Raw genomic sequence first — 70,236 nt, 5'->3', positions numbered from 1 at the left:
AGGCAGAAAGGATCTTACAGACCCTTCACTCCAGTTTCCCAAGCCTGACCTCACCTGGGAAGCTTCAGTCCAATTTCCCAAGCAGCCTCACCTGGGAAGCTATTAAAACGTCAGATGCTTGGGGGCTACCCAGATCTACTAACTCTGAAAACTGCGGCAAGAAGCTGGGCATTTGTTGTTTTTGAGACAGAGCCTCGCTCTCTTGCCCAGGCTGGAGTGCAGTGTCATGATCTCGGCTCACCGCAACCTCTGCCTACTGGGTTCAAGCAATTCTCATGCCTCTACCTCCCGAGTAACTGAGATTACAGGCATGTGCCACCACGCCCAGTTAATTTTTGTATTTTTAACAGAGATGTTTCATCATGTTGGCCAGCCTGGTCTCGAACTCCTGACCTCAAGTGATCCACCCACCTCGGCCTCCCAAAGTGCTGGGATTACAGGTATGAGCCACCACACCCAGCCAGCATTTGTATTTTTAACAAGCCTCCAGCCTGGCCAACATGGTGAAACCCCGTCTCTACTACAAATAAAAAAATTACCCAAGCATGGTGGCAGGCACCTGTAATCCCAGCTACTCGGAAGGCTGAGGCAGGAGAATCACTTGAACTTGAGAGGCGGAGGTTGCAGTGAGCCGAAACAGCACCACTGCACTCCAGCCTGGGTCACGGAGTGACACTCCATCTCAAAAAAAAAAAAAAAAAAAAAGCCCCCACGTGCCAGGTTTGGAAACTACTCATCCAGCCTGGATAGCAGACATACAGACACAGAGAGGGAAATAGAAACCCAGAAAAGGGAAGTCTTTTGCCCATCCATGGCCCCAGCTGATCGGGAGCTGAGTGGAGATCAGAAACTGTGTCTCCTGATTCCTGATCTGGTCCCTTTTCCCGAGTTACTAATACTTGGGGCCAGGCGCGGTGGCTCACACCTGTAATTCCAGCACTTTGGGAGGCTGGGGTGGGCGGATCACCTGAGGTCAGGAGTTCATGGAGAAACCCCATCTCCACTAAAAATACAAAATTAGCCAGGCGTGGTGGCGCATGCCCGTAATCCCAGCTATTCGGGAAGCTGAGGCATGAGAATCGCTTAAACCCGGGATGTGGAGGTTGCGGTGAGGCGAAATCTTGCCATTGCACTCCAGCCTGGGCAACAAGAGCCAAACTCCGTCTCAAAAAAATAAATGAAATAAATACCTGGATGCCATCTCATCGACCCATAACCTTCTACACAAATCACCTCTCCAACATGCATGATGAGCAGCCAGAGTGTTGATCTATTCCCCGCTGACCTCTCCAGCCTCATTTCTTACTAGAACCTCACCTGTACTCTCTCATCCAGACCGTGGGCACTGGGAGGCAGGTCTCATTTCTGCCTCCCCTCAACATCTGGCATGCGGGAAGTGCAAGGGTGAGTGGATGGGGAAGGACAGTTGGATGAATGTACGGAGGTGTGTTCATAGAGCTCTAAAACCCAGGAGAGCCTCTCTGCCAGCATAAATGAGTCAGGTGTCATACTCCTGAGCTCTCGCAGCCAACCTGAAGACTATTTTTGAAATGGAGTATCTCCCACCAGAAATGCATTGTGCAAAACTCTGCCCAAAGGCAACAAAGTCACGCAGGGCCTTCCATCTTGGTGATTCATGTCTACCTACCCACTCTGCTCCCACATCCCCAGTCTCATCTTCACTCTTCCCCCCTGAGGAATGACTGGTCTCACCTTGTCCCACACTGCCTGCTCCCATCTCCCCGCTTTCTTTCCTATTTTTCATGGCCTCAAATAAGAACTTTCTCCTGTGCATCCAAATCAGCTCATGTCTCTTGCCCCCGCTGGTGTTACAGTAATCCTCCCTTATCCATGGGGCGTACATTCCTAGACCCCCAGTGGATGCCTGAAACCACAAACTCTTATCTATACCAAGTTTGTTGCTATATATACATAATTAAAGTTTATAATTTAGGCAGATATAAACAACTAATAAACAATTATACTGTAGTAGGTTGCATGAACTCTTTTCCTCTCAATACCTAACTGTATTCACACTCGTGATGGGAGATAAAATACCTATGTGGTGAGAGGAAGGGAGGTGAATGACGTAGGCATGGTAACATGTGTTAGGCTACTATTGACCTTCTGATGACACTTCAAGAGGATCATCACTTTTGGGTGATCCCAGACCATTGAGCCATGATAATTTTCCAGACCGCAGTTGACGGACAGCAACTGAAACTAGGTAGGTGGGGACTGCTGTATGTCTCCTGGAAGCCTTCCAAGACCCAGCCTCCCTGCACTGATCTTCTCGGCTCTCAATTTCTATCATGTCACAGTCATCCACTATGTGCTACTTCACAGAAAGGAACAGAAGCCAAACCATGAGATCGTGGTTAGCTACCTCAGAGCTTTCAAGACAGAACAGCTGCTTTATCCCCAACTTCCAGAACTGGGACACATAGCAGGTGGTCAGTAAATGGGGAATTTGACTAGCCAAATAACACTTGTCCAATAAACCCACGGCAATTGGCACCCTGCTAGCAGTCATGAGTTTTATATACCATTATATATGTACAATGCGAAGTAGCTTAATACTGGAGTGCCTGAAAAAATGCAGTGTCTTGGAGTCAGATTATTGCATTCCAATCCTATCCCCACCACTTGATGGCTGAGACACTGGTAGATGCTTAACTGCTCTACACCCTTTCCAGCGTGGGTCCAGTAAGACATGCTTCTTCGAGTTACTATGCAGATGAGGCTGGGCGTGGTGGCTCACGCCTGCAATCCCAGCACTCTGGGAGGCCAAGGCGGGCAGATCATGAGGTCAGGAGAACGAGACCATCCTGACTAACACAGTGAAACCCTGTCTGCACTAAAAATACAAAAAACTACCCGGGCATGGTGGCAAGCACCTACAGTCCCAGCTACTTGGGAGGCTAAGGCAGAATGGCGTGAACCTGTGAGGCAGAGCTTGCAGTAAGCCGAGATTCTGCCACTGCACTCCAGCCTGGGCGACAGTGAGACTCCATCTCAAAAAATAAATATATACACACACACACACATGCAGATTAATGGAGATCATTGTTCATAGAGTTTAGGACAGCACCTGTCTCAGCTCCATGAGAGCACCATGTAAGATGCTGTCTTTAAGGGCAGCCTAAAATAAGCAACTTGCCAGGGAAGAAAGGAAAAGTGCAGAGTTGAAAGCTGCCTGATTACATAGGCACATCCAGCTACAAATAGAACTCATGGGTGTGGTGCTAGGAAAAGCTAAAAAAGCAGCACCCCAAATATTCACTGCAGGTACTCTCCCAGAACCACCTCTAGCTTTTCTCATCACTATTCAAAGATCCCTACTATCTCTCATTTAAGCCACAGCTTCCCATCAGTGCCAAGCGGAAGGTTGTGCTCCCTCAATATTGATTCAGCTTAGTCAAGTTTGCATTTTATGGAGGCTCTTCCAAAGCCTGCTGACAGCACAGCGTAGCCTGGTTACTGTGAGGGCCTACAATGTGCTGAATCTGTCCACAATTTGAGTTCCCACAAGTCCGTGCTTCGACACACAATTACTTAGCACTAGTTTCCGAACTGTTTTCACAGTTGTTACATCCTCAGCCTCAAAAGAGCCTTGTGAGCCAGGGTAGTTAGCAGATACCCTTGGGAGCACAATTTAAATGCAAATTAACCCAAACAAGGTATCAGGTGACTTCCCCAAAAAAACCCTCGGATGGACTAGATGGAAGAGAAGCAGGCAGCAGGGACAGAAGACCAGAGGGCAGGTAGAGGAGAGTGTTAGCTGGCTGTAGGAGCAAAGGCTGTGGAGACTGGAAAATACCTGTGCCAAGAGACGCAGCCAGCCTGGAGCCCTGCCAATTGTCATCACACAGGAAGGTGGGCTACTATTGCTGCTTCTGATATTTCAAGAGGTAGGAAATCCACACCTTTATGTGTAATTTGCCAAGTTTCCAAATGTTATGCCTAACAAGTCTCACAGCAAGACTGCCACGTTTTCTTTAATATCCCAACCCAAGTGGATCCTCTGGAAAAACATGGCCGAGCCTGAGTTTCATCCCACCTCCCTTCCCAAGGCTACTGGCTGAAAGACTACAACTTCTGCCCTGAGCACAGTCCAACAGACAAGCCTCCCCACTTTGTGACTTTGATGCCAACCTTCAAACATTCAGGCTCTCTGCAGCTTTGCCCTTTTTCTTCACATCAGAAACTATTTCCTACCTTTCAGTTCTCACTCACTCAATTACTTCCTTCCACTCTCCCTGCTCAACTTAGCAATCAACCCCAGCTCCATGTCCCATCCTGTCCCTGCAGCACTGTCAGGATCCTCACCACCTTGCCTCCGCAAGTTGCTCATAGGGTGCCTTCTCTGCTTCCACACTCCAGCTCAGTCACAGGAAACTGCATCTCGAACCCCAACCTTTACTGCCCCTAGCATTACCTTCAGCCTCTATGCACTGTTCATCAAAAAATGCCAATCACATCAAAGACCCCATTCTTCCACACTAGCAAGCTATTTCCTGGTTCTAGCAAAGGAGTAGCAGATTCCTTAGCAAGAGAACCCACAGGGCCAGAGGCCCTACAAACCAAAGTACACAGCCTCTGTAGATACAAAAACAGAACTCCAACCACTCCCTGGCCAGCAGGCCCAGTCACATGACTTAACTCTTCACACCCCTGCCCTCCCGTCTGTAGGTGCTCCACACAGGGGCTCTCACCATCTTTTCTCCGCAACATTCCACCACCCTTCCTTCCTGCAACCTCAACCCTTCTGCCTTCATGGTATTGCTTCTCCTGGGTCCCCTTCATATCCAACCAAGTCTCAGTTCTTTACTGCTTCCTGAGATTTCTCCCGTTTATCTAGACATGCTACTTTTTAAAGACACTCTTAGCCAGACGTGGTGGCTCATGCCAGCACTTTATGTGGCCAAAGTACAGCACTTTGGGTGGCCAAGGTGGGAGGATGGCTTCAGCCCATGAGTTCAATCAAGACCAGCCTAGGTAACGAAACTAGACCCTGTCTGGGGGGGAAAAAAAAACAAAACATCTCACTGTAACCTCGAGTTCCTGGGCTTAAGCGTAATGACCCCACGCAAGCCTCCCAAAGTGTTGATTACTGTGAGCCACTACACCGCATCCAGAGCGGCCATGGTTCTTACACAGCATTTACAAGTTTGACTCCCAATGAACCCACCTAAGCTATAAACTAATCAGCAAACAAACACCACCCCATGACATTAAGTTTTCACTGAATGCTTCATGGAGCATGTGAACTTGGGCAGCAACTTAAATCAGCAGACTAACCTCCTAGCAGTCCCAATAAACCGTAAATACATTTCAAACAACCAGACACATGAAAGTTTTTAGTTTATTAATCTGCTTGTGAAAAATCCAAAATGGACACAGGTAGCCTTTACTGCAGCACCTTTACTCTTTCGGCTGTGAATCAAGAGAAAGAAGTTTAGTCAGCAACTGCCTTTAAAATTCTTTAAAGTCTTAAATTCCAAAAGTAGTAACATTCATGCACCACAATTATTAGTAACCTAGAATATCAAGTTATTTTGATGTTATATTAACACAATGTAAGCATCAAAAAATAAAACTTACAAACATTCAAGTTAGAAATAAAACAAAAATAATGGGCTAAATATTGCTAAACCTTAAAAACAAAACCATGTCACTATATTTTAAAAGGCTACAACTCTTCAGAATATTTGTAGATCTACTTCTAAATGTACTACACATGATCTGCTTTTAAACTGCTACATCAGTACACCAAGTAGTCTAGTGATCTACATGACTACATGAAAAGCTTGAATTATACCTGTGATCCAATCTCCAGCTCACTAAATCAGTGGTGGGGAAGGCAAAAAGAGAAAGGAGGGAAAAGAAAGATTTCATTAATAGTCCCTTTTCAAACTCAAAAATAATCTGCATTTAAGTGCATGCAATCAGGTACCTTAAAGTTGACCATTTTGTTCTTTGCAATTGTATACAGAGCACTCCTTAGAGACTCACTGATTTTATTCCTCCCAATTCTGACAATACGTTGCCTGATTACTGTAGTTCTTATGCAAACAAGGTGGCCCAACTTCACAATGAAGAGATCATTAAGCCAATGTGGTACCCAGGATGGCCTTGCCCACTGGTCAATGAAGTACATACCTGAGCCTCTGCCCCTCTGCTCTGCCCAGCAACACTGTGCTGGACACACATCAGGAACAGATATGAGAATCATTACAGATTCAAGTCTAATTTAACCTCAATGGGAGTGCTCTAAATCATCAGTCAAGTCTTTTAAAAGCTGCCTCAGTTCAATAAAAGATACCATTCACAGCCACAAAAGTAGTACAAGTTAGTATTTAAAGAGAGGTATCAATTTAGCTGAACTAAAAATACAATTGCTCTTCAGATATGAGACTACTAATGCCTTAGTATAAGTAACTTAGTATATAACTCCACTGCAACCAAAAGGCAACAACAAATACCAGTTCTAACATCTGAACAAAACTGAATTAAAAGCACTATTGCTATGGCATTTCTTTGGAGCCAAAGAATTTATGTACTCAAAAGCATTGATTTTTCTAGCTGGCTTTTCAGAGCAGTGCTGGTGAGAGGCACCAGTGTAACGAAGCAGGAATAGTGATGGCTCAGGTCTCCACAGGTAGCTCCTCCGTACATGTGGGACTCAAAGGCTAAACGCACTAACTCGTAGGACTCAAAGGCTGGATGAAGAGAAGAATCAATGTGTTAAATGTCCTTCAGACCTAGGTCAGAGGACAAATTTTGACTAATTCTTTTGCAACTTCTCTCAACAGGTACAATCCTCACAAACAGGGAGCGGTTAGTGAGTAGTTGTGCTGGCAGTTCATTCATTACATACTCCATGGCGCTGGGACGTCAATGTGATTACAGTCCTGGGCAGGCAATCCCAGGTTTACTGCCTTGCCTGGCAGGGAATCACTGCAAAAGGATGCCACAAGAGGAAGGGCCTTCATTGATTCAAAATCCCACTATGCCCACCCCACTCCTACCCCACTTTACACATTACAATTTTAGACTGTTCAGATGTACAAAATTTGTTTTAAATGAGGTAACAGGCTGGGCGCAGTGGCTCACACCTGTAATCCCAGTACTTCTGAAAGGCTTAGACAAGAGGATCGCTCAAGTCCAGGAGTTCAACAGCAGCCTAAGCAACACGGCTAAATCCTGTCTCTACAAAAAACTGGCAGGGCATGGTGCCACATGCCTGTGGTCCCAGCTACAAGGCTGAGGTGGGATAATCACCCAAGCCCGGGAGGTACAGTAAACCATGATCATGCCACTGTACTCCAGTCTGGGTGATGAGAGACCCTGTCTCAAAAAATAAATAAATGGGCCGGGCGCGGTGGCTCAAGCCTGTAATCCCAGCACTTTGGGAGGCCGAGACGGGTGGATCACGAAGTCAGGAGATCGAGACCATCCTGGCTAACACGGTGAAACCCCGTCTCTACTAAAAAATACAAAAAACTAGCCGGGCGAGGTGGCGGGCGCCTGTAGTCCCAGCTACTTGGGAGGCTGAGGCAGGAGAATGGCGTGAACCCGGGAGGCGGAGCTTGCAGTAAGCTGAGATCTGGCCACTACGCTCCAGCCTGGGCGACAGAGTGAGACTCTGTCTCAAAAAAAAAAATAAATAAATAAATAAATAAATAAATAAATGAGGTAATGGGCCATTTTAACCAAGTGCTTGTGGGAAAAAGCATATCCACCAAAGACTTTGATATGAATAATTACCTCAAAAATTTTCTATTTAAAAAAAAAAAAAAAGACACCAGGCAGAAAGTTGGAGATTAAGTAATAAAAAGCAATGGAAATGGTAAAAGGCAGCTTTGCACGTATCCAAACAGGACAGAGGCTTTGCCGGATTTCAGACTAGTTTATTACCAGAACTGCCAGGCTGGTTTCATGGCTCCAGAGAGGACTGCTCCTCGGATAAGACAGCTCTTCCCAAGCCTAGTGTTAACTGAAGCCATTTCCTAAGTATGTGGATACAGCATTCCCCAAGTGCAAGTTAAACGGTGCCTACTTAGTAAAGCACTCACCTTCCTCCAGTGAGTTACTTCACATGTAACATGCATTTTGGAGTTTCCAAAATAAACATGATTTTAAAAGTTTTCTCCTTTGCTCATAATATACTATCTTAAAACATATTAGGTTGGTGCAAAAGTAACTGCGGTTTTTGCCACCGCAATTACTCTTGCACCAGCCTAAATGACACTGGCATTATAATCGACCATACTATAAAACTGTCATCCAAAGGCCAACATGCAAAGCATCATCAAAGCAAACTCAGTGAAGGTGATGCATCCCCACACCGTGCTTACAATCTCAGTACCTGCCAGACACTTCATTTCTGATGAACAAGAAATCCAAGAAAGTAGAGAGGAAAAGCAAAAAAACAAAAAAAAAGTTCACAGAACACTTGATTATTTGTTAATTTAACAACCCAACACCTTAATTCTATTCAATGATTTACAATGTCCAACTATTTACAGCTAGCAAAGCTGGTAAAAAGCTGCTTAACGCTAAAATCACTTGTCTTGGCCAACTGGAGAGGAAAGCAATCCTGAGATCTCAGTTGCCTCTCCAGTATGCCAGGAAAACACGGGCCACATTGATCCAACTGCTTCTTAAACCAGTGTCCATACTAACAAGTAAAATTACAGGGAATGAGATCCGCTCTGCATTGAGGGTTCTATGCCAATTAGTAAAACTAAAACTTCTTGTGATAGGCTTGAAAGGTGCCCACCAGGATCAATGAACCAATGTGGCCCCCAGATTGTGCTGTGAGGTGACAAGGGGTGGGCCAAGCTACTCTACTGAGGTGGTTAAGACACTATGCTACATAATTTCTTAAAACATGTTACCTTCTGTAATCCAGAAGAAGAGGGAAAAGAAGAAACATTAAGAAACGTTATTTAAAAAATAAATAAAATTCCTTCTTTCCTAGAAACTAAAGACCTACAATTAATGATGTTTCTGTATTTTCCTTGATGAACTATACCTTTTTGCCAGCACCAACATTGGCCTTTGCAGTCCCCCTGACTTTCTTCATTCTGTTCTTGCGTTCCTTTCGTTGCTTTCTTGAGGTCTTTTTCTTCTCATACAGGCCATGCTGAATGAGAAAACAGTACATCCAGGTGACTTGCAAACATTAAAATCATTACCCACCACTCTGGTAGGGAAACTGACCCAGTCTGCGCTTAACACAGCTTTCTAAACCAAAACTTTACAAGTATATTCAATACATGTTTTTGCTAGAACAGAAAGCATCATCAAGGGATTTTAAGTATAGAATACCCTCACAGGAAAACAAACGGTCCACTCAATACTCTCTGAACAGGAAATTTGGGAGACTGGCTGTTCTTGTCCAGACTTGAGCTCACAGACCACTATTTTTTTCTTCTTTTGCACTACCAAAACAAGGCACCTCCCAAGTGGCTGAGGGATCTCTTCCCATTGCAACTCCCCATTACTCCCTGCTGACAGAGAAGCCTTTACAACCCCCACACCATGGAGATTCTGATCTACTCATCGCCACTCTGCCCACCTTTGCACTTGCTGTTCCTGGGGCCTACAAGACTGTTTCTGTATCTTTACAAAGACTACTTTCAAATCTTTACAAGGATCTCAGCTTCAATGTCACCAGCTCAGCAAGGCCTTCTGAGAACATGAATGCAAAATCAGTTAAAAATAGTGCAGTCTCAGCTGGACGTGGTGGCTCACGCCTATAATCCCAACACTGGAAGGCCGAGGCGGGCGGATCACGAGGTCAGGAGTTTGAGACCAGCCTGACCAACACGGTGAAACCCTGTCTCTACTAAAAATACAAAAATTACCCGGGTGTGGTGGCACATGCCTATAATCCCAGCTACTCAGGAGGCTGAGGCAGAAGAGTCAACCTGGGAGGCAGAGGTTGCAGTGAGCCAAGATTGCGCCACTGCACGGCAGCCTGGGAGCTAGACTCTGTCTCAGAAAAAAAAAAAAAAAGTGCAGCCTCTATCTATGACATCACCAGAATTTTCCCTCACAGCTATCCTATGGGAAGGTTCATCTAACAGCATGGGGTAAAGTGAGTTAAAGGAACAAACAAAAGAAGCACTTCGAGGTATTGCTTCTTACTAGAATGTAAACTGGGGAGCTAGCCCAGATCACTGCTATAGTTCACTCTGCAGTGTTTGACACTCAGTATACAATCAAAAACCTTTCCTGGTTCCTGGCTACCTATGGGTTTAAGCCCAGACTCAGACTTAATCCAAACTAAACGAATTTGGTGCCAGGCTACCTTTCCAAACACATTCCCTTACTTCCCCTCTGGAAAACAACCCTTACCCCAGCCCAACTCCAAGAACACTACTTCAGCTGCCCTTCTGAACTCAGCTCAAATGCCAGACTTCAATTTTGAACCTCCGTACTCCACCTGTGCATTTTATCAAATAACTTTTTCTTAATCCCTTCAGACTTGTCTCCCAGATTGCTTGGTCTTGCCCATTTTACCACACTCACAACACAACGCCATTGAAAAAAATAGGTCTTCAGTAGCTGATGAACAAATGAAAAGACACCTACTCTTGCAAGTCTATGTTTGGGTTCATTTTTCTTTGCATAATCCAGGGAGTCATAAATCATGCCAAAGCCAGTTGTCTTGCCACCACCAAAATGAGTTCTGAATCCAAATACAAAGATGACATCCGGTGTGGTCTTGTACATTTTGGCTAGTTTTTCCCGAATTTCTGTCTTAGGCACTGTTGCCTTCCCAGGGTGAAGGACGTCAATGACCTAAAAGGAGATATCAAGTTTAGTGTTCACTATGATAAAATACATCTTCAGAGTAAAGGACAATTAAGCAAAGATTGACATGCCCTTCCTTACCATTTGTTTCCTCTGAAGTAGTCGGTTGGTCATGAACTTTCTAGTGCGGATAGTTACGGTGTCGTTCTGAAAACATATACACTCTGGTTAATAAAACTACTCAAAGTTTTCTTGGCCTTGCTGTGATTTTTCAAGACCTAGAATGCTGCAGTCCAATTTGTAGCCATTAATCATGTAGCAAATTAAAGTAAATAAAACCCCCTCGGCAGGGCCAAATTCACAGGATACACCTAACAAATACATAAAATACCAAGAAAATATAACGGTTTTACATGAACCTGTACAACTTACTTCACTAGGTTATGTGTATCTCTGGGGCAGGGTTTCTCAACCTCAGCACTACTGATATTTCCATATGGATAATTCCTGTTGTGGGGACTGTGTGTTTTAGAATAACTATAAAAATCCCAGCCCTCTAACCACTAGACGCCAGAAGGACTTCCCACCTTTCCCAGTTGTGACAGTCAAAAATGTCTCCAGACTTAGCCAACTGTTCCCTTAGGGGAAAAATCACTCCGAATCGAGAATCACTTCTCTGGGGTAAAAACTGCTGTGGCTCATATAAAGGTCACACTCAATGAACTGTGTTTATCATGTCTTGCACAAACGTGACCCAAGCCTTGTACTCACTACGTGCATGTCATCTATCCTTCTAGAATGGCCACAGCAGAGATCAGAGAAAACGGTATTGCCTTCTGAAAGACTGAACTGCACCTTTACTTAATACCTAATAAAGAATGTAGGCATTAAGCAATTTACGCTAACAATTTTACCAAAAAGGAGGCACAAGAGACTTTCATAGCAGCAAATGACTTGCTAGAGTTTCTCCATTTCACTTTAAGAAACCACACCAATTAAATCCACATCAGTGGTACTCAATTCTTGGGGGAAAAAAAAAGATTGCAGATAAGGTTAAAAACGGATGCTGGAGAAGCTAATAACGCATGACTAAGGGCAGGACTACCTTTTTATAACATCCCTTTCCAGGGCCTGTTTCCCCAGTATGAAACATGAAGATCCACTCAGCTGACAAGTTTTCTAGCTTACACACGGGAATGGTTTCACTTGCCGCAACTCGCCCAGGCGCTGCCGGCACCTTCTTCACCTCTTGGGCTACCATCACCTGCAAGCCGCCTACCTAGCCCAATTTGGAACTGCAGATGAGATGTGCCTGCCAGTGTCCATCTATCCCGCCCCGCACCCCCATCCACTGTGCTCCACGAAGTCAACAAGCGCCAACAGTTCCTGCACTGCCCAGGCGCTGTAGCCCGAAGCCCAGCGTGTCCGGGTCTGCAACGCAGCCTGCCAGCCCGGATTCCCTGCCAACAGCCCCGAGCCTCTCGACAACCATCCTCCGACAGAAACGGCCAGAGAAGAGCAACCGGCCTTCGCGCGCCTATAGCTCAGATACTGGGACCCGGGGACGAAGGATGGCTCGGATACGCAGCAGATGACTGCACCGGCCCGGGGAGACTCACCATGATGGCTGCCTATCTCCGGACAGTCAGGGAGGAAAAGAGAGCCACTATTCGCCGGCCAATCATATCAACGCGCACGGAAGGACCCCGGGAAGCGCCGGCGTGGGGGCGTGGCCGCGCCGCGAGGCTGACCGCGGCGATGCCTGATTGAAGCTGCCTACGGCCCTGCCTCACAGACCTTTGGCCACACCCCTGGAACTCTAGACTGGCCAATCCGCAGGCAGAACAACTGGAGCCGACTAGGTTTACGCAAGCAGGTGTTCAATTTCAGTTCAATTTATTATGTTGAATTGTACGTATTTGAATTCCGGTAAACCAAATTAGTTTACATTGCCTTCTTCCGAGTTAGCGGTGGGTAAACTTGGAAGGCATCTTAGGATATCCTCTCTAACAGTCTCCTCTTCATACAGCTAGGGAAGCTGCAGAAACCCTGACTCTAAAACCTTTGTTATTTCAAGTACTTAACATTGCCCATTCTAATTTATTGTTCGTAAGTATTATTTTTTGAGACTTTTATGATGAGTTTTTCATTTAAAAGATCTCTTTAATTTGTATTTTTCTGCAAATCTTGGTCCTTATGCAAAATTAGTGTTTGAAAAATATTTGGCTGGGCGCGATGGCCACGCCTGTAATCCCAGCACTTTGGGAGGGCGAGGCGGGCGAATCACCCGAGATCAGGAGTTCCATACCAGCCTGGCCAACACGGCGAAACCCCGTCTCTACTAAAAAAAAAAAAAAAAAAATACAAAATACAAAATTAGCCGGGCGTGGTGGCTAATGTCTGTAATCCCAGCTACTCGGGAGGCTGAGACAGGAGAATCGCTAGAACCCGGGAAGTGGAGGTTGCAGTGAGCCAAGATCACGCCATTGCACTCCAGCCTGGGCAACAGGAGCGAAGAAAATCCGTCTCTTAAAAAATAAATAAATAAATAAATTTAAAAAAAAAAACAAAAAACAAAAAAACTAGAGGCCGGGCGCAGTGGCTCACGCCTGTAATCCCAACACTTTGGGAGGCTGAAGCGGGTAGATCACCTGAGGTCAGAAGTTTGATACCAGCCTGGCCAAAATGGCGAAACCCCGTCTCTAATACAAAAAAAAAAAATTATCTGGGCGTGGTGGTGCATACCTCTAATCCCAGCTATTGGGGAGGCTGAGGCAGGAGAATCGCTTGAACCCGGGAGGCGGAGGTTGCAGTGGGCTGAGATGGCGCCATTGAACTCCAGCCTGGGCAATAAGAGCGAAACTCCGTGCCCTCCCCCCTCCCCCAAAAAAAGGAAGAAAAAATTTGGTTGCTCCAGAAATATTTTCCTTAACGTGAAACAGACATGTAAAGAATGTAAATATACATATTCCAGAGAAACAAGAAGAATAATTTCCCAAATGTTGGTGCAGATGAGGTGTCCAAGGTGCAGGCTTTGGGGGCAGCTTTCCCCTTTTCTTTTTTTTTCCCCTCCTCCGAGACCAAGTCTTGCTCTTGTCACCCAGGCTGGAGTGCAATGGCTTGATCACCGCTCACTGCAACCTCCGCCTCCCGGGTTCCAGCGATTCTCCTGCCTCAGCCTCTGGAGTAACTAAAATTACAGGCCTGCGCCACCACGCCAAGTTAATTTTTGTATTTTTAGGAGAGACAGGTTTCACCATGTTGGCCAGGCTGCTCTCAAACTCCTGACTGCAAGTGATCCGCCCCCGGCTTGGCCTCTCAAAGTGCTGGGATTACAGGCGTGAGCCACCGTCACCGGCCGACTATTTTCTTTTTATTAGTTTTTTTGTTTTGTTTTGTTTTGTTTCGTTTTGTTTTGAGACTGCATCTCGCTCTGTCACCCAGGCTGGAGTGCAGTGGCGGGATCTCAGGTCACTGCAACATCTGCCTCCCGAGTTCAAGCGATTCTTCTGCCTCAGCCTCCCGAGGTGACCAACTATCCTTCTTAAGGAAATAGTTGGCTGGCCTGGCACAGTGGCTCACGGCTGTAATCCCAGCACTCTGGAAGGCGGAGGCAGGCGGATCACGAGGTCAGGAGTTCAAGACCATCCTGGCCAATACGGTGAAACCCTGTCTTACTAAAAATACAAAAATTAGCCAGGCATGGTGGTGCGCACCTGTAGTCCCAGCTACTTGGGAGGCTGTGGCAGAAGAATATTTATAGAGTGATTGTAATGTGACTGTTACATTCTAATTACTTTTACCCTCATTTTGCTATTTAACCTTCCCACTGACTCTAAGAAACAGGATACATATTACTCATCCATGTTATAAATGGGGAAACTAACACACAATAAGATTATTAAATAACTTTCCCAAGTTCACACTTTATATATATATTTTTTTGTTTGCTTGTTTGTTTGTTTGTTTCTTTGAGGCAAAGTCTCGCTCTGTCGCCCAGGCTGGAGTGCAGTGGCACAATCTTGACTCACTGCAACCTCCGCCTCCCGGATTTAAGCGATTCTCCTGCCTTAGCCTCCTGAGTAGCTGGGATATACAGGAATGCGCCACCACACCAGGCTAATGTTTGTATTTTTTAGTAGAGACAGAGTTTCACCATATTGGTCAGGCTGGTCTCGAATTCCTGACCTGGTGATCCTCCCACCTCGGCCTCTCAAAGTGCCAGAATTACAGGCGTGAGCCACCGCGCCCGGCCTACACAACTTTATTTTTTATTTATTTATTTATTTATTTTCTTTTTGAGACAGAGTTTCACTCTTGTCGCCCAGGCTGCAGTGCAATCGTGTGGTCTCGGCTCACTGCAACCTCCACCTCCCAGGATCAAGCAATTCTCCTGCTTCAGCCTCCTGAGTAGCTGGGATTACAGGTGCACACCACCACACCCAGCTAATTTTTGTATTTTTAGTAGAGTTGGGGTTTCACCATGTTGACCAGGCTGGTGTTGAACTCCTGACCTAAGGTGATCCGCCCACCTCGGCCTCCCAAAGTGCTAGGATTACAGGCGTGAGCCACCGCATCTGGCCGCCTACACAACTTTAAATGGTGAAAGCTAGACTCCCATGATGGTACTGTGATTTCTTTTTTTTTTTTTTTTTTTGAGACGGAGTCTTGCTCTGCCGCCCAGGCTGGAATACAGTGGCCGGATCTCAGCTCACTGCAAGCTCCGCCTCCCGGGTTCACGCCATTCTCCTGCCTCAGCCTCCCGAGTAGCTGGGACTACAGGCGCCTGCCACCTCGCCCGGCTAGTTTTTTTGTATTTTTAGTAGAGACGGGGTTTCACCGTGTTAGCCAGGATGGTCTCGATCTCCTGACCTCGTGATCCGCCCATCTCGGCCTCCCAAAGTACTGGGATTACAGGCTTGAGCCACCGCGCCCGGCCGGTACTGTGATTTCATAACTTTTCCTCTTAACCTCTAGAAAAGTCACTCGCGATCCAAACCTTGTTGGTATAATATTGTCAACATTAGAGCCGGGTGTGGTGGCTCACACCTGTAATCCTAGCACTTTGGGAGACCAAGGCAGGCAGATCACAAGGTCAGGGATTCGAGATCAGCCTGGCCAATACAGTGAAACCCTGTCTCTACTAAAAATACAAAAATTAGCTGGGCATGGTGGCAGGCACCTGTAGTCCCAGCTACTTGGGAGGCTGAGCCAGGAGAATCACTTGAACCCAGGAGGCGGAGGTTGCAGTGAGCCGAAATTTCACCACTGCACTCCAGCCTAGGCGACAGAGCGAGACTCCATCTCAAAAAAAAAAAATTGTCAACATTATTCCATTTTTAAGTGATGGAGTACTGAAATAACTTAGGAAAACCTGATATGCCTTGTTTTTTGTCTGTGACATTGTGTTTTGTTAGTGAGGAGCCATGGCGTCTGAAAATGAGATAGCATCCCTTCTTAAAATTGAAAGTTGTTAAAACACTTTTGTTCAGTTCTGTTTTGAGTTTCTGACAAATAATGAGGACTTAGTTCTAGGTTGTATAGCGCTGAGCCCTGTGGTGATGTGATTTCCTTGCTAGGCTCATGCACTAATATATCACACTAGGATCACCTCTCACAGGTTGTCACGGACTATAGACAATTTATTTCAAGACATGAATGATCTTTACTTTCCGTTCTCCCTTTTCTTCTGTAGATCACCATGGTTGTTTTCGCTCTAACAGATTTTCAGCGGTTTTTGTAATCAAGAATATAAGTTTAATTCTTCCCCCCCGCCTTCCCCAATAACTCCATGAAATGGAAGCGCATGTGCGCCCGTATTTTCTGCTCTGTTTTCCTTTGTTGGTCCTCCAGATATTGCTCTCTGTTGGATGGGCCGGTTCATTTCAGCCTCCACCTTCCCTTAAACAATTAGAAGCTCTTAATTTAGATGGTACTGATGTTAATGATGATGATTTTCCATTTTATGCAAGTTTTGACCCTCTGCTTATCTAAAAGTCTTGAGGCAAAGAGTTATATGCAGCTTCTCTGCAGGTGTCTGATTACCTGGAGAAATTGACCATAAATGGGATTTTTTAAATACAGCGAAGGCCTCGGTGCGGTTTCCAGGAAGCGCCACCAGGTGACGGTGCGGGGAAAGGGCAAAAAACAAAAAAAAACCAAAAAAAACGGCGTGCCGGAAGTCTCTCTTGACAGACAGACGCCCTGGCGAGTAGCGGAAGAGGAAGTGGACACGTGGGGCACTCTACGGTGGCCGAGAGGATACCGCAGATGTATTAGCGGCGAGTCCAGAAGCAGCCCCAGGAGGTGCGCGGGGCATCGTTTTTCTAATCTGGCCTCCCAAGTGGCAAGGAGACATCCCGGCAGCCGTCATCATGGTGAAGGAGCAGTTCCGGGAGACGGATGTGGCCAAGAAAATGTAAGACGGTGAAAGAGTGGCCAAAGAACTGAGAAATAGGACAAGGGGTCCGAGGTCAGCGGTCCGGGGTGTTGGAGGGTCAGAGATGGGATACAATGCGAAGGGGAAGGCCACTACTCCATAGGTGTGACCAGCGCCCAGAAGTACCAGCGTAGGTGAAAGAGCATTGGTCAGGCTGAGGGGATTTCAGCACCTCGAGAGGTCCCTGGACTTGGGTGGAGAAATCGGAGTGGCCTGAGCCTTAATGATTTGTGCACCCTGGGTCAAAGCTCACGTTCTCCTGAAGTCATACGATGATCCCTGTTCTTCAGCGAACCTATCCCCTGCTGCAGTGCGGGGAGCAATCTGGGGTGGGGACTGTCTCTAATTCTGTCAGCCGCAGAGCGTCCCACACGAAGGCAGTAGTTGCTTACCAAAAGGATGGGGTTACCCACTAGAAAGCTGTACCACAGTCCGACGAATGGCAGTGTCAGAAATAAAGTTGCTATATCCGGGCTTTTGCCTTCAGAAACACGTTATTAGGCGGTGGCTTCTTCTTAAGAGTTGTCAGCAAGAAAGTGAATCCAGCCGAGCGCGGTGGCTTACTCCTGTAATCCCAGCACTTTGGGAGGCCAAAGCGGGTGAATCTCCTGAGCTCAAGAATTCGAGACTAGCCTGGGCAACGTGGCGAAACCCCGTCTCTACCAAAAATACAAAAATTAGCCTGGGTGGTGGCGCACGCTTGCGGTCCCAGTTACTCGGGAGGCTGAGGCTGGAAAATCACTTGAGCCTGGGAGGCGGAGGTTGCAGTGGGCAACCTCCTGCACTCCAGCCTGGGTGACAGAGTGATACGCTGTCTCAAAAAAAAAAAAAACGTGAATTCGTCATTCTTACAGCAGACACTGAGGAGGGTACTGCTCATTATTCCCAGTGTTGGACGTTAAAGATACGGTCTGAATAAAACTTTTATTGCCTAATCTAGGTGGAGAAGGTACACAAATCAACACTGGGTACAACAAGTGCAATGACAAGGGTAGGTCCAGGGGGTTTTGAGAGCACATAATGGGTCCAGGCAAAATAAAGCAGACCAAACTTTTCTTCAAGGAGCAGACTGGAGGGAGAGAGCACAGGTGATGAGAAGGAAGCAGAAGACTTGAAGCTGTGTTAAGAAGGCATCTTGCAGGCAGTGAGGAACCATTGAAGGATTTTCAACAGGAGAGTATCTTGATAAGAGTTCTCCTGGAAAATCTCTTGATTCATGGTGGAAAGAATTAGAGGTTGAGAGACCTTGAGATGGATATACAGAATGCCTTGCTTGGGCAGCTGTGTGGATAGTTGCCATTCATTAGAACAGGTGCCTTACCTAGGTGCATGCAGCATCCTCCCATATGGTAGCTCCACATCAACACTGGCCCTTCACACCCACCTGTACACCTGCACCCAGTCAGATGTAATACATTTTCACAAAACAGATCAAGTGCTTCTGTCAAAGTGCAAATTAGGGGTATTGTCAATTTAGTTTAAAATCCTCTAGCAGAGGCTGGGAGTGGTGGCTCACGTCTGGAATGCCAGCACTTTGGGAGGCCATGGCAGGCAGATCATGAAGTCAGAAGTTCAAAACCAGACTGGCCAACATGGTAAAACCTCATCTCTACTAAAAATACAAAAATTAGCTGGGTGCAGTGGCGCATGCCTGTAACACCAGCTACTTGGGAGGCTGAGGCAGGAGAATCGCTTGAACCCGGAGGTGGAGATTGCAGTGAGCTGAGATCATACCACTGCACTCCAGCCTGGGCGACAGATCAAGACTCCCGTCTGAAAAAAAAAATAAAAAATCCTCTAGCAACTTTCCATTGTGTGTGCCACCGCACCCAGCAAATTTTTTGTATTTTTAGTAGAGACAGGGTTTTACCATGTTACTCAGGATGGTCTTGATCTCCTGACCTTGTGATCCACCCGCCTCAGCCTGCCAAAGTGCTGGGATTACAGGCATGAGCCACTGCACCTGGCCGCATTTACGTTATTTAAATAAATTCCCTACCAAAGTTCCCAAGCCCTCATGCTTTAGCTCCTGTATGCTTCCCTGACTTCATCTTGTACCATTAGCTCTCTATGCTCCAGTGTATACTGATTTCATTTGGTTCCTTGAAAATGCCAAACACGTGTCAGTCCCAGGATCCTGGCCCTAGTCATTCTCTCCACTTCAGATGCTCTTCCTTCTGATTGTCAGTTTTACAGCAAGGCTTTCTGACCATGGAACATAAAGTAATTCCTCAGGCTCTACTGCTTACATCACTTCTGCATGTGTTCACATTTGTATATTTGTTTATTTGTGGTCTGTCTTTCCCATCCTGACCTGTGAGCTCTGTGTTGGCAAGGACCTTGTCTGACTTAGCTAATCTGTATCCACAGCCTCTAGGATGGTGCCTGGCACATAGGAAATAGCCAATTTGTTGGAAAAATGAATGAAGGGACAGATATGGGAGAAAAAGTATTGGGGTCTGTTTTCAATGTGTGCGGTTTGAAGTGCCGGTGAGATATCTAGGTGGAACTGTCCAGCAGGAGGTGTCTATACAGACGTCCAGTTGGGTAGCAGTAGCTGGCCTACAGAGATAGATTTGATAGGCATCAACATGTATGTGAGTGGCATGATCACTCAGGAGAATGTGTAGGATAAGAAGATAAGAGGATGAAGTTTGTAATGCTAGGTGGTGCAGTACACCGATATTTAAGGGATAGCAGTAAAAGAAAAGACCTCAAAAGAGACTGTATAAGGAGCAGCCAGAGAAGGGAAGAAGAAAACTCAAAGAGTGTATGGTGTCACCAAAGCCCAGAGAAAAGCACTTCAAGACTGGGCAGGGTGCTGCCAGTGCTGCAGAGGTAAAATGAAGAAGTTCTTATTGTATTCATCAGCAGGTAGGTTGTCTATGTGGCCTTGGTGAGCACTGTTCCTTTGATGATGACAGTAGAAACTGGATTCCAGTAAAATGAAGGGATGTTTGTGAAGGAAAAGAGAGAGGGTTGAATATATTTAATACTGGTAGGAAAAGCCAGTGGAGATAGTTGGAAGGATAGGTTGGTTATGGTGGGCTATGTATGTAATAGAAATTTTTGGTCACAGGTTTTGCTGTAATTTTCACCTTTTTCTTCCCACTCCAGAAGCCACATCTGTTTTGGAATGAAGTCACCTGAGGAGATGCGTCAGCAGGCACACATCCAAGTTGTGAGTAAGAACCTGTACAGCCAGGACAACCAACATGCCCCCTTGCTATATGGGGTGCTCGACCATAGGATGGTAAGGCCTCCTGACCCCTCCCGGTACCTGTGTCTTGCCCTGCTGATAAAACTGGTGGCTTATCAGATTGAAAGGAGCAGGGGCTTCCTTCCATCTCCCCAACTCCCACTGCACATATCAGACTAGGTCAAGAACTCCAGCCTTTAGTCAGCAACCTGTCTGATTCTGAGTCATGAAAATTAAGAAAGAAAAAGAAAAACAGTGGGAAGTGATCTCAGAAAGGAAATATAAAAAGCAAAAGAAATGATTCTGTGTCACCTGGCCAGGCATGATGGCTGGGCCCTCTTTCCCGTCCAGCAGTCTGTGTTGATCATTGGGTGTGCTTTTTTTCAAAGGGTACGAGTGAGAAGGATCGTCCATGTGAAACCTGTGGGAAAAACTTGGCTGACTGTCTAGGCCACTATGGGTATATCGACCTGGAGTTGCCGTGTTTTCATGTAGGGTACTTCAGAGCAGTCATAGGCATCTTACAGGTAAGCACACAGGTGCTGATTTCCAAGACATAAGTTCTGGAGTGATTGGTCAGGGACACTTGAATGAATTTAGGAACTGTGAGTGGTGGGGGATACATCTAGGGGACTGTTTTATACTAAATACATAATATTTTCATCTCACACTACATAAGCCACTCAAGGATTATTTATTTGTCTTGAGAAATGGTAGATATGTGTTGTTAAAAAAATAACAATAGTGGTAATTCAGACAATACAGAATAGCACAAAGAAAAAAATAAAGTTAACAAAGTCTGGCTACTGGCCGTGAGTACTGCTCATCTGGTGAACACAGGCTTCCTCTCTATGCATATCTATAGTATAGAGCCATTTGCAGATCTGTGTGTATGGTCACTCAGTTAAGGGTACAAGACAGGGCGATGGCGTTTTTAAAAGAAAAGAATTTTTCATTCTCCCTTATGCTTTTATCTGTCTTGCTTAATTTGAAAAAGATGATCTGCAAAACCTGCTGCCACATCATGTTGTCCCAAGAGGAGAAGAAGCAGTTTCTGGACTATCTAAAGAGGCCCGGCCTGACCTACCTTCAGAAGCGAGGACTGAAGAAGAAAATCTCTGACAAGTGCCGAAAGAAAAACATCTGCCATCACTGTGGCTCTTTTAATGGTGAGTGGAATGCACAGAAGGCTAAACGATAGCCCTTTTCACTCACTGTCTTCTGTTTAGTTTATTAGGTTTACATAATGTTCTGGAGTCAGCTTTTCTCCTTATAAATTAGGCTTAAGAGCCCAACAACTGATGTCCTATTAGGAAATGGACCTCTCATCTTTCACTGCTATAGTAGTTTCAGTACTTTTTGTTAACCAAACTACAACCTCTGGCCAATCTGAGAACCTAATTTTTTAGTTCTTGGTAAATAAATTAATCCTTATAGGTACTGTAAAGAAGTGTGGATTACTGAAGATAATTCATGAGAAATACAAGACCAATAAAAAAGTGGTGGATCCCATTGTATCAAATTTCCTTCAGTCTTTTGAAACAGCCATTGAACATAATAAAGAAGTGGAGCCTCTGCTGGGAAGGGCACAGGTGAGCCTGAGAATGCACGCCCGCCTTCCGCCTGTCACACGCACACTCCCTCCCCCACCTCCACCCCACCCCTAGACACCCACTCTCTTCCAAAATGAGAGGTCCAGTTAGGTTTGACAGCTCTCCAGTAATTCTTCTGTTTTTGTTTATGGTTTTTTTTTTTTTTTTGAGACAAAGATGGAGTCTCGCTCCTTCACCCAGGCTGGAGTGAAGTGGTGCAAATCTTGGCTCACTGCAACCTCTGCACCCAAGGTTCAAATAATTCTCCTGCCTCAGCCTCCCACAATTCTCCTGCCTCAGCCTCCCAAGTAGCTGGGATTACAGGCATGTGCCACCATGCCCAGCTCATTTTTGTATTTTTAGTAGAGATGGGGTTTCTCCATGTTTGTCAGGCTGGTCGCAAACTCCCGACCTCAGGTAATCTGCCTGCCTTGGCCTCCCAAAGTGCTGGGATTACAGGCCTGAGCCACCGCGCCCAGCCTCCAGCTGCCAATATTTTATGAACATTTTTTATGTCAGTTGCTATGTTTGTCTAGTATCTTTTTTTTTCAACGGCTTGCTGCTTTTCCACATATGGATATACCATGATTTTATGTAGCCAGTAAACTGTCAGGCTATTTCCAACTTTTTGCTGTTAAGAGCAGTTTTTATTACCTTCCTATTCTGTCACATGGATAAAAAAAAACAACCAAAAAAACAGCTTTTGTGAACATTCTTGTAGCTAAATTTTTGTGTTCATTTCTGAAGTTACACCCCTGGGAATAATTATGACAAGTGGAATTTTTGGCTTGAAAAATTGGAATAAAAGACATACACATTTTTAAGGCTCTTGCAGCATAGCATGTCATCCATAGAAATCTCTGTTGTCACTTATCCTAAGTGACAGATAGGTTAGAAAACATGGTGAAGGAAAACCTTGCCGAAGCTATGGAAAACTAACATAGTATTTCCATTTCTGCCTTTCTTCGTTTCCATAGGAAAACTTGAATCCCTTAGTAGTTCTGAATTTATTTAAACGAATCCCAGCTGAAGATGTTCCTCTACTTCTGATGAACCCAGAAGCCGGAAAGCCATCTGATTTGATTCTCACACGACTTTTGGTGCCTCCTTTGTGTATCAGACCCTCCGTTGTGAGTGATTTGAAATCTGGCACCAATGAAGATGATCTGACAATGAAATTGACAGAAATCATTTTCCTAAACGATGTTATTAAAAAGGTCAGTGCCTCACATTAGCTTCTAAGTTTCGTAGTATATCTATCCAAGAACTTCTGGTCAAGAAAATGTGAGAAAACTCAAACTGACGAGGTTTGTGTCTGTTCGGGCTGTGCTGGTTTTAGCATCGGATCTCAGGAGCCAAGACCCAGATGATCATGGAGGACTGGGATTTCCTGCAGCTGCAGTGTGCTCTCTACATTAACAGTGAGCTCTCGGGTATTCCCCTCAACATGGCACCAAAGAAGTGGACCAGAGGCTTCGTCCAACGCCTGAAGGGAAAACAGGGTAGGTTTCCCAGAAGATATGCAGAAGCCGGCCTGCTCTCTTTGGTTCATTTTCGTAGAATGTCTGTCCAGCTTCTCTGATTGGAGGTCACAGGCTTTCCTCAGTCTCTCTGTTCTTATTATTCCCATCAGCCCATGGTATGCCATGGGGACCTATGACTTGTTTTTGGCTATTTAGGTCGATTTAGAGGAAATCTCTCAGGAAAGAGAGTGGATTTTTCTGGCAGAACAGTCATCTCTCCCGACCCCAACCTCCGGATTGATGAGGTAGCTGTGCCAGTTCATGTGGCCAAAATTCTAACTTTTCCTGAGAAGGTAAGTGACCACTCAGCTGCTCAATTCTTTGTTTTAAATTCAGTCTTTTACATTGTATTTTGGTATTGCAAACAGCAGGCAGTAGAAAGTCCCCAGTAACCCACTCGACCCACAGTTTGGTTTATATGAGTGTATGTGTCTTCCCAGTTTGTTTTATACATATATGGTGGTATATATTCTCTAAAGCATCTGCAGCCACAGTTGTTTCTGGCTTCATGTGTATATATTCATATATGTGCTATACTTTTTTGCAACGCTTTTTTGCAAGTAATAACATCTTGACCGAGCATGGTGGCTAACGCCTGTAATCCCAACACTCAGGGAGGCCAAGGCAGGTAGATCATCTGAGCCCAGGAGTTCAAGACCCAACCTGGGCAACACAGTGAAAACCTTGTCTCTACCAAAAATACAAAAAATTAGCCAGGAGTGGTCACAGGCGCTTGTGGTCCCAGCTACTGGGGAGACTGAGGTGGAAGGATTGCTTGAGCACGTGAGGTGGAGGTTGTGAGCCAAGATCACGCCAATGCACTCCAGCCTGGTGAAAAATTCTAAAACAATTTTTTTAGAGATGGGATTCTCAGTATGTTCCCAGGCTGGTCTTGAACTCCCAGCCCTGTCTTAAAAAAAGAAAAGAAAAAAAACTTAAGACACTTTTCTATGTTGGTTCATACCTCATATTTTAAACTAACTGAATGGTAACCATTACCCCTAGTTAATATCCTTGGGATAGGTTTTTATTCTTAAAACCTTACAGTCACTGAGTCAAAGCATTTGAACATTTTAAGGCTATTGCTGCATGCCAAGAAAGGCTTTTTTTTTTTTTTTTTTAAGAAACAGACTCTCACTCTGTCACCCAGGCCGAAGTGCAGTGGTGTGTTCATAGTTCACTGTAACCTCAAACTCCTGGGCTTAAGCCATTCTTATACCTCAGCCTCCCGAGTAGCTAGGACTGCAGGTGCACACCACTATGCCCAACTAATTTTTAAAAAATTTTTTTAGAGACGGGATTCTCAGTATGTTGCCCAGGCTGGTCTTAAACTCCCAGCCTCAAGTGATCATCCCACCTTAACCTCCCAAGTCACTGAAAGTCACTGAGATTAGAGGGCCCTATGCCCAGCTACTACTTTTTTTTTTTTTTTTTTTTTTTTTGAGACTGAGTCTCACTCTATTGCCCAGGCTAGAGTGCAGTGGCACAATCTTGGCTTACTGCAACCTCCACCTCCTGGGTTCAAGTGATTCTCCTGCCTCAGCCTCCTGAGTAGCTGGGATTACAGGCACCCACCACCACGCCCAGCTAGTTTTTGTATTCTTAGTAGAGATGGGGTTTCATCATGTTGGCCAGGCTGGTCTCGAACTTCTGACCTTAAGTGATCCACCTGCCTTGGCCTCCCAAAGTGCTGGGATTACAGGCATGAGCCACCGTGCCCAGCCCATACTTTTTTTTTTTAATTGAGATCTAAATAACAGAAGGGCATGCTAACAAGAGAATATTGATTGGCTTTACCCGTGATACTCACAGTTAGCCCGGATCATAGATGTTCCTGGTCAGCTTGCGTCGTGTGTCCTCAGTTGAGTTACTAATGATCCAAGAGTTTATTTCTCCAGAATGGTGTCCCACAAGACAATTGTTTAAGAGGTTGCAGAACACATTCAATGCAAACCAGGGCTTGTAGTGCTGGTGTCACAACTTTTAAACCTTACAAGACCCCAGTAAGTTATTGCAGATCGAGTTGCCACCTGTTTCTAGGATCACAGAAGGTCCCTATAGATCAATCTAGCCTACCCGTTTTACCAGTGAGGAATCCAAGCACCAGGAAAGAACTTGACCGTGTTACCCGGTGAGCAAACAGCTGAGTTGACACTGGAAGCTGGGGGCTTGTTTGCCAGTCCCTTGTTCACATTATACTCAAGACCATAGGCAGCAGACTGCCCAGGATGCCTCTCTTTCTCCTAGAATCTGTACAAGGAAAGTAAAGATTAGACACATTTCAGTATCATTTGTTAGCTTCTAGATACCTGAGAGTAACATTGTGGTTTTTCCCTAATGCAGGTAAACAAAGCAAACATCAGTTTCTTGAGGAAACTGGTTCAAAACGGCCCCGAGGTTCACCCAGGAGCAAACTTCATTCAGCAGAGACATACACAGATGAAAAGGTAATCTTTTCCCAATCTAGTTGGATTTAACTACCTTTTCATGGCAAAGTTCACTGTGGTCACACTCAGTCACAGAATGCAATCCAGAATACAGTTTGTGTGACATTTTGGCATGTGGAAAATATCTGTTTAAATTTCCGTGAGCCGAGGTATGTCATTTGCTCTGTTCAGTCATTGAATATACATGAAATTCTCCTTTGTTCGCAGGCTTATAATGTTATTGGATCCAGGAGGACAAAATACCATGGATACTGAAGTCTAAAGCGGATCATTATGGCTGGGCTTGGTGGCTCACACCTGTAATCCCAGCACTTTGGGAGGCTGTGGTCAGATCACTTGAGGCCAGGACTTCAAGACCAGCCTGGCCAACATGGCGAAACCCCTTTTCTACTTAAAATACAAAAATTAGCCAGGCGTGGTGGTGCACGTATGTAGTCCCAGCTACTCAGGAGGCTGAGGCACAAGAATCGCTTGAACCCAGGAGGCAGAGGTTGCAGTGAGCTGAGATCACACCACTGCACTCCAGCCTGGGCAACAAAGCAAGACTCTGTCTCAGAAATACAATAAATATATAAAGTGGATCATTGCCTGTGTCACCTAGGCTCTCAGGGCTTTTAGCATTTCTAAAATTAGGATATATCTTTTTTCTTTTTTCAAGACGGAGTCTTGCTCTGTCACCCAGGCTGGAGTGCAGTGGCGCAATCTCAACTCACTGCAGCTTCTGCCTCCTGGGTTCAAGCAATTCTCCTGCCTCAGTATCTCGGGTGACTGGGATTACAGGCACCTGCCACTGCACCTGGCTAATTTTTGTATTTTTGGTAGAGACGGGGTTTCACCATGTTGGCCAGGCTGGTCTCGAACTCCTGACCTTGTGATCCACCTGCCTCAGCCTCCCAAAGTGCTGGGATTACAGGCATGAGCCACCGCACCCTGCTGGATATACCTTAAGATCAATTTATCATAGCTTTTTGTTTTTGTTTTTTGATGAGGTCTTTGTCACTCAGGCTGGAGTGCAATGGCACAATCATGGCTCACTGCAGTCTCCACCTCTTGTGCTCAGGTGATTCTCCCACCTTAGCCTCCTAACTAGATGAGATTACAGGCACACACACCCCTGCACCACGCTTGGCTAATTTTTGTATTTTTTGTAGAGACGAGGTCTCACCATATTGCCCAGTCTGGTCTCTATCTCTTGGGATCAAGCAGTCCACCCATCTCAGCCTCCCAAAGTGCTGAGATTACAAGAGTGAGTCACCTCACCCACCCTGTCATAGTTTAATAGGGAGCTTTTTTCTTGGCATGTAAAACTACATGACATTAAAACGGAGGCATCTTAGGTTTGATGAAATAACATGTTAAACATTGAATCCTGATCTAAAGAGGGAGAAACTTGGTGAGAGAGCTTTGTTTTCACAGATCATGTTTATTGTTGCACATTCAGGTTTTTGAAATATGGAAATCGAGAAAAAATGGCTCAAGAGCTCAAGTATGGTGACATCGTAGAGAGGCACCTCATTGATGGAGATGTGGTGCTCTTCAACCGGCAGCCCTCACTGCACAAATTGAGCATTATGGCTCATCTGGTGAGTAGGACTGCTTTTTTAATTTTCCAGCATGTAGAAATTTGCCATGACTGTTCAGTGCTAAACTCTGGACTTCTAAAATTAAAATTGCCTGTTATCTCAAGTTTTCATAACTTTTTTTTTTTTTTTTTTTTTTGAGACAGAGTCTTGCTCTGTCACCCAGGCTGGAGTGCAGTGACACAATCACAGCTCACTGCAACCTTGGCCTCCCAGGCCCAAGCAAGCCTCCCACCTCAGCCTCCAAAGTAGCTGGGACCACGGACATGTGCCACCAAACCTGGCTAATTTTTTTTTTTTTTTTTTTTTTGGGTTGAGACGGGGGTCTCACTATTTTGCCCAAGCTAGTCTGGAACTCCTGGGCTCAAGTGATCCTCCCTCAGCCTCCCAAAGTTCTGGGATTATAGGCGTGAGCAGCCCCCACCTGCTCCCTCTTCTCTCACATTTTAGTTTGAGTGAAACTTTTTAATTTCAAGCTTCCAGCACCCAGTAAAGCTTTAATTTTTAATATTAAATTTTAATCTTTTACGAAATGTAATATTCATACAAAACACTAAGAGGTTAGTGAGAAGTGACTAGCATGATTTCACAAAACATACATGTATGTATGTTGTGTGTCACCTAAGCTTTCTCCTAAAATAGGTAAAAATGGACTTTTTTTATTTTTTTGGAGACAGTCTCACTCTGTTGCCCAGGCTAGAGTGTGGTAGCACAATCTGGCTCATTGCAGCTTTTACTGCCTCGGCTCAAGGGATCCTCCCACCTCAGCCTTCTGTAGCTAGGACTACAGGCATGTGCCATGATGGCCAGCTCTTCTTTTTGAGACAGAGTCTCGCTCTGTTGCCCAGGCAAGATGTGCAGTGGTGCAATCTTGGCTCACAGTAGCCTCTGCCTTCTGGGTTCGAGTGAGTCTCCTGCCTCAGCCTCCCAAGTAGCTGGGGTTACAGGTGCATGCTACCACGCTCCGCTAATTTTTGTATTTTTAATAGAGGCAGGATTTCACCATGTTGGCCTGCCTGGTCTCAAACTCCTGACCTCAGGTGATTCCCCCACCTGGGCCTCCCAAAGTGCTGGGATTACAAACATGAGCCACCGTGCTCAGCCTTTTTTTTTTTCTTTTTTTTTTTTTTTTTTTTTTTTAAAGTAGAGGTGAGGTCTTGATGTATTGCCCAGACAGGCTGCAATCTCCTGTGCTCAATGGATCCTCCCAGAGTGCTGGGATTATAGGTATGACCCACTGTGCCCAGCCGGAAAATTGACTTTTAATTTAACTTTGCATATTAACTAAGCAACTAAAATGCTTAAAAGATTTTTTCTTTACAGTAGTCCTCCAACTAAGACCTTAAACCATATTTTTTTGGTGATTTAGTTTTGCGACAGCAGCAGTCCCTTTTTCTGGAGATTTAAAATGGAAATGAGACACAGCTTTAATTTGTTCAATATTCATAGATTCTCCTATCTGTAAAGCTGTTAATCCATGAGCCTTTGAAAACTGTTTAAGCAGCCTCTTATGGTAATATTGTTTTCTAGATTCATTTTGGGATAGTCTGGACACATTATATCAGTCTGTTTACCTAACAGTAGAAATAACTAAGAAGTAGTTTGTGATTATGGGATTATGATTGTGAGTATGTAGAGCGTTAACTAAAGCCTTCTCTTTCTGGAACGTTTTGCTTGGCTTTGGAACATTACAAAATGTAATTATTAGTTTTTTTGACTGGCAATGGCACACAGCTGTACCCCCAGCTACTCAGGAGGCTGAGGCAGGAGGATCGCATGAGCCTGGGAGTTCAAGGCTACAGTGTGCTATGATCACACCTATAAATAGCCGCTGCACTCCAGCCTGGGCAACATAATGAGACCCTGTCTCCAAAAAAAAAAGTAGAAATTTTTTTTGTTTGAAAATTTTGAGGCCAGGTGCGGTGGCTCATGCCTGTAATCCCAGCACTCTGGGAGGCCAAGGCGGGTGGATCACTTGAGGTCAGGAGTTTGAGACCAACCTGGACAACATGATGAAACCCCATCTTTACTAAAATACAAAAAATTAGCCAAGTGCAGTGGCACGTGCCTGTAATCCCAGCTACTCGGGAGGCTGAGGCAGGAGAATCGCTTGAATCCGGGAGACAGAGGTTGCAGTGAGCCGACATCGCGCCACTATATTCCAGCCTGGGTGACAGAACAAAACTGCATCTCAAAAAAAAAGGAAAAGAAAAGTTTCAAATGTACACTAAAGTAGAGAGAATGATCTAATGAACTTACACATTCCCATCCTCTATATGCAATAATTTTCAAGATTTAGCCACACTTGTTTTGTCTTTCCCATTTTTCTTCAATGAACCCACATGTGTGTCAGTTTTCAATATGTATTCAGTTTACGTTTGTAAGAAAAACTTACATAACCACGGTGCTGTAATCATACCTCACAAAACTAACAGTCATCTCTTGGCATTGCCAGGTCCATACCTGGTTCATATTCAGATTTCTCCGTTTGTCTCAAAAATTTTTTTTGTGGTTTGAGTCAAGATGCAAGCAGTGAATTCATTCTAATTAATTCATTTATCATCATTGCCTGTGTTATTTTATTGGGCTACAAAATGGAAGCCCACTTTTTGAATCTATCATTCATTTCACATTTATTATCTAGAATTCTTGTAATGGAAAATACCCCCTTGTTAATTAGGTCTGTTTGCTTGCCCAGAGGTGCAGCTCTTAAAGCAAAAGCAGTGTAAATGGTTAAGTCTTTTTCCTTTATTGTCATTTTGGGTAGTAAGAACTTAGTGCTCTCCTGTGTTCGTGTGCTTAGGAAAAAAAATTTTTTTTAAAAAAAAGGACTGGGCACGGTGGCTCATGCCTGTAATCCCAGCACTTTGGGAGGCCAAGGTGGGTGGATCATGAGGTCAGGAGTTCTAGACCAACGGTGAAACCTCATCTCTACTAAAATACAAAAATTAGCCAGGCGTGGTAGTACTTGCCTGTAATCCCAGCTACTCAGGAGACTGAGGCAGGAGAATCACTTGAACCCAGGAGACAGAGGTTGCAGTGAGCCGAGATCGCGCCATTGCGCTCCAGCCAGGGCAATAGAGTGAGACTCTGTCTCAAATAAAAAAGGGGGTTAGTGCTCAGTAACTTCCAACAAGGTTGGTTGGGGTTTTTTGTTTGTTTTAACTTTCTCTTTTTTCAGTGTCATTATAAACACATGGGTTTTTATTTAGTTGGTGTATTTTAATCAACTTCTGTTAATCTTTTTGATACTTGAAACCATGACATCCTTGGCCAGTGGAAGCCTTCACATTGGCACCTTTGTTGAAATTCACTGCTTTGGTTCAATCTAATAAAGCTTCTCGAATGAGTCTTCTTTTTGTTCTTCTTTTTTTGAGATGGAGTCTCGCTCTATCACCCAGGCTGGGGTGCAATGGCACGATCTTGGCTCACTGCAACCTCCACCTCCTGGGTTCAAGCAGTTCTCCTGCCTCAGCCTCCCGAGTAACCAGGATTACGGGCGTGTGCCACCACGCCTGGCTAATTTTTGTATTTTTAGTAGAGACGGGGTTTCACCATGTTGGCCAGGCTGGGAATAAGTCATAAATGATATATATCACTCGACAGAACATACTGGGAATCTACTTTCTTAGGCCAGTGCCAGGTTTTCCAGGAAATCATTTTTAATGTTTCACAACGAGGAGCTTTTGGATAAATGCCTAAGTCCTCTTCCTGTTTCGTTTTGTTTTGTTGTGTTTTGTGTTCCATAGGCCAGGGTCAAGCCCCACCGGACCTTCAGATTTAATGAGTGTGTCTGTACACCCTACAATGCTGACTTTGATGGTGATGAAATGAACCTTCATCTTCCTCAAACAGAAGAAGCTAAAGCAGAGGCCCTTGTTCTGATGGGGGTATGTAGGGTGGCACAGCCCAGCTTTTGCATAACAGCTCCTTGAGAGGAGGCAAAGGGGAACTTATGTGAAAACACCACCACAACTAACAATGCCAAAGAAGCCAGGCTCTTTCTGTTCTTAAACCGACCACTAACTGCCTATATATCTCTCTTTTATTGGTTCTTTTTGAGCCTTTGAAGAATCTCTCTTGGAAATTATAGTGTATACATGAGTTAGGGTCTGTAACAGATGTGTTGAGGGATTTTCTGGCCTATAAATATGGATTCTGGGGAGAAAATGTATACATGAGGCCAGTTTATGACAAAGTACAGAAAAAGAGAATATATATGAATATATCCGTGTTGGATGTAACCAGGGAAGAAGATGTCCTACCTAAGAAGTAAATTTTCCAGTAGCTGAAGATTCTTTAAACACCGATACATTTTAGTAGACATTTTGAGCGGAAACCTTCCTAAAGAGTGTATTACATGCTTCATCTTCTTCTTAAAGGATGCAGTATTATATGTAATGATAATAACTTCTTTCTTTTTTTTTTGAGGCAGTCTTGCTCTATCACCAGGCGCTGGAGTGCAGTGGCCCGGATCTCAGCCGCCGCTCCGCCTCCTGGGTTCACGCCATTCTCACCTCAGCCTCCCGTTAGCTGGGACTACAAATACCACCTGCGCCCGGCTGGATTTTTTGCTTATTTTTTAGTGAGGCGGGGTTTCACCGTGTTAGGCAGGATGGTCTCGATCTCTGGCGTTGTGATCCACCGATCTCGGCCTCCCCAAAAGTGCTGGGATTACGGAAGCCTTGACCGCAGCGCCCGGCGTAAATGATAATAACTCTTACTGCACCATTTTATTTTACACACATCGTAAAGGAGTGCCCAGTAGGTGCTTCAGGACTGGTGATGGTAGGGGCACATGCCTGCTGTTAAGGGCTTACAGTTGGGCTTTCAGTGTTGGCACAGGCCAGGCGGTGGCTCAGGCCTGTAATCCCAGCACTTTGGGAAGCCTAGACAGGTGGTTCACTTGAACTCTGGAGTTCAAGACCAGCCCAGACAACATGGGGAAACTCCATCTCTACAAAAACTACAAAAGTTAGCCAGGTGTGGTGGTGAACACCTGTAGTCCCAGCTACTTGGGAAGCTAAGGTGGGAGGATTGCTTGGGCCCAGGAGGTTGAGGCTGCAGTGAACTGTGATTGCACCACTGCAGTTCAGCCTGGGCAACAGAGCAAGACCCTGTCTCAGAAGAAAAAAAAAAAAAAACCTGTTGGCACCACATGTACTATTCACTCCTGACCCAGCAATAACACAGTGGGACGTGGCACCTGCTGTGTAGGATTCTGCCCTCCTGAACTTCATGATCCCCAGCTATTGAGTATTTAAGAGCTTTAGGCTTTCTTTTTTCAGTATTCCAGCTTCCTATATTAGGAAATGGTAAGTCTTACAGTTGTAAGTGTCCCTACCTCCAAAAACACTTAACCATTTCTGATGTGATGCTTTTAAACCTGTTTTGGTTTAGGCTTTTAGTATCACATGTATGGTTTTGGGGTTTTAAGTTGTCTGTATGTTTAGATTTATTTTCTTTATTTTTTCTTTATTTATTATTTTGAGACAGAGTTTCACCCTTGTTGCCCAGGCTGGAGTACAATGGTGTGATCTCAGCTCACCACAACCTCCACCTTCCATGTTCAAGTGATTCTGCTACCTCAGCCTCCCGAGTAGCTGGGATTACAGACATCTGCCACCACGCCTGGCTAATTCTGTATTTTTTTTTTTTTTTTGAGGCGGAGTCTCGCTCTGTCGCCCAGGCTGGAGTGCAGTGGCCAGATCTCGGCTCACTACAAGCTCCGCCTCCTAGGTTCACACCATTCTCCTGCCTCAGCCTCCCGAATAGCTGGGACTACAGCGCCCGCCACCTCGCCCGGCTAGTTTTTTGTATTTTTTAGTAGAGACGGGGTTTCACCGGGTTAGCCAGGATGGTCTCGATCTCCTGACCTCGTGATCCGCCCATCTCGGCCTCCCAAAATGCTGGGATTACAGGCTTGAGCCACCGCGCCCGGCCTAATTCTGTATTTTTAGGAGAGACGGGGTTTCACCACATTTGCCAGGCTGGTCTGGAACTCCCAACCTCAGGCGATCGGCCCACCTCGGCCTCCCAAAGTTCTGGAATTAAAGGCGTGAGCCACTGCGTCTGGCCTTAGATTTATTTTATATAATGAGCATATATTATTTTTGTTACAAAAAGTAATGTTTAGAATGCTGCTAGGAATAATAGCCATCAGCTTGCAACCAACCATTTAGACTTCGCTCTTGACTCTGCCATTGAGGATCCGTACTGTGGACATTGTGTTATAACTACATATTTCATTGGTTACAAATGGCAATAATAAAACAAAGTCTCCAAGGATTTGGGGGTAGAAGAATCCTTAGTTACCATGTGGACAAGTTTCCTCAATTTCAAGTGAGAAAATGCCTATTGTTCTGATTTAGGGTGCTGTTCTTAATGGAGTTCATAGGGCTCTAATTTGGATGTGGCCCCAAATTACCCAGGAGACTTTCTCAAAATTCACAAATCTCAGCCCCTTGCACTTTGCTTCTACCCCTAGACTACCTGTATCCCACTCAGAGAGAGTCTCTAAACCAGGAGTAAGAGCAGTCAGGCAGTGTGCAATAAAGAGGCACATCTGGCTGAACAGCTGTCTCCCACTCTGGTTGAAGGGTCCCTGCTTTGGATAGTGGCTCAGAAGTAGGTGGTAATAGGCCTTTGTCTGAGAGGACCCTGCTTTCTGGATGAAAAGGCCCAGAAAACCCACAAACACATGTGCATTTTCATATCAAGATTAGAGCAAATGTACTCTGATACACACAGAGCCTTCTTTACATAAGTTAATTATGTTTTACTACGCAACACCCTTTTTTGCCCAACATAGGCCCTCATTAAATGTTTAATTAAATTCTGTTATTGGATTGATTATTATTAGAATTTAATGTTTTAACCAAGGGACATTTAACAGTTCTGTCGTTATTGTGGACAAGTGTGGAATTGGTTGACTTCAGAGGTAACAACGCTCCTCATCATTCACAGAAATGAATTTTCTTTGGAGAAGTGCATTTAGTAATAACAATAGGGCTGGGTGCAGTAGCTTATGCCTGTAATACCGGCACTTTGGGAGGCCAAGGCAGGAGGATCAGTTGAGCTCAGGAGTTCGAGACCAGTCTGGGCAACAAAGTATGACCCCGTCTCCACAAAAAAATGCAAAAGCTTAGCTGGGCATGATGATGTGGGCCTGTAGTCCCAGCTATTTGGGAGGCTGAGCTGGGAGGATTGCTTGAGCCCCACGAGGTTGAGGCTGCAGTGACCTATATTTACACCACTGCACTCTAGCCTGGGCTATAGGCAAGAATCTGTCTCAAAAACAAACAACAATAAAATCTTACATGGGTAGAGTTTTTCATAGAATTCTGAAATAACTTCAGTTAGTATTTCATTTTGGTGTTGGTAGGAACCTCCTAGGTCAATCTTGCTAGTATTTTTTTCTCTTCCCTTGACAGATAAAGGAACTGGGAGTTAGTGACAAAGCTGGGATTCAGACCCCTGGCTTTCATTTCTCAGCCTCATCCTTCTGCTACTCTGTATTTGTTCATAACTATTCAAAAACCTTGCGATTCAGGCTTTGGGCTGCATCATCCGTCCAAGAACAGCTAACTGACTGCGCTTACTTTTCCCACAGACTAAAGCAAATCTTGTAACCCCGAGGAATGGGGAACCACTGATTGCTGCTATTCAGGATTTTCTAACAGGTGGGTTGGTGAAGTTCACTTGAAAGGAGACTTCTGACTGGAACACAGTGTTCCTCGTTCATAGTGATTCATGTGATGACTTGAAAAGCTATTTAATCGCCTGTGTTTAATTTGGATTTTTGTTTACTAAGTTTGATCATGAACCTCCTTGTGTGTTTTTTTTTTTAATTGGTTGGTTATTCATTAATTCAGCAAGTCTTTAGTGAGCTCCTCTCATGGACTGGGCATTTTCTAAACCTAGTGTCTGGCTTAGAATCTGTCCCCTTTGCCTGGGGATACAGCAGTGAACAAAACAAAGTCATGTTCCTGTGGAGGTAGATCCTAGTTGAAGGAGAAAGCCAGTAAGGGGCTGTTTGTTTTAATTCATGCTGTTGGTCATGGTTCAAGTTTATTTTAAAATTGAAACCTTGCAGTATTCTCACAATTTCATTCCTTTTCTTTGTTTTGTGTTGGTCCCTAATGCTTAGGTGCCTATCTCCTCACTCTCAAGGACACTTTCTTTGATCGAGCCAAGGCTTGCCAAATCATTGCTTCAATACTGGTTGGCAAGGATGAGAAAATTAAAGTTCGCCTCCCACCGCCTACGATCCTAAAGGTGTGTGCGGGAGCTGTGTGTTAGTGCACAGGTGTGTGTATGTGTTCGTGTGGGTGGACTGGCGAAGTGAGTGGAACTGTGTTGGTGCCAGGCTTGAGTGCAGTCCCTGGGCCGTCTGGCTTTGTCTACTGAAGGGGGATTGAGACCAGGCTCAGCCCACTGACTCTCAGGCTTCCTCCCATCCCTCAGCCTGTCACCCTGTGGACCGGAAAGCAGATCTTCAGTGTCATCCTCAGGCCTAGCGATGACAATCCAGTGAGGGCCAACCTGCGAACCAAGGGCAAGCAGTACTGTGGCAAAGGGGAAGATCTCTGTGCCAATGATTCCTGTGAGTGGATGGAACTCGGGTGGGGAGGAGGAAGGACGGGACAGAAAAGCAAGTGGCTGGTTGTCAGTTTTGCTGGTACCTTCACTTAGCAAGCAAATTCAGTGTTTCTCTAAGCCTTAGGTGGAAAGTTTATTCTTCAGGAAAATGTAGCTGGTATTTCTTCTCTCAGATGTAATTCCCCATTTCTCTTAAAAGTAGAGATCATGTAGACACGTGACTCAGTAGTTAGAATGTTCTCTCTAAATGTGTTTTGTCTTAAGTTTCTAGTTTTTGTCACTTAGTACAGTTTGTCTTTATTTTGTCATCTTTTTTTTTTTTTTTTTTTGGTCATCAACAAGGATTTTTTTATTTTATGGATTTTATTTTTTTTTTTTTGAGACAGAGCCTCGTTCTGTCGCCCAGGCTGGAATGCAGTGGCGCGATCTGAACTGACTGCAACTTCCGCCTACTGGGTTCAAGCGATTCTCCTGCCTCAGCCTCCCATGTAGCTTGGATTACAGGCACCCACCACCACGCCTGGCTTATTTTTGTGTTTTTAGTAGAGACAGGGTTTCACCATGTTGGCCAGGCTGGTCTTGAACTCCTGACCTCAAGTGATCCACCTTGCCCTCCCAAAGTACTGAGATTATAGGCATGAACCACTGCACCCAGCCTGGATTGATGATTTTTTTTTTTTTTTTTAAGACGAACAGGTTCTTCCTACGTTGTCCAGGTTGGTCTCGAACTCCTAGGCTCAAGCAATCCTCCCACCTCAGCCTCCCAAAGTACTGGGATTACAGGTGTGAGCCACCATACCCAGCCAGGGAAAGAATTTACATGCAGGTCATCTGAGTCCGTCTAAACCAGTTCAACCCAAAGTGCAGTCCACAGAGCACTGCTGTTTAGCCAGCATCCATTGAGTTACTTTCTGATGTGAGTGCGTTAGCTTACCCAGACCACTACCAAGCAGTTCCCCAGCAGCCTAGTTTGAGAAGCACTGATGTAGAATGGGCTTTCCTAGCGAGACCTCGGGACTAGAAATGGAACTCCAGGACTCTACTAAAGAACTGAATTGCAGAGTTCTTCTGAAGGTCAGGATTTCTGCTGTCTTCTAATGAAGAGCAAATGTTTTGAAGGGCACTGATACTCCTCAGGCTTATTTCTTTGGAAATATGCTCTCTGATCTTTAAAATACTTCAGCTTCTTGTTTTAGACTATGTTTTGTTTCTTTTTGGATATGAATTTCATTTTGTTGTTGTATAGGCTGTACATGATGGTACCTTTGTTCATTTTTAATATATGAGTAACAAATTGTTTACAGTTTATAGAGCACTTTACTGTATGTTATCTCATCTGATGCTCAAAATATCCCATAACATAAAGATAACAAGTGCCTGATACTGTTACCCACAGTTCACATGAGGAGAGTGAGGGTCAACTGGTATATTTTAGGGTTAGGACTGCACACTAACTGGAGTTTTTATATTTTTCAAAAATTCCCAGGTTTTCCTTCAACTGCTGCCCCCCCCCCAAAAAAAAAAAATACTTTGAGAAGATTTTCTATTTGTTTTGCTTTAACTGTCAGTATGGGAACATATTTTCTCAATTGTCTCAAATTCATTTTGGAATTAAAGCAAAGTAATAAATAATTGTTTGTCTAAATACATAATCATTCTTCCAGATGTTACAATTCAGAACAGTGAGTTGATGAGTGGCAGCATGGACAAAGGAACCCTAGGGTCAGGATCCAAGAACAATATTTTTTACATTTTGCTGCGAGACTGGGGACAGAATGAAGCTGCGGATGCCATGTCACGGCTCGCCAGGCTGGCTCCTGTCTACCTGTGTGAGTATCTCAGCATCCTCCTTTTAGTTAAAGCTGTAGTTGTTACAGTCTTAAGGGTTTATGTTATTTTGTTCTTTTATTGCCGTTTCCTCCCCACCACACATATACACACAGAAAAAGATACTTGTTCCAGGCTAAATCATGTGTGCTGTTATTAATGAAATTAACTCTACTGAATAGTTTCACAACAGATTTGAATTTGCTTTTCAGTTCTCTTCTCAAAACCAGCAGGAGCTCCCTACCGTCTTCCAGACAGGGTTAGGTTATAAAACATCCTTAATGGGCTGCTTCCAAGATACCTGTGGAAGCACTAGAACACTTGGGGCTGTCCATGATTCAGTTCTCCAGAATTACTCAGTGTCTGCCTACTGTGCTTTCACTGCTCTGTTTTGTTTGTTTGTTTGCTCATGCTTTGAGTGTGCCATGTGTCAAGTGATGTTTGCATGCCCCAGAAATCTGTATTCCACTGTTACACTTGCCTGGGTATACAATTTTAGATTGAAAATTATTTTCCCTCGGAATTTTGAAGGTACTGCTCTACTTTCTTCCTGTTTTCAGAGTTGTTGTTAACGGGTATTGTCATTCTTATTCTCCAGTTTTTGTATTTGATTTTTTTTTTTTTTTTTTTAAGATAGGGTCTTGCTCTGTCACTCAGGCTGGAGTGCAGTAGTGTGATGTTGGCTCTCTGCAGCCTCTGGCGCAGCTGAACTACAGGCACGTGCCACCATGCCCAACTAAGTTTTGTAGAAATGAAGTCTTACTATGTTGCCCAGGCTGGTCTTGAACTCCTGGGCTCAAGTGATCCACCTGCCTCCGCCTCCCAAAGTACTAGGCTTACAGGCATGAGCCACCATACCTGGCCCTTGAATTGTTTTTTTCATTCTAGAAACTTTCAGAATCCTCTCTTCTCACTCTGAAAGTTCACAACAATGTACCTTTGATGTGGGTCTTTTTTCATTCATTGTGCTAAGCACCCAGTAATCTCTTTTAATCTGCAACTGTGTGTCCTTCCATTCTGGAAATTTTCTTACGTTATTTATTTAATAATTTTCTCTCTTTTACTTTCTCTGTTCTTTCTTTTTTTTTTTTTTTTTGAGAGGGAGTCTGGCTCTGTCGCCCGGGCTGGAGTGCAGTGGCCAGATCTCAGCTCACTGCAAGCTCCGCCTCCCGGGTTCACGCCATTCTCCTGCCTCAGCCTCCCGGGTAGCTGGGACTACAGGCACCCGCCACCACGCCCGGCTAGTTTTTTGTATTTTTTAGTAGAGACGGGGTTTCACCGTGTTAGCCAGGATGGTCTCGATCTCCTGACCTCGTGATCCACCCGTCTCGGCCTCCCAAAGTGCTGGGATTACAGGCTTGAGCCACCGCGCCCGGCCTCTCTGTTCTTTCTTTTTGGAATTTCTGTTAATTACATATTAGAACTCCTAGATTAATTATCTAATTATCTTCTGTTTGCCATTTCTTTATTCTAGATTCACTTTATCTTTTAATACTTCCATTGATTTTTAAAATTTTATCACTATTATGTATTTAATTTCCAATATTATTTTTCAGTATTCCTCTTCACAGGCAGTGTTTTGTTTTGTTTCTTTTTTTTTTTTTTTTTTTTTTGAGGCAGAGTCTTCACTCTGTCGCCCAGGCTGGAGTGCAGTGGCACCATCTCGGCTCACTGCAAGCTCCGCCTCCCGGGTTCGCGCCATTCTCCTGCCTCAGCCTCCGGAGTAGCTGGGACTACAGGCGCCCGCCACCGCGCCCGGCTAATTTTTTGTATTTTAGTAGAGACGGGGTTTCACCGTGTTAGCCAGGATGGTCTCGATCTACTGACCTCGTGATCCGCCCGCCTCGGCCTCCCAAAGTGCAGGGATTACAGGCATGAGCCACCGCGCCCGGCCTTTTTTTTTTTGAGACGGAGTCTTGCTCGGTCACCAGGCTGGAGTGCTGTGACGCGATCTCGGCTCGCTGCAACCTCCGCCTCTCGGGTTCAAGTGATTCTCCTGCCTCAGCCTCCCGAGTACCTGGGACTACAGGTGCCTGCCACCATACCCGGCTAATTTTTGTGTTTTTAGTAGAGACGGGGTTTCACCGTGTTGGCCAGGCTGGTCTCGAACTCCTGACCTCAAGTAATCCACCCACCTCAGCCTCCTAGAGTGCTAGGATTACAGGCATGAGCCGCTGCGCCCGGCCTGTTTTGTTTTTAAAGCTTTCTTGTTTTGATCCCTGAATGTATCTTCTCTGATCACACTGAGATAATAATCATAGTTTTATTATATTTGCTTCCTGAATTTTCTGTGTCCTTTTAGTTTCCTTTTCCTGAGCATTTGTGTCTTTTGTCTTCCATGTTAAAATCTTTCCTCAAATATCTGGTGGTCCTTCAGGAGTAAGGACTGAAACACTGATTGGAAATGGAGCTGACTGGTTGATGGTCCTCTCAGTTTTTTTATTGAGGAAAAAAATCTTTTATTGAGGGGCTACCAAATATCCTTATTCATAACACTTTTCTCTAGGGAAGCTTGATTTCCCAGAGATGTCTTTTGCAGTCTCCATCTCCTAACTTAGGGTAGAGACCTGGCTACTGGGATTCCGGGAGCTGACAGGGAATCAGGCTTAGGGTTCTCAAGCATGGAATATACCGACTTTCTCTCAGTGCTCTTGTTTACAGTTATTTCATCTGCCTGGTATCTCCAGACCCAGAGCCTCTCTGATTCCATTTCGCTGGGAGTGAACTCCCATCTCCTACAGGACTAAGGGCCTGGAGCCTTCCTTATACAGACTTTCCACTAGGTTTCCTTGTTCCCAGCACATTCATCATCTCCAGCATTTGCAGAACCTAATGATCTCATTTCTGAGCCTTTCCAGGCCCATTAATCCTCTCGTCTATAGGTACTTATTGGTCATACCTTCCTATCCTGCTAAGCCAGAAGCCATCATTCACTCACTTTATTTCTACATACAGTATACTGTGGCTAGGATCGATGGTGGCACCTAGTTCCATCAAAGGTGTAGAATACTTTGTGTGTGTGTGTGTGTGTGTGTGTGTATGTGTGTGACTCAGGGTCTTGCTCTGTTGCCCAGGCTGGAGCGCAGTGATGTGATTATGGCTCATTGCAACCTCCACCTCCCAAGTAGCTGGGACTACTGGCATGTGCCACCATGCCCAGCTAATTTTTTAAGGTTTTTGTAGAGATGAGGCTGATCGCAAACATCTGGGCTCAAGTGAGCCTCCTGCCTCAGCCCCCGAAAGTGCTAGGATTATAGGCCTGAGCCCCTGCACCCAGCCCTCAGGCCACACTTTAGAGTTTAATGTCACTCTGCTTTGGATAATAGTTGGATACAGTATTGTGTTTCCCCACCAGTTCGTAAGGTCTCGGAGAGAAGTCAGTTGAGTCTTAGTCATTTGTGTAACTCCCTAATGACTGAGAAAGAAAGCCATTATTTAACTGAATTGTGATGAATTCTGTGAAGATATAAACTTTTTTATACTTTAAACTGTACATAGTTTATATATAGTACAAACTGTATCTAGCAGGCATAAACTATATTTAGTAGGTTTACAGAGTCTCATTTATGGCCCTTTCTTCCTGCTCTACCAACTCTACAGCTAACCGTGGTTTCTCAATTGGGATCGGTGATGTCACACCTGGCCAAGGACTGCTAAAGGCCAAGTATGAGTTGCTGAATGCCGGCTACAAGAAATGTGATGAGTACATCGAAGCCCTGAACACGGGCAAGCTGCAGCAGCAGCCTGGCTGCACTGCTGAGGAGACCCTGGAGGTGAGCCCGGCCCTTTGGTTCAGGGTCGCCCCTTTCTGTGCACAGTGGCTAAGGTGGTGCCCTCTGGGGTTGGGCTGAGCCCTGAAGAGAGGTAGCAAAGGAGTGGGCAAGTCAAGGTAGTGGCGTCTGTCCTGTTGGGGCCCTGGGCTCACTGTGTGTATCCTCATTTGTTTCCTGAGGGTAGGGCCTTTCATCAGATCCTCATGTCCCTCCTAGCTTTCACATCCAGGTGGTGAAAACATGGCTATCTGTTCATTCAGCCACACGGGGTTGCTCTTGTTCTGGTGGCACACTCAGGTCCCTTCTCTAACTGGTACTTGAGTGCTCCTGCCTTTTCTATTTTCAGCATCCTTCAAGTAGAAACTGACACCACAGCTCTTTGGTTTTTGGGGGTTTGGTTTGTTTTTGTTTTTGTTTTTGTTTGAGACTGAGTCTCGTTCTTCATAGTTTTATGAAGCACTCCAGTATGATCTTGGCTCACTGCAACGGCTGACTCCCTGGTTCAAGTGATTCTCCTGCCTCACCCTCCCGAGTAGCTGGGATTACAGGCACATGCCACCACGACCAGCTAATTTTTGTATTTTTAGTAGACACGGGGTTTCATCATGTTGGCCAGGCTGTTCTCGAACTCCTGACCTCAAGTGATCCACCCGCCTCAGCCTCCCAAAGTACTGGGATTACAGGTGTGAGACACCATGCCCAGCCAGTTTTTTTCTTGTTGTTGTTTTGTTTTAAGATGGAGTCTCACTCTGTCACCCAGGTGGAGTGCAGTGGTTCAATCTCAGCTCACTGGAACCTCTACCTCCTGGGTGCAAGCAGTTATCCCTGCCTCAACATCCTGAGTGGCTGGGATTACAGGCACCCACCACCACGCTCAGCTAAATTTTTTTTTGTATTTTTAGTAGGGCCGGGGTTTTGTCATGTTGGCTTGGTCTCGAACTCCTGACCTCAGGTGATCCACCCACCTCGGCCTCCCAAAGTGCTGGAATTACAGACATGAGCCACCGCGCCCAGCCTCACCACAGCTCTTTGAATGTATGGTCTTTGAAAGAGACTCGGATGCAGAAGAGGGAGAATTCATGTCTGATAGTCACATCCCCAGTCTGCTGCCCCTCATTTGAAACTATTTTAGCTAAGATCTCAACCAGCATGGGTCAGAATCAGAATCACCACCAGCCTGTGAGAACCTGAAACTCCCTGAACAACCCAGGTCAGCAGTCTGAGTGCACCAGGCTTTCGCCTGGCCATCTTCTGCCTCACCGATAACCTGTGGCACTGAGCTCTGACTCACCTGAGTGTGGAAGAAAGGCTCTTTAAGCACTGGGAAGTTTTCTGGTGAAATACATTTTCTAAAGCAGGGAGAAACCAGAATTGTGTGAGGTATTTACCATTAGCTCATTCTTAATCTTACCTTCGCTGAGTCTTAAAGAGGGAGAAAAGGATATCCCTCACTGGTACCTCCTAGAAAATTACTTGAGGCCTCAGCAGCAGCAGTTTTTCATGGAACCAGACTCCTAACTGATTCAGCATCCTAGTTTGTAAGTTGAGGAGTAACTGTGTGGATGAGCTCATGAGCCGGAATATTCTTGTGAAGTCACCTCATCACATGCCTAGCTTGTGGACATTCAGATGTGTGCTTGGCAAGAATAAGTAGAAAGACAAATTTACAAACAGTGCAAGCAATTCTCTTTTACATACCACATATTATCTTATACATTCGTATGGGGTGCATGTGTGTGTCCACACAGCTATTTATATACAGATATTTTGTTGGATAGCATACACAAAGCCATACATTCTACCTTATGGGCCATTTAAAGGAGTTTTCAAGTTTTTATTACTGTCAATTTTAGGCCAGGCTTGGTGGCTTATGCCTATAATCAAGGCAGGAAGATCCCTTGAGGCCAGGAGTTCAAGACGAACCTGGGCAGCATAGCAAGACCCCATCTCTACAAAAAAAAATCTAAAAATTAGCCAGGCCTGGTAGGGACATATACCTGTAGTTCTAGCTACTCAGGGGTCTGGGTCAGGAGGATCTCTTGAGCCTGGGAGTTTGAGGCTGCAGTGAGCTGTGATTATGCCATTGTACACCAGCCTCAGCAACAGAGTAAGATCCTGTCTCTAACAAAAACAAAAAAAAGAAAAACTTTTTGCCTTCTGCACCGATTTTAGAACCTTGTAGAAGATGCACATGTTCATATAGCCAGAGCATTTTCCTCCTCTAAGGTTCTGAAACATTTATTGATTGGAAATCGGGCATCTTGCCTCAGTATTTTCAAATTTCTTTAAATGTTAGATTGAACATTTGTAATCCACAGAGGCAATGAGGACAACCCACCAAGGATCTCCTTTTCTCCCACTAGGCACTGATCCTGAAGGAGCTGTCTGTGATCCGTGACCACGCCGGCAGCGCTTGCCTCCGGGAGCTGGACAAGAGCAACAGCCCCCTCACCATGGCTCTGTGTGGCTCCAAAGGTGTGCATGCCCCTCTCTCTCCTGCTGGCAGTGTGTTCTCCGTACAGGCTGTTTGGCTCCAGAAAATGTGATAGTCACAACTCCAAACAGGCATTTCATTTATTTAAGGGGATCTTTTTAAATCAGGGAGACTTAATTATTTGCATTTTGGGAAATTTAACTGCTTTGGAGGAACTTGTTGGTAATGTGTGTGGATTCTGAGTTTGAGGGTGCTTTGAGCAAACGTGATCTTTAAAAAAATATGAGGCCACATGCAGTGGTTCATGCCTATAATCCCAGCACTTTGGGAGGCCGAGGCCCATGGATTGCTTGAGCCCAGGAGTTCGAGTTCAGCCTGGGCAATATGCTGAAACCGCGTCTCTATAAAAAAATACAAAAAAAAAATTAGCTGGGCATGGTGACTTGTGCCTGTCATCCCAGCTACTCAGGAGGCTAACGTGGGAGGATCACTTGAGCCCGGCAAGTCAGGCAGGTTGAAGAAGAAAGAAAGCCAGGGATTTTTTAATGTACTTAATGATGTGGCAGAATTCTTTAATTTTGTAGATACTGAGGCCCTCAAAGCATTTGGTTTTATGATAATACATTCAATTCAACACCTCTGCGCTTCTATTTCTGTACACTTTTTTTTTTTAACAGGATAAAGTCCAGTCTCTTTAACTTTGCTGCCTTTCACCCCATTGCTCTCCTGCTTCCTGCCCTCAGGACATAGCCCACACTTTCCCATTTCTCTGTCTTTGCTTCCCACTTTCCCACCCACTTTGGAATTCCTCCCCCTCTCCCTTTATGTCCAAATCATAATGTCCTCCAGGAGTCCAACCTGGACTTGCTGAAGCATCCTTGAAGACTCGCCTGTCACTTCCCCAGCCTTTCCTCCAACCCACATATGCTCCTGGCTCCTCTCGCCCCCATTCCGCCTTTCTTGGGTTCCTGACAGCTCCTTGTTGTCTTGATTGTATTTCTGTCTTCTACTGTTCCAGGACCATGACCTTGTTGAGCACAAGGGCCTATTCCTGTTTTACCCTTCCGTTCTGCATGCACTTCAATTAGTGTCATTTTGGTAAATGAATGTTACATTTCTGGCCCATGTCCCCAGGTTCCTTCATTAACATATCACAGATGATTGCCTGTGTGGGACAGCAGGCCATCAGTGGCTCTCGAGTGCCAGACGGCTTTGAAAACAGGTCCTTGCCTCACTTTGAAAAACACTCAAAGGTAAGCGGTAGCAGATCAGGTAGAACTATGAAGACCTCTTCATGTACACTTCCCTCCAAGGAACACAGACCTATTCAGATCAAAGACTATTGGCCATTTTTTTTTTTTTTTTTTGCCATTTTATTAAGATACACTTCTGGCCAGGCACAGTATCTCATGCCTGAAATCCTAGCACTTTGGGAGGCCAAGGCGAGAGGACTGCTTGAGGCCAGGAGTTCGTCTGGCCAACATAGCAAGACCCCATCTCTACAAATAAATACATATATATATACTTCATATGTAATTATTACAATTATACTTCATATGTAATTTACCCATGTGAGGCATACAGTTCAGTGATTGTTAATATATTCACAGAGCTGTGCAGCCATCACTATAATCTACTTTTAGAACATTTTCAGTGCCCAGAATGAAACCCTGTAGATATTAACAATGCACGGTTATGTTTTGGAGGCGGGCAGGTCTGGCCCACAGGAAGGATGTGTTGAAGGTGTCATTTCCCAGGGAACGGGCAGGCAGCCTCCATCCACAGGGCGTCCTCTGAGGTCCTTGACTGCTTGCCTACTTTAAGGAGAGCAGCCGGATCTTAGGTTTCCCTCTCCTGTGCCACTTGCCTGCCACTGGCACCAGCACCAGCCCGGGCTGGGCCCTCATTCTCCTTGTCCCTGGTATAAAGTATTTCTCCGTCAGGAAAGGGCATAGAAAGCCTGCCATTTCGTGAGAATATACTGGCCAGGTATTTATAGTCTCAAGGTGGGGCATTTTCTGTTTTGAGTGGATTTCAGAATCGTGGGCCTTGAACTTTTTTTGTTTGATTTTTCTTTTTTCTACCTCTCTTTAGCTCCCAGCTGCCAAAGGCTTTGTGGCTAATAGCTTTTATTCTGGTTTGACACCAACTGAGTTTTTCTTCCACACAATGGCCGGCCGGGAAGGTCTAGTCGACACGGCTGTAAAGACAGCTGAAACAGGATACATGCAGGTAACCTGAAGAAATGTAGGCCATTAGCAACAGAGCAGGACAGGGCTCTGTGGGTTTTGACTATTGAGTGTTTGCATGTTTTGCACATGAGCTGTAAGGTATATAGTCTTGGGTTAAATTTAAAAGGAAAAAATTAGAAAGGAAGATGCCCTGGAAATGAACAACCAAAAAAATGTAGTGTGTTCCAAATCATCTTATGATGATCAAGACCAGGCCAGAGCCACGCATAGCAAAGCGCTGTTAGAGGAGAACGTGACTGGAAGTACATTGTGGGATATGTCATTCAACCTCACTAACCCTTGCTTTACTAACACGTGACAATGAGGGTTATTGCGAGGCCTCTGCTTCTCTCTTTGCAACTATTTATGTAACTCATTACTAATATCATTCTAATTAACTCTAATGACCTATTCCAGTGCTTGCTGCAGGGCTTCTATGCTTAGAAGGAAAGCATTTCCCCAGAGAGTGTATAGCTCTGAGATAATAGACTCTGGGGCACAGGGCTAAACTAGAGGTTTCTCAGCATTTATGCTTCTCAAACTTTGCCACAAAAGTACCCCTAATGACCAAGGAGTGAAAAATACGTCGTCTTATGTTCTTCCATAAGACCACAGGCAAAAGATGACTTTTCAGTCCCTGTACTCCCTACTCAACAATTTGTTCATTTTTTTAAGTAATGTTTTTGACTACTTAAAACACTAGATAAAGTCAACGCTGCAAGTTGCTGGGCCATGAACTTGCTGTAGCTTTGTATCTTCTCTCTCGCTATTGTGGAAGCATGGCCCTTTGCAAGCGGGAAAACCAGGGTAGATAAACCAGAGATGTGAATGAGTGGGCCAGAACAAACACTGTGATTAGTGTGACAGTGGACACCTATTTCCAAATCAGTAGATGCCTATTTCCATCATCTCTCCTGTACCTCATGTATCATCGTCTGATACTTTTAATCATCTTTTTTTGTGTGTCATTCACGGAATACAATTAATCATCTTTCGAAGGGAAATTGCCCTTCAGTGTTGGAGCATGCTGCTTTTGTCAGAAACTCAACAGACTGTGAAATACTTTTACCACTCTTGCCATAATGTGTGTTTTGACTTAATTTTTTTGTCTTTACTTTTTGAATTAGAGAGTATGACTTTGCCAGAGCAGTGTGTTAACGTAAACCAAATTAGTTCTGGCATAAGGGATTTTTGTTTTGAAGTTGCCTAGAGGAAGATTCCTTTCTCTTTAATTCACTGAGCCACCATAGCATTGCTGGCTGGAGTGTTCAGCTGGTGGACGGTTCTCCCTAAGCAGATTTGAGAAGCCATTGCTGCCTGCTGGTTCTAACACAATACTGTTCCTGTTCTCTCTTCTTACCCCTCTGTCCCAGAAGAGGGCCTGCACCTGATCCTTTGTAATTCATATTGAAGTCTGCAGGGGTCCTGGCTTAAGTTCTGTTTAGAAATGCAAAGCTATTGCATTAATTTATACCTTAGGGAGAAAGAGAAGGAAGGCAAAACAGCCTAGGAAAACAGTGTTTGCAGAGTCCTTTGTGGGTGATGGGGCTTAAGTTGCATGTGTTCTAAAATACACTAAAATGCTGGAAGTTGGAGCATATTCCAAATCCCACTGCACAGGCTAGTAAGGCATTCTTGCTCTTGTTCTTGGGGGGAGAGATCTGTTTTTAAGGGATTTCTAATAAAGTATTTTTATGTAATTAAAGTGCTTGTAACCTTGAGACTCCTGAGTTGCAAATCTTATCCTCTCCACATGTGACTAGTCTTCCCAAAGCAGCTGAGCTTTTTCCTCCTTTTCCTTTAGCGAAGGCTTGTCAAATCTCTTGAAGATCTTTGCTCCCAGTATGATCTGACAGTCCGAAGCTCTACTGGCGATATTATCCAGTTCATTTACGGAGGAGATGGCTTAGATCCTGCAGCTATGGAGGGAAAAGATGAACCTTTGGAGTTTAAAAGGGTTCTAGACAACATCAAAGTAAGATTTAGCATTATATCTGGGGTTAGAGTGTTTTTAAGGATGTTTCTTTAGGATGGAAGTACTGTTTGGACTATCACTTGCAGTTAATAAATACTTCAGTATTTATTAACTGCAAGTTTTTTTTTTTTCTTTTTTTTTTGTTTTATTCTTCTTAATTTTTTTTTTTTTTTTTTTTTTTTTTGAGACGGAGTCTCACTCTGTCGCCCAGGCTGGAGTGCAGTGGCTAGATCTCTGCTCACTGCAAGCTCCGCCTCCCGGGTTTACGCCATTCTCCTGCCTCAGCCTCCCGAGTAGCTGGGACTACAGGCGCCCACCACCTCGCCCGGCTAGTTTTTTGTATATTTTAGTAGAGACGGGGTTTCACCATGTTAGCCAGGATGGTCTCGATCCCCTGACCTCGTGATCCGCCCGTCTCGGCCTCCCAAAGTGCTGGGATTACAGGCTTGAGCCACCGCGCCCGGCCTACTCTGCATAATTTTCCAGTATTAAAAGGGAAGGGCCAGGCACAATGGCTTATGCCTGTGATCACAGCACTTTGGGAGGCCAAGGCAGGAGGATCACTTGAGGCCATGAGTTTAAGAGCAGCCTGGGCAGCAAAGTGAGATCCCATCTCTATAAAAAAAAAAGAAAAAAACAATTTTTTTTTTTTTTTTAATTTCCAATATTTAAAGGAAAAAGGCCAGGCGCAGTGGCTTACACCTAGAATCCTTGCAATTTGGGAGGCCAGCACAGGAGAATCACTTGAGGCGAGAAGTTTGAGATCAGCCTGGGCAGCAGAGTAAAAACTCGATCTCTAAAAAAATATTTTTTAAAGCCGGGCGCGGTGGCTCACGCCTGTAATCCCAGCACTTTGGGAGGCCGAGGCGGGTGGATCACGAGGTCAGGAGATCGAGACCATCCTGGCTAACACAGTGAAACCCCGTCTCTACTAAAAATACAAAAAATTAGCCAGGCGTGGTGGTGGGCGCCTGTAGTCCCAGCTACTCAGGAGGCTGAGGCAGGAGAATGGCGTGAACCCAGGGAGGGGAAGCTTGCAGTGAGCCGAGATTGCGCCACTGCACTCCAGCCTGGGCAACAGAGCGAGACTCCGTCTCAAAAAAATATATATATTTTTTAAAGAATTAGCCAGGCCGGGCACGGTGGCTCATGCCTGTAATCCCAGCACTTTGGGAGGCCGAGGTGGGCGGATCACGAGGTCAGGAGATCGAGACCATCCTGGCTAACACGGTGAAACACCGTCTCTACTAAAAAAAAAATGCAAAAAAAATAGCTGGGTGTGGTGGCGGACGCCTGTAGTCCCAGCTACTCAGGAGGCTGAGGCAGGAGAATGGCGTGAGCCCAGGAGGCAGAGCTTGCAGTGAGCCGAGATCGAGCCACGGCACTCCAGCCTGGGCGACTGAGAGAGACTCTGTCTCAAAAAAAAAAAAAAGAATTAGCCAGAGATTGGGTGGATCACAAGATCAAGAGATGGAGACCATCCTGCCAACATGGTGAAACCCCATCTCTATTAAAGATACAAAAATTAGCTGGGTGTGGTGGTACGTGCCTGTAATCCCAGCTACTCGGGAGGCTGAGGCAAGAGAATCACTTGAACCAGGGAGTTGGAGGTTGCAATGAACCAAGATCGCACCACTGCACTCCAGCCTGGCGACAGAGTGAGACTGCGTCTCAAAAAACAAAAAAAGAATTTGCCAAGGATGATGGCATGCACCTGAAGTTCCAGCTACTCAGGAGGCTAGGGCAGGTGAATCCTTAAGCCCAGGAGTTTGAGGCCACAGTGAGCTGATCTCACCACTATATTCCAGCCTGGGTGACAGAGCAAGACCCTGTCTTAAAAAAAAAAAAAAAGACAAAAAAAAAAGTTGTTTTCAGTTGAAAGTCTAGTGTTGGTAGTAATCAAATGCCAGCAGAAGAGGACTTTGTTCGGTTTCTCTCTGTGTCAAGTAGAGCGCACTGGACACCAGTTTTGTAAGTCATGGGTATTGGAAAGCAGGCACACTTCACATACTTTGAGAATATAACTTGGAACAACCTTTTTGGAGAGTAGTTGGACAGTATCAGTCTGAGTTTTAAATATGTGTCCCTTTTGACCCAATAGTTTCCCTTACAGAAACTCCTTTTGTCCTCTAGAAATGGTCTAACTATGCCCAGAATGCTTTTTCCAGGCTGCCTACGGTAAAGGCAAACCATCAGTAGAGGATACTTCAAATGATGGTCTGTCTATACAAAAGAATAATAACGCAGCCATTAAAACATTGAGTCTACTTGGACAAAGCAGAAGAGAGGAAAAAAAGAGGAAATTCTGTCAGGGCTCACACTTATAATCCTAGTTCTTTGGGAGGCCGAGGCGAGCAGATCACTTGAGGTCAGGAGTTCGAAACCATCCTGGCCAAGATGGTGAAACCCCGTCTCTACTAAAAATACAAAAAAATTAATCGGGCATGGTGGTGCATGCCTGTAGTCCCAGCTACTCGGGAGGCTGAGGCAGGAGAATCACTTGAACCTGGGAGGTGGAGGTTGCAGTGAGCCGAGATGGCGCCACTGCACTCCAGCCTTGGCAATCCAGCAAGACTCCATCTGAAAAAAAAAAATAAGAAATTTATGAGCTTGAGAGGTGGGAGAGTATTTTCACTCTTGAAATGTTTGAGTTTTTTAAATAACAGTTTATATATATATATATATATTTTTTTTTTTTTTTTGAGACGGAGTCTCCGCTTCTGCCACTTCAGGTTGGAGGCAGTGGGTCGGATCTCACACTGCAAGCCCGGCCCCGGTTCACACACCCATTCTCCTGGCCTCAGCCTCCCGAGTAGTTAGACTACAGGCCACCGGGCTACCGGCTAGTTTTTTGTATTTTTAGTAGAGACGGGTTTCACCGTGGTGTTAGCCAGATGGTCTCATCTCCTGACCTCGCGGATCCGCCTGGCCTCGCCTCCCAAAGTGCTGGGATTACAGGCTTGAGCCACCGCTACCTCGCCAACAGTTTATATTTTTAATGTAAATCTAGTGGGGGGCCGGGAGGTGGCGAAAGGCTGGGAAGTGATGGGACAACACCTGCTGAATAGCCCAGAAATTTTTGCGTAGGATGGAGTCTCCATTTATCCAGTTTTCATCTTCACATGAAAGGTACAGTCCACAATTTGTTTTGAAAGAAAAATCACAGGTTGCTAAAAGCTCACCTCGGGTAAGGTCATTTTATCCCTTGTAAGTTCTCTCATCTATTCCTGCCCCCTCTCTGTGGCCACTATACATAATATAATTTTCTTTTAATACTTGAGGCAGTCTTCCCGTGTCCGAGTGAGCCTGCTCTCAGCAAAAACGAGCTGATCCTGACCACAGAGTCCATCATGAAGAAGAGTGAGTTCCTCTGCTGCCAGGACAGTTTCCTGCAGGTAAGCTCTGCCAGGTGCTGGCCACTGCACCCCGCCTGGCTGTTGTAAAGAACTCTGTTTGCCCAGGACTGTCAAGTGGATTTTATAAGCTGGGTTTTTGTTTTTTAAGGTAGGGTTGTTCCTTTGTTAAAAAGTTCAAGAATGGGCCAGGCGTGGTGGCTCACGCCTGTAATCCCAGCACTTTTGGAGGCCGAGTCTGGTGGATCACTTGAGGTCAGCAGTTGGAAACCAGATTGGCCAACACGGTGAGACCCTGTCTCTACTAAAAATACAAAAATTACCGGGCGTCGTGGCGGGCACCTGTAATCCCAGCTTGGGAGGCTGAGGCAGGAGAATCACTTGAATCTGGGAGGTGGAGGTTGCAGTACACCGGGATGGCACCACTGCACTCCAGCCTGGGCAACAGAGCGAGAGTCCATCTCAAAAAAAAAAAAAAAAAAATGACGGGCAGTCATTCAAAAATGGCCAAGGCAAAATCTCACCAGCCAACATGCAGAATTTATCTCTTGACTTTCTTAGTTTACGTCTTTCAGTCAAGCCATTTCCCTATTAGAAGAAAAATGTTCTTTTCCCCTTTTAGAAGAAAAATGCTGATTTTGTTTAAGCCCTGTCCCAACACCAGCCTACTACCCACTCAATCCTGTGAGCCAACTCTTCCATCAATCATTCTGAATCCCAATAATTATTATTAGTAGTAGTCTTGTTTTGACACCGTTTAAACTGCTCTTTCTTTTGCCGTTTTATGGATCAAAACTCCATTGAATCAGCCTTTTCTATTCTTCCAGGGAGCTGTTACCTTGATACCCTCTTAAGGTTTTTTGGTTGGTTTGTTTTTTGTTTTTTTAATGGTTCTGACCTGCTCAGGCAGCTCCTTCATGTTTATAATCATGGTTAGGATCAAAAGCAAAGGGATACAGAAATCAGTAAATGGTTTCCTTTGTGTACTAATTGGTAATTCAAATGTAGCACAAGATCAGCTGGCCAAAGAAGAATGTATCTCTTTCAGTAGATCAAAAATAAAAACAGCAAGTGAAGGTTAAATATTTGTGTTAAGAAAGCTCCTCGCTTCTTGTGTTCATGTGTCAAGGTATGAAAGGTGAAAAAGAGACTCTTCCAGATTTTAAAATCAAGAGTGTGGCAAGGTTGGGTGCCTTTGTCTGTTTTTCTCCTCCAAAGGCTTTCTATTCCTTTTTTTAAACTAACAAATTAGAGTTGTAATTTGGTTTTTCTTCACGCTTATGTTTACGTATTTATCTGTTTGTCCTCGAAGACCTTAACTGAGACAGGTTATGAGAGCTATAACGAGGTAACGTGCTTAGCATGCTGTGAACGCCAACAGAAAGGGCCCACTCCAGCAGCACCCCAGCATTTGCCAGCCAGAGAGAGCAGGTTTCTGTCCCGGTTCTGGCAAACACTGCTTTGCTTTGGACTGGTTCCTTTCTTGCCCTTGAAAAGCTTTAACAGGTGACCTCCTACCCGGCAGCATTTGTTTATTCAGTGAGCACTGGTTTAGCCCTCACCATATGTCACACAGTCCACAGATCCTGGGGATGCAAGGATGACTAAACATGTCCTTGCCACCGGCAGCTCACAATCTGATGAGCTCAGATTTGCCGAGAGGGTCCAAAATCCACTGGCCAGAACAGATGTGTCTGAGCCCGTGAAATGTTCTCCAGCCCTAGCCCGTATCAGAGCTGAGGTGACAGAGGCACTCCTGAGTGGCATTGAGCCCTGGTCCCTGCCAGAGGCAGATGCCCGTGCTCATAGGCCTGCTGTGGAGCATGAGATGCTAACTTCTGGTTAATCGTGTGATGAATTGCCTGCCAGTAGCTATGTTGTGAGTTTGTTCCCTCTAGTATGCATGGGTTGACTCAGTGTGAATTTTTAGCAGATTGTTTCACCTTTCATTTCCAAAAAGTGAGCTGTTTTCTTTTTTTTTTTTTTTAATTTATTTTTATTTATTTATTTTTGAGACAGAGTCTTGTTCTGTTATCCAGGCTAGAGTGCAGTGGCGTGATCTCGGCTCACTCAAGCCCCGCCTCTTGGGTTCACGCCATTCTTCTGCCTCATCCTCGTGAGTAGCTGGGACTACAGGCGCCCGCCACCACGCCCAGCTAATTTTTTGTATTTTTTTTTAGTAGAGACGGGGCTTCGCCATGTTAGCCAGGATGGTCTCGATCTCCTGATCTCGTGATCCGCCCGCCTCGGCCTCCCCAAGTGCTGGGATTACAGGTGTGAGCCACCATGCCTGGCCTCTTTTTTTTATTTTTAAACCTAATTTCTAGAACCTTTGTGTAGGGAAAGTCATTCAGCAAACCCATGGGAAGCATGTCCATTGGGGTGAAAGCTGAGCTATGTCATTCCCGGTGCCTAAGCCAGCAGATTGTTTTAGGTGTGTTATTTTTACTCCATATGTGTGCACAGTCCCTTGCAGATGAAAACCTTCTGGGTCTAAGGCTTGGCCTTAAGTTCTGCTCCTGTTTTTCCTGTGCCAACAGGAAAGGCAGCTTTTAACAACTGGTGATCAAACAGCAACATCTGGGCCAAGAGGGCTTTCGGGACCTTTCTCAAAAGGACCCAGCCACTGCCAGGCAAAGCCCCCTCTTATACTGAATATACAGAGGAAAAATTCAGTGGCAGCAAGTGCGAATGCCTTTGAATGTTCTGTTAGAGCCGTGCCAGGAGAGGTTGTCCCACTGCCGTCTCCAGCTTTATTTTTCATCTCTGGTTTGCAAAAGGTGACTGTATCTGAAAACATGGTGTCAGACTCATCATTAATAACAAGGACTCTGGAGAGTTTCTCTTTAAAAAGAGTTTCTTGAGAACTCTAAAGTTCTTGTGAATTACTAAAAGTTCTTTTCTTTTTTTTTTTTTTTTCTGAGACAGAGTCTCACTCTGTCACCCAGGCTAGGGTGCAGTGGCACGATCTCGGCTCACTGTAACCTCTGCCTCCTGAGTTCAAGTGATTCTCCTGTCTCAGCTTCCCAAATAGCTGGGACTACAGGCACATGCCATCATGCCAGGCTAATTTTTGTATTTTTAGTAGAGACGGGGTTTCACCATGTTGGCCAGGCTGGTCTCGAACTCCTGACCTCAGGTGATCCACCTGCCTCAGCCTCCCAAAGTGCTGGGATTACAGACATGAGCCACCACACCCAGCTGGTAAAACTTCTTAAATAAAAAGCCCTTTCTATGTAGAACAATGATTGGGCTGCGGGGTCACCCTCCGTGGGTCTCTGCACTTTCTCAGTGGGAAGAAAGAGAGTTGGCCAACACAGGCAGTCATGAGAAAGCAGTATTCATGGGAACTGACGGCCAGGATGTGATGGGCCCCCGAGGTAGCCCCTTGGCTGCCTGGGCTCCTGGGAGACAGACGGAATTTCCCAGTAGGCAAAGATTACATTGAAGAAACCCCTGTTCAGAGAAAAGACTTTGAAGAAAGCATCTGACTTCATGGAGAGGTTGGTTGCCTTGGCCAAGCACTGACCTCATTCAGCCCTTCAGTGCCCTCTGCTCTAGGGTGGTGGGACTAAAGCCATGCCACCTCACAGGGAGGTCTTGCCAAGCTGGGCAGCAGCTGGCTGGGAAAGGCATAAGACCATGTGGACACAGATGCTAAGGCTATTTAAACAAGAACATAAAGTTCTAGCGTTTTGCTTGTAGAAAGGGTAGTCACTAGAAATGGCTAGTTAGGAGGCTAATGAGATTTCTTTTTGCAAGGTTAGGACAAAATGGGGCTAGGAAGTCTTAAGCTGTCTGTGGGTACCTTACAGGATTTTATTTTTGCGAAAATGGGCTTCTGGTTCAGGCTTAGGCATTTTCAGCCACACAATAGGCTGAGTGGACTTTGGGCAAGGCATGCTGGCCTTCTCTCTGGGGGACCCTCAGCCTACCCCAGAATCAAGAAACAACCTCACGAGGCTTCTTAGCCACCACGTAATGCAGTCTGCCCTCACCCTGCTTGTCCTCCGCGTGTGGGCGTCTGTACTCATCCACCCACACAGAGCAGCTGGATGCCTGCATTTGGCCAGAGTGCCACTTAAGCTTACTGCCACTGTGATTTCCTTGCTGCTAGAAAGGAGGGGCAGTCTATCTCCTCTTCCCCATATTCTCAGAGACTGTCCTGTCCCTGGGCCACACCAGAGCAGCCGATGCTGGCTCCCAGGATGGCAGGATAATGGCCTCTGGAGGACAGTTACTACTGCATGGTAGGTGCCATCAGCTCACCCTGAGAAGCGCTTTAAGAGCCATTCTACTACCCCGGAGTAGCCCTTGATGATTGACCCACTGTGAGCAGGATGTTAACTGCTCCTCTGTAAGTGCTCCTTCCCTGTGAGCGCTCCCCAGGGGAAGGTGCTGGCTGATCCTGGCTTTAGGAGTGGTGGTGGGCTGGGTCTCTTTCACAGACACACTGTAAATCCTAAAACAGATAGTTTTACCCATTTGAGTGGTCACCAGAAAACCGGAGTCAGGGCTGTAGTCTCTAGCCCTGCTCTGATCTTCCACCTGTGTATTTTTCACCTTCTTGCTCTACTTGGTCATCCTCCCGGGGCTGAGAGTGCTATTCTTAACTACAGTGGGAATCGCAGCATATACCGATGCTTCACATCTGGCTTTGACAGTGGTTTCCAGGAATCCTTACAGACTTCTAATTGTGTGTGGGAAGAGAGCATAGGCCTAGGCCTGTGGGGAGAGGTGGTTACCGGAGGGGAAAAGGTAAGCTGGGTTTGGAGAGTGTTTTCTTTGAAATGAAGGTAAGCTCAAAGGGTGTTTTAAATGCATGAACTGTTGGCCGGGCGCGGTGGCTCACGCCTGTAATCCCAGCACTTTGGGAGGCCGAGGCGGGCGGATCACAAGGTCAGGAGTTCGAGACCACGGTGAAACCCCGTCTCTACTAAAAATACAAAAAAATTAGCCGGGCGCAGTGGCGGGCGCCTGTAGTCCCAGCTACTTGGGAGGCTGAGGCAGGAGAATGGCAGGAACCCGGGAGGCGGAGCTTGCAGTGAGCTGAGATCGCGCCACTGCACTCCAGCCAGGGGGACAGAGCGAGACTCCGTCTCAAAAAAAAATAAAAATAAAATAAATGCATGAACTGTCAACAAAGCTATGCTTTAGTTGGTAGTATTTAAACTGATCATAATAGCTTCAGAAGAAACCCTCAAAAATTAATCTACAGAAGAGTATAAATGCTGCAGTTGTACCTGTCCTGAACTGTGTTCTTATAGCCCTCGTGGCACATTGGAGAACAAGAAGGCTCCCACATGCTGTGTGGGCTCTGTAGATAGTGCCATGAGAGTGGTTGGAAGAGAAGGCCTTAGAGACACCATAACCAATGGAGTGAGTGTCTGGGGTATGGACAGTGTGGTGTGTTCTTTGGAAAACCACTTTGTAGTAGAAGCAGTATCCAGATTGTGTCCTTTATACTATATATGGAGCTAACATTAAAATATGATAGACTTGTCATATACAACTGAGGTTTATGAAATGAATTATGTCATCTGAATGACTGTGAAACTTACAAATGATGTTTGCTGTGTAATCTTTCAGGAAATAAAAAAATTCATTAAGGGGGTCTCTGAGAAGATCAAGAAAACCAGAGATAAATATGGCATCAATGATAACGGCACAACAGAGGTAATATCCCTCCAAGACATGTTAGAACCCCGAGCTGTTTGCAGGTGCTGCCGGCCCTAACTCTATGCTTGGCTTGTATTCTTCTAGCCCCGTGTGCTGTACCAGCTGGACCGCATCACCCCCACCCAAGTAGAAAAGTTTCTGGAGACCTGTAGGGACAAGTACATGAGGTAGGGATGCTTTTGTCTTGGACTGACTGTCATCCACATAGTTCTCACGTATCCCTTCTGTTTCTCCACGTGTACAAAACCCTGCACCAGCTCAGTTGTTAACTGACAGTATTTGATCAGGTTCTGTCACATGTTCTCTAGGGGGTCTGATGAATTGCTAGGCTGAATGCTCCAAGATATGGAAATAATTGCAAGTAAATTTCTTAATGTCTTCTCCCCATGGGGAAACTGCTAATGAATATGGCAGATGCCACTGCTCTGTTTGCCATCAGTACCATTGGTTAGCAGACCACTTAGATTTTCTGCATCTATTACATGCTGACCACAAGTAGCCATGCAGAATTGAGTGGCATTGCCGTCCCCTCTCTGACCATTACTTACCCCTGTCTGCACCTATGCCAGGCTCTTCCTCTGTCACAACTATACCCTTCCCGACCCGAATAGCATCTGTATTCTCTGTTGAAAGGTGATAACCAGAAGCCTCTCCCCAGCAGTTTTGCTGGACTTTTCTTTGGCATGCTGCATTCTTATCCATACCTTTGCCTTCTAGGGCACAGATGGAGCCAGGTTCTGCAGTGGGCGCTCTGTGTGCCCAGAGCATTGGTGAGCCAGGCACCCAGATGACCCTGAAGACTTTCCACTTTGCAGGTGTGGCCTCCATGAACATCACCCTGGGCGTGCCCCGGATTAAAGAGATCATCAATGCTTCCAAGGCCATCAGGTGCCTGCTTTCATTTCCCTCTTGTTCCACACATGCCTGTCCTGTTTCTTGAGAAACAATGATCCTCGTGTCACATGCATATGTGTGATATCCTCATAGGACTGTGTCTCAAACTCTGGGTGGCATGCATGCTGTGTTCATCCTATTTTGGTTTTTTAAAAAGCCACTTAAGAAAAAGTCTAAACTGGATACAGTCAAAATAGAAGCAATGTTTTTTTTTTATGGCCACAAGTAACATGAAGAGAGAAAATGTTAAAAATGACTGGAAAAACTGGAGCAATGTGTCAGTGGAGATTTCATCCTTTTGATGTCATTATTCCAGCCTAACTAGGCCTGACTGAAGTGTCTGCCACTTGGCCTGTGGTCATATTCTGTGAGCCCCTGGTGATTTCGTGATAGGATTTCTAGTTGATCTAAGGCTAGAAGAAATAGAAATGTTTTACAGTGCCTTTGATGACAAAAGTCATTATTTTTACCTGTGATCTATATTTAACAAAATAATGATACATAGCATTAAATGAAAGATAGTCAGCTGGGCGCAGTGGCTCACGCCTGTAATCCCAGCACTTTGGGAGGCTGAGGCGGGCAGATGATGAGGTCAGGAGATTGAGACCATCCTGGCTAACACGGTGAAACCCCGTCTCTACTAAAAATACAAAAAATTAGCCAGGCGTGGTGGTTGGTGCCTGTAGTCCCAGCTACTCGGGAGACTGAGGCAGGAGAATGACGTGAACCTGGGAGGCGGAGCTTGCGTTGAACCTAGATCACTCCACTGCATTCCAGCCTGGGCGAGAGAGCGAGACTGTCTCAAGAAAAAAAAGAAAGATAGACATACTTGGTTGTAGAACCACAACTGTAGACAACCAGCGTGTTAGGAGCTCTGCCTGCCCCTTCTAGGCTGGTCAGATTAGTCAGTCCCAGGTGTGTATTCTGGGGATCCTGTCCAGAACAGTGAGGACAGAAGCTGATGGCCAGTGATCAGAGGAGTTGGAGGTGTTCCTGGAGAAGCGGTGATGGGAGAGGAGAGGGATGAGGGAAATTGTAATATGCAAAAGGTCACTTTACAGGCCAGGCCTGGTGGTTCATGCCTGTAATCCCAGCTCTTGGGCAGGCCAAGGCTGAAGGATCACTTTAGCCCAGGAGTTTGAGACCAGCCCCGGCAACACTGGAAGACCCCAAGCCTACAGAAAATTTAAAAATTAGCCAGGCGTGGTGGTGCACACCTGTGGTTCCAGCTACTTGGGAGGCTGAGGCAGAAGGATCGATTGATCCTCTACCAGGATATAGAGGCTGCAGTGAGCTGTGATTATGCCGCTACACTCCAGCCTGAAACAGAGCAAGACCCCTTTCAAAAAAAAAAAAGTGTGGGTGGTCAGTTTACACAAGGAACAGAACTAAAATAACTGCTTGTTACGCTTGTTAGGACCAAAGAAAAACAGGTAGGGATCACTTTTTTTTTTTTTTTTTTGAGACAGAACCTCACTCTGTCTCACTCTGTTGCCAGACTAGAGTGCAGTGGTGCGATCTTGGCTCACTACAACCTCTGCCTCCTGGGTTCAAGCGATGCTCCTACCTCAGCCTCTTGAGTAGCTGGGACTTGGCTAATGTTTGTTTTTAGTAGAGACGGAGTTTCGCCATGTTGGCCAGGCTGGTCTCGAACTCCTGACCTCAGGTGATCCACCTGTCTTGGCCTCCAAAGTTCTGGGATTACAGGCATGAGCCACCGCACCCAACCAGGGCTCACTTTTTTTTTTTTTTTTTTTTGAGACAGAGTCTCGCTCTGTCGCCCAGGCTGGAGTGCAGTGGCCGGATCTCAGCTCACTGCAAGCTCTGCCTCCCGGGTTCACGCCATTCTCCGGCCTCAGCCTCCCGAGTAGCTGGGACTACAGGCGCCCGCCACCTCGCCCGGCTAGTTTTTTGTATTTCTTAATAGAGACGGGGTTTCACCGTGTTAGCCAGGATGGTCTCGATCTCCTGACCTCGTGATCCGCCCGTCTCGGCCTCCCAAAGTGCTGGGATTACAGGCTTGAGCCACCGCGCCCGGCCAGGGCTCACTTTCTAAGGAAGAATTTTCTGAAAGTCTTTTCATTCACTTCGGGAGTAGATTGCCTGGGGACCACCAAAAATAGTCTAAATGAGAATGTATATGAAGCCCTTAGTAGCATACCTGACAGTAAATATTCAGTAAACTGGGGTTGCTAGTAACATTATGATTCTAAATAGCACTTGGGTTTAACAAAGCAGTGGTCTTCAAACAGGCTCCTCCCTTGTGCTAGTGTCATTTTTCCTTTGCCTCTCGACAGCACTCCAATTATCACAGCACAGCTAGACAAGGATGACGACGCGGATTACGCTCGCCTCGTGAAAGGGAGAATTGAGAAAACCCTCTTGGGAGAGGTAAGAAGAAATCCCTATTGATGACAAGAAAACTAGCTCAGCAACATTGCAAGGAAGTGTAAAAATCAGCTGCCATGGATTGACCAGCCTGTGGCGTCCTCACTACTCCAGCTCTTCAAAAAAAGCAAGCAGTCACATGCTCTTAGGAAAGGGGAAAGCGGCTGATTAACACTCTGATCTTTTGACACTCCAGATTTCCGAGTATATTGAAGAAGTGTTTCTTCCTGATGACTGCTTTATTCTCGTCAAACTCTCCCTGGAACGGATTAGACTTCTGAGACTGGAAGTGAGTCACATAATTAAATGTAGAGAGGAAGTCATCCTGTTAGTCCCAAGATAGGTACTGATAAACTAGGGCAAGAGCTAAGCAAGGCAGAGGAAGCATTGCAGAAGCTTCTGTTTGGTTTCTAGTTTTTGTGATTCTGTCGTCCCCTCACATTTTCTCTTTCTAAACCTGACCTTGATACAAATATAGGCATCTAAAGACACACAGGAAATTAGTTGCAATATTGTGCAGACCACAATACCAGTTCACTGTGACACGTTGTTATGATAAGTGGTCTTGTTGTCCCCACTTCCCAGTGTCTGGAAGGACCCTAGGGCTGGCTCTCTTACTCATCTGTGGGTCCCCAGCGCCCAGCATGGCAGCTAGCCTAGGAAGTTCCGTAAATGTGTTTAGATGGGGAGATTAACCTGGCTTCTTAAACTGGAATGCACGGGTAGTAGGCAACATTTGAAAGATGATCCACCTTTCTCACAAACAGACCAACTTGGGGTGCAAACTGAGTAATTTCCCAACACCCTCTTCTTTCTCTCGGGTAGTTAAAGCTGTACTAGCCCTTAAAACACATTCTGTCAGTTCGTTCTCTCACGCACCAAGGTCATATGTTACCCATATAACAGTTGACTCTGAAATGCAGCAACCTGCTCTCCAGTTTGGGGATTTCTCTAGCCTGTCTCTTGCTGCCTGCCTTGCGGCTCTTTTGCAGAAGAGCTGAGTTGCATCCAGGAATGTAGCAAGTGAACCACTGTGGAAATGTCAGGTAAAGGGGAGGCCCCACAGAAGCTTTTAATCAGCCTGGCCTCCAACCTCCAGCCTCCCTAGAGCTTCCCACAGAGGCTGCACGTGTTGCCGTGAATTGAGCATGAATTTTCAAGGGCAAATATTTTGTTGTGGGTGAAAAAAAAGCTATTTTTATGAGTAAAGCACAGATATATATACATAATACATAAAACAGATATGTAGTATATCTATGGTATTAATTTCATGGTGCGGGTGGGGGGTGTTTAGAACAAACCTGACTAAAAGGACCTCTTAGAGGGGCAATAATGAAATAAAGGATGAAAAACACTGGAATCGAAGCCCTCAAACCTCTCAGTAACACCGACTCCTGGCCATGTTGCAGGTGAACGCTGAGACAGTGCGATATTCCATCTGTACGTCCAAGCTCCGCGTGAAGCCCGGCGACGTAGCTGTTCACGGTGAGGCTGTGGTGTGTGTCACCCCCAGAGAGAACAGCAAGAGCTCCATGTACTACGTGCTGCAGTTCCTGAAAGAAGATCTCCCCAAGGTGAAAGAGGAGTCGCTTCTCATGGAGACCCAGCATCTCCCTGTGGTGTGACACCCAGGGCTGGGACTCAAGGGCTTTGTCACTTAGTCCCATTTCTTCATTTCTTCTTGGCCGTATCCCCAAGGAGTTAGTCTGTTAGATTCCTCTCTGCTCTGTCAAAAAACTGATGTTAGAAAGAGGCGCAGTCCCCTGAACAACTTCTGTTCTCCCTTATCCCTAAAACTAGCTCTAGTGTGTCACAGATGACCACTGCTGAAAGCTGGGGTGATCAAGGTGATCATCCCAGGGCATGGCTCACACCGTCCTCACAGCCTTCTCTGTCTCTGAATCCAGGTGGTGGTGCAGGGCATTCCAGAGGTGTCCAGAGCTGTCATACACATTGATGAGCAGAGTGGAAAGGAGAAGTACAAGCTTCTGGTGGAAGGTGATAACCTGCGGGCAGTCATGGCCACGCACGGTGTGAAGGGCACCCGAACCACCTCCAATAACACCTATGAGGTACTGCTTAGCCCACGGAGTCACCTTAGGGTTAGGTTGTCTTCCTTGTGCCATCTGCAGGCCTTCCACTGGTTCCCAGCATACTTCTCTCACCATCCCATTTGCCCTGGGTCTACAACTAAAAATTGCCCAGCAATCCATTTCTGGAAAACGGCATAGGGTTTGCTTTGAACTTGCAGGGCAGAGGAGGAAGTGGAGAGAATTTGCAGTGGCCTCACAAAAGTGGCTGCTTCTGCTCATTCCTTTCTCTCTGTAGGTGGAGAAAACTCTGGGCATCGAGGCTGCCCGGACAACCATCATCAATGAAATCCAGTACACCATGGTGAACCACGGCATGAGCATCGACAGGAGGCACGTGATGCTGCTCTCCGACCTCATGACCTACAAGGTGTGTGGCAGGAGGCCCCCGGGCTGCCTGAGCGTCTCGAAACTCACTTTCAGGAGAATAAGCCTGTGGAGTTTCTAAGACATGTAGAATGCGCCGCTGTGAGGACCATCAGAGAGGGAAAATAAGATGTGAACATTGCTCAAAAACCAAAGTATGCTGATCAGGCTGGGTGTCCTGGTCAAATCCCAGTATGAGAATTACAGCCTCATGGCAAACGCACACCCAGTTGGTGGAGTGAAGAGAGCTGGAGCTTGGTTCCGTTCTTATCCTGAGTGTCATCCATCCTAAAGCAAAATTAGCCATTGCCAAAACCCAGAGAGTCCCATGGCAAGTTGAGGTGTTTCTTTCTCTTTTTTTTTTTTTTTTTTTTTTGAGATGGAGTCTCGCTCTGTCGCCCAGGCTGGAGTGCAGTGGCCGGATCTCAGCTCACTGCAAGCTCCGCCTCCTGGGTTCACGCCATTCTCCTGCCTCAGCCTCCCGAGTAGCTGGGACTACAGACGCCCACCACCTCGCCCGGCTAGTTTTTTGTATTTTTTAGTAGAGACGGGGTTTCACCGGGTTAGCCAGGATGGTCTCGATCTCCTGACCTCATGATCCGCCCGTCTCGGCCTCCCAAAGTGCTGGGATTACAGGCTTGAGCCACCGCGCCCGGCCGAGGTGTTTCTTTTTTGTCAAACCCATCCATCACTCTTCTGTAGCCATTCCCAGGAAAGAATAAGTTAACATGATCTGAAGTTGGGGGCGGGAGGCTGAGGTGGGTTGGTGTTTTGATTTTTTTTTCTCTCTTTTCCAAAAAAATGTATTTCCCTCTAGCTGTACCTTCGGGCAGCAGGTTTTCATAAGGCTTCCCCAAACAAGTTGATAGTGTATTACAGAATATTTAGAAACCGGGTGAGGGGCCGGGCGCGGTGGCTCAAGCCTGTAATCCCAGCACTTTGGGAGGCCGAGACGGGCGGATCACGAGGTCAGGAGATCGAGACCATCCTGGCTAACACGGTGAAACCCCGTCTATACTAAAAAATACAAAAAACTAGCCGGGCGAGGTGGCGGGCGTCTGTAGTCCCAGCTACTCGGGAGGCTGAGGCAGGAGAATGGCGTGAACCCGGGAGGCGGAGCTTGCAGTGAGCTGAGATCCGGCCACTGCACTCCAGCCTGGGTGACAGAGCGAGACTCCGTCTCCTAAAAAAAAAAAAAGAAACCAGGTGAGGGAAATGGCTGTCGGTTCGACATCTTCTGTGAAGTCCTATTCTCTATGCATCTTTTACTTTAGTTGCAGGAAACAGTGTGCATGCAGTTTTTGTTCTGACTTTTTGTTTAACATCACAAATATTTTCCATCTTGTTTCATGGTTTTAATAAATATACTTTTTAAATTATGGCATAATATTCCTTTGAAGAGAATTACCTAAACTTAATTATCTTCATACTTGAGGTTTTTACATTTTTATTTTTTAGTTCTTTGAGCCATAAGAAATCTCTTCAGAAGTACTCCCCTTTTTTAAAGTTAGTCTCTGAATTCTAGTTCTTAATTCTTTGTTCTGATGGCATCTGGACGCGAGTGTGAAGTTCCATGTTGCCGATGACTGACCACCTCAGTGGGACGCAGAGGGCGGACACATAGCTCCCCAGGGCCTTTCACACCTGACGTTGGGTCTTGGAGGATTTTTGTTGATTGTATTGAAGGTGCCCCGTGCTTTGGTTTCAAGCTTTTGCCATTGGCGTGAGTACCACCATGACTCTTTCTCCCTTGACGCAGGGTGAAGTCCTGGGCATCACTAGGTTTGGCCTGGCCAAGATGAAGGAGAGTGTGCTGATGCTGGCCTCCTTTGAGAAGACAGCTGACCATCTCTTTGACGCTGCCTACTTCGGGCAGAAGGACTCCGTGTGCGGTAGGTTTGATGTTTCTATGAACAGCATCAAAGGCCTTTACTATTTACGACTTAGACCATGTCTAGGCTTCTAAGGGAATGAAAGAAACTGAGTGGCACAGCATTTATTTTTTCAAGAATAATGTCATAGATCATGAATTGGAACTGCTGGATCTTTTATCTCCAAAGCCTGACTGTAGCATCCTGCATCCCCGTTTACATTTGTTGGATGACTTCCCTCTGTCAGCACAGATGGTTTTTGGTCCAAGAAGAAAAGAGCAACCCTGAGCATGTAAGAATTTTTCTAGCCCTTGACTTTGTAGTTAGCCACACTGATCCTGACCTCTGTGTATGACACTAGGGCTGACAGGAGAGGGTACTGGCTGGGCACTGGGCAGAGCAGAGTGTCCTGCTGTCCTTGGGAGGTAGCCATCGATGCCTGCTCAGCCCCTGTGCCAGGCATCATATGTGCTAAGTATGTCAACCCACCCTTGGGGTGTGGATATTAAGCCCTTTGACAAGTCAGAAGACCCAGGTGACCTAGCTTGCTGTCGAGTCTACCAGCAGAGCTTTGCTCTGCACCATGCCTCATCCCCACCACTCAACAAAGCATGGCTCTGATGGGGCTGTACTGGCCTGCGGGAGAGGGAGCATGAGGGGAATTCTCCCCAATGACTGGCTTCCCTGCGTCTTCCATGAGACCACCACTGACTGCTGAGCTTTGCTTGAGCCTTTCTGATTCCACAGGAAGACCCTGCAGGCCTGCGGTGGGAGCTGGTGAGGGGCTGGAGTTCGGGAGGGTCAGCAGCCTGCCCCAGGGCACACGCTAATCAGGCCCGCAGAGATTCCAAGTCTGGCTGCCGTTTCCAGGCCAGAGCTCTGCTTCCCAGTAGCCCTTTGCTGTCTCACCTCCTGCTCTTGTATAGATTGGCATCATTAGAGTGTATACCTATTTTTTGCCTCTAAGATTAACTTTCTGTTTTCAAAAGGGACATGGATTGGAGATGGAGGGAAAGAAATATTACATAATTCTTTAAGATAAAGAAGGATGAGAGCCGGGCATGGTGTTGCTGTCGTCCCAGCTACTCAGGAGGCTGAGGCAGGACAATCACTTGAGCCCAGGAGTTTGAGGCCAGCCTGGGCCACATAATGAGACCTCATGTCTATTTAAATATTTTTTAAAAAACAAGCGTGGGCCAGGCACGGTGGCTCACGCCTGTAATCCCAACACTTTGGGAGGCCGAGGCGGGTGGATCACGAGGTCAGGAGTTTGAGACCAGCCTGGCCAAGATGGTGAAACCCCATCTCTACTAAAAAATACAAAAATTAGCCGGGCACAGGGGCAGGCGCCTGTAATCCCAGCTACTCAGGAGGCTGAGGCAGGAGAATCTCTTGAACCCAGGAGGCAGAGGTTGCAATGAGCCGAGATCGTACCACGGCACTTTTAGCCTGAGTGACAGAACAGGACTCTGTCTCAAAAAAAAAAAAAAAAAAAAAGAGCATGAAGGGAAAGAAAAAGGAGCAGCAGTTAGAGTGGGGCAAGAGGGAGGTACACGGAAGACTGGAAGAAGGCCCAGGGCCAGGAGAAGAGCGAGTCTGCCTGACAACGGGACTGAGACCCAGCACTCAAGCCTGACACCTGGAAACCGGGCCTTTGCTGCAGCTCTGCGGCCCCACACACCACCACCCACGACCTCTCTCCACCACCAGCCTCCTCGACTGCCTGGCTGCCACCCCACCCGCAATTTGAAGTTTTCGCCTCCTCCTGGTCTTTCAGCACATTGTAACCCAGTGTTCGCCCTCATTGCATGTTGGTCTTTAGTTGTTTGCCTGTCTGATTCCTTGTTAGCACAAAGTCTATAAGACAGTAGCCATGTGCTTGCTCGTCGTAGACTCAAGGCTTATGCCAGGTTGACATGGGCTTGGAGAAAGAATCTGCACCACCCCCTTGCTCCTGTAACTGTATAGGTGCCCTGCCTTCCGGGTGTTTCTCATCAGGGCTGTAGATCATCAAGGCTCAGATGCTCTTAAGCCTGGCCTGGCCCCTTCCCCTGAGCACAGCTAACAGCTGCCTGCTGCAGTTTCCAAGGGGATTGTATTCTGCTCACTACTGTCCCAGTTGTTTGCTTTTCTTGTAGGCTCTAAGCTAAGGAAGCACTGGGTGGCAAACTTAGAGTTTCCTGAGCATCCTTTCGTATTCTTGCTAAGCTGTATTCTCAAAGGCACGGCCCTCCCAGGGTGCCTTTGGCTCAGGTGGGAGAGGAGAACTGGTGGAGCTGACTCTCTCCAACAAACTCCTGGGCTGTGAGCAGGCACTGCCCTTCCCTGAAAGCACATAATCCCCCCGGCCTGCACTCCACAGCCACCCTTCTTTTCTAGATTGGAAGGAAAGGGATTTTCCAGAGTTCAGCCAGTTGATGTGGAGTGGTGCTGGGACTCACATCCTAATTTTCTGACACTTAAGCCAATAGTCTGTCTTCCTGAAAATGTAGCTTGTGTTTAGAGGCTCTCTGATGTTCATTCTGGTTGGTTTCAGGGGTGTCTGAGTGCATCATCATGGGAATCCCAATGAACATTGGAACCGGGCTCTTCAAGCTGCTCCACAAGGCCGACAGGGACCCGAACCCCCCCAAGAGGCCCCTGATCTTCGACACAAATGAATTCCACATCCCCCTTGTCACATAGTCCAAGGAAAGAGGGGACCATGCCAGACCTTGACTCCTTGTCCTGTCTGCAGCTCATGTGAAGAGTTTTGTGCTCCCTGGGACGGGGGTCCTGAGGTCCCCACCTGTGCCAGCAATCAGAGAAGCCCCCTTGGCATCCCCAGGAGCGGCTCCTCCTCTGATAGGGCGCAGCTCACACCAGTGACCCTGACTGTGCCATACTGCTCGGGAGAGCTGAGGGTTTTTTTGTTTGCTTGCTTGAAACTCAATCTGTGGACGGCCCCACAGCTCCTGCACACCCTGCCTACCTGGACTTAAGGCCCAGCCAGGTGTCATGGCCCATCCCAGCTCACTGCATACATCCATCGGCTCCCCGTGGTGTCTTCACACCTGACGGTGAGCCAGGCCTGAGCCCCGCACAGGCCAGGGCACGTTCGTGGATTTTCCATTCCTTGGTCATGCTGGAATCTCTCAATGTGACATACTCATGTAAATATTGTTACTATTATTTATTTGTTCCAGTTGAGGGATTTGGAATTTTTGTTATTTTAGTTTTATTTTTGAAACCAAGCATCTATAGAAACCAAGAAAGCCAGCATGTAAGCGTCACTGGAAAAACTGGTTTAAGCAAATAGAGCCATCTGGGATTTGTAACTGAGCTGCAACTGTCATGGGGCCCAGGCAGCTCTGTAACATCTTCTGTAGATGCCCCTGGCTACCCTGTTTTCATCTACCTCAGACCCCTATCATGGGGCTCTACCCTGTGACAAGAGCCAAACCCATTCTCCATGGCCTATGGAAGCCTCACTGGAGTTTGGAGCCTGCTGCGATGGGGATGAGATGTTTTTTTTATAGAATTATACTTACGTTCCTTGGATGATCTCTAGTTGATTTCTGAAGTTCTGAGTTGATGCTGTTAAGGTACCTGGGGTAGCCATTGGTTCTTGGATCTGTGTTAGAATGAGTGCTTTCACTTCGTACTGATGAGATTGTGGATTAGGAATTCTTGACCTAAGTGATTTTTGGCCAGTGGTTGGGTTTAACATTCTATTAAAATTTGTAGTTTGGGCTGGGTGCTGTGGCTCACACCTATAATCCCAGCACTTTGGGAGGCTGAGGAGGGTGGATCGCTTGAGCCCAGGAGTTTGAGAGCAGCCTGGGCAACATGACAAAACCCCGTCTCTACAAAGAATACAAAAATTAGCCAGGCATGGTGGCGCATGCCTGTAGTCCCTGCTACTGGGGAGGCTGAGGTGGAAGGTTCACTTGAGCCTGGGAGGTGAAGGTTGTAATGAGCCAAGATCGTGCCACTACACTCCAGCCTGGGCAACAAAGCAAGACCTTGTCTCAAAAAAAAAAAAAAAAATAAGCTTAAAAAAATTAATTAATTCTTATAAAAAATTGTAGTTTGACTTTATGATTTCCCTGCATCTACAAGGTAGACGTATTAACTTCTCTTGGGGTATCAGTGACGTGAAAAAATGCCATTTTTCTTAATGTTTAACCCCCCTTTATCTTTCAGTTGAGCTAGAGCCTGGTTTAGGACAAAGGATTAAGTTTGTTAATGAACACTAATTCAGGGCTTCTACTTGAGACCCCATTGAGATCACTGCTTCTCATGTAACCCGGGAAGAGCCATAAAGGGGCACCCCCCACCCCAACTGCCTTCCTGGAAGCGTGCCTGGGAAGTAAGCTGTAGGCTTGATCTGAGCCAGGACCACTGGGATCCGTGCAAAGACCAGGGGAGGGTAGAATTGAATCATGGGAGGGAACTCCGACACCCGTTTTCTTCTGCGGGTGACGCACACTTTAAATGGAAGAGAGGTTGTGGCTATAACTTGTGGCTGGGAATAATAAAGATGGCACCGCCAAGGAGCCTCATCTTGCTTGAGTGAGTACTCAGTTGGGTGCTGCAGAGTCTTGAGTCTGTGTGAGACGTGTGTGATTGTGATGGGTGTGGATCAGCATATAGCACTTGGGAACAAGGCAGACCTTGGAGCAGAATGGTTATGTGAAGGGTCACATCACCCATGGGAAATCATACGTCCTGGAGGTGCTGGTCCTCCTCCTGGAACTGCCAGCCTTGCTAGGACTGTCAACATCAACAGCATTGCCTGGTAAACCCTACTGTCTGTGCTCCCCACTGTGTCCCATGACTGGTATTAAAATTCTCCCTACTATGATCATCTGCCCTGCCCAGGCATTGGGCTTTATGCCAGCACAGAGCTCAAAGGCCAGGGAGCAGCACATCTTCAAGCATGAGAGCTCAATCAAAGGGTTACATTTGAGTCTCTGTACCTGCTTGGAAGAAATAAAAATATGCGTGAATTCCATCTCATCCATGAACAGTTACATATTCTTGACTAGCAGTCTGTCCAGTTCTTTGCCATTTTTATGTCTTTTTTACAAGGGAGATTAAAATAGCTCCTGACTCAGTTACAGCCCCCTGCTGTGTTCAGCACTTTAGGAGTGGGAGTGACATTCTGGACTCTCTCAGTATGTTTGTCAGTTAAACTATGGTGCCACGTTTCTATTTCAGGGTTT

At 45.8% G+C, this 70,236-nt stretch overlaps 2 protein-coding genes across 12 annotated transcripts; one reads left to right on the top strand and one right to left on the bottom strand.

Moving 5' to 3' along the window:
- Positions 1–5,347: 5,347 nt before the first annotated feature.
- Positions 5,348–12,526, bottom strand: RPS24 (ribosomal protein S24). 10 transcript variants are annotated; one of them, XM_003903721.3, is made up of 8 exons: positions 12,387–12,526; positions 10,909–10,974; positions 10,606–10,815; positions 9,041–9,151; positions 8,904–8,906; positions 8,372–8,389; positions 5,822–5,843; positions 5,348–5,436 (listed from the first exon to the last, which is right to left on the bottom strand). In XM_003903721.3, exons 1-6 carry the CDS (start codon positions 12,387–12,389, stop codon positions 8,384–8,386), a joined length of 399 nt encoding a protein of 132 aa, XP_003903770.1. In that variant the 5' UTR covers positions 12,390–12,526; the 3' UTR covers positions 5,348–5,436; positions 5,822–5,843; positions 8,372–8,383. The 10 variants fall into 10 exon arrangements, with proteins under 10 accessions (XP_003903770.1, XP_009212792.1, XP_009212797.1 ...); XM_009214528.3 differs by lacking the exon at positions 12,387–12,526 and adding an exon at positions 11,873–12,079; XM_009214533.2 differs by lacking the exon at positions 8,372–8,389.
- A 4,471-nt stretch (positions 12,527–16,997) lies between these two features.
- Positions 16,998–70,030, top strand: POLR3A (RNA polymerase III subunit A). 2 transcript variants are annotated; one of them, XM_003903719.5, is made up of 31 exons: positions 16,998–17,185; positions 20,324–20,459; positions 20,795–20,932; positions 21,403–21,574; positions 21,843–21,997; positions 22,975–23,214; positions 23,337–23,499; positions 23,677–23,813; positions 25,864–25,967; positions 27,409–27,550; positions 31,297–31,437; positions 35,160–35,229; positions 35,697–35,824; positions 36,014–36,152; positions 37,813–37,977; positions 41,576–41,748; positions 44,112–44,223; positions 45,317–45,435; positions 46,277–46,414; positions 48,218–48,388; positions 51,670–51,783; positions 57,331–57,417; positions 57,505–57,587; positions 58,138–58,308; positions 60,612–60,705; positions 60,899–60,991; positions 62,112–62,276; positions 62,610–62,774; positions 63,031–63,162; positions 64,918–65,050; positions 67,566–70,030. In XM_003903719.5, exons 1-31 carry the CDS (start codon positions 17,142–17,144, stop codon positions 67,712–67,714), a joined length of 4,173 nt encoding a protein of 1,390 aa, XP_003903768.2. In that variant the 5' UTR covers positions 16,998–17,141; the 3' UTR covers positions 67,715–70,030. The 2 variants fall into 2 exon arrangements, with proteins under 2 accessions (XP_003903768.2, XP_021799035.2); XM_021943343.2 differs by lacking the exon at positions 31,297–31,437.
- Positions 70,031–70,236: the final 206 nt, after the last annotated feature.

This window comes from Papio anubis, chromosome 11 (assembly GCF_008728515.1).
Source record: "Papio anubis isolate 15944 chromosome 11, Panubis1.0, whole genome shotgun sequence".
Taxonomy (NCBI): Eukaryota; Metazoa; Chordata; class Mammalia; order Primates; family Cercopithecidae; genus Papio; species Papio anubis.
The sequence above is the reverse complement of the archived record's forward strand: the minus strand, read 5'-3'. Positions and strand labels throughout refer to the sequence as shown.

What these genes read in the sequence shown, in the direction of transcription:
- RPS24 (XM_009214527.3), bottom strand. Translation starts at nt 12,028, where the DNA reads ATGGTAGCCCAAGAGGTGAAGAAGGTGCCGGCAGCGCCTGGGCGAGTT. An exon ending in GAAAGGGATGTTATAAAAAG is followed by an intron (nt 10,975 to 11,872) that starts GTAGTCCTGCCC and finishes ATATGTTTTCAG; the next exon opens with AACGACACCGTAACTATCCG. An exon ending in TACTTCAGAGGAAACAAATG is followed by an intron (nt 10,816 to 10,908) that starts GTAAGGAAGGGC and finishes ATCTCCTTTTAG; the next exon opens with GTCATTGACGTCCTTCACCC.
- POLR3A (XM_003903719.5), top strand. Translation starts at nt 17,142, where the DNA reads ATGGTGAAGGAGCAGTTCCGGGAGACGGATGTGGCCAAGAAAAT. An exon ending in ACGCCTGAAGGGAAAACAGG is followed by an intron (nt 23,500 to 23,676) that starts GTAGGTTTCCCA and finishes TTGGCTATTTAG; the next exon opens with GTCGATTTAGAGGAAATCTC. An exon ending in TTAGACTTCTGAGACTGGAA is followed by an intron (nt 60,992 to 62,111) that starts GTGAGTCACATA and finishes GCCATGTTGCAG; the next exon opens with GTGAACGCTGAGACAGTGCG.